The following is a 72,089-nucleotide window of genomic DNA, read 5'->3' as shown; positions in this document are numbered from 1 at the left end:
TGTGGTTGCCCGTGTGAAAATAACAAATAATGTCACATATAAGTCGCTCTGGAGTATAAGTCGCACCCGGGCCAAAATTATAAAAAAAAGGTGCGACTCATAGTCCGGAAAATACGGTATTTGGGGACTATCTCAATATGAAGAGCACACTGCCAAATGTGTTTAGTTTATGGGTGATACAATCAAAGGAAACTGTATCTGACTTACTATACTATACTTTGAATATGGCTGTAGTTCTGTGAGTGGATAACACAATTAAAGCACACAGGTGACTTACTATTTTTAAGAATTGTTTCATGGATAACTTCATCAAGCCAAAAGTTCAGCTGCACATAACTTTTGGCTGGCAGTGATTCCACCTTTATGGTAACGTCCGGTGTGTTGGGGTGAACTCATAGTGGAAGTGCATTTTCTTTACACTCTTACATTCGTGTGCCAGACAATATTCCCTTTGTTGGCAATCCCTCTGAGCTCCTCATAAAAGGTCACGTGGAAGACAATTATTACAACAGTGCTTATGAATGAACACCAGAGCGCTCAATATTAGTTATTACACACATTTCTCAACAGTCTGGGAGTAAGAGTGCCATGATTTCCTCTGGATCCTCTGTGCAATGCAAGGCCCAAGCGCTATTCATGTTTACACTCAAAAGCAAGATTTGTCCATTTAACCGTCTGCACAAACTAGAATGAGGATTATTTTAAAACAAAAGAAGGAGCATAATAAGAACTAGTGTGTCTTTAGTAGTTCCTAATTGATTTCTGCCCTTTTCTTCAGTAATTGGAGATCCAGTGCCGTACTGATGGACGGTGGCAGCTGAATAAAGACTAGCATGAGGTGTGTGTAGAACAGTGGTACCTGGCGGTGGTTGTGCTCGGTCCACACTGCACGAAGATGGGAGACGAAACTGAATCCCTGTAAACAGCATGCAGTCCAGTTATACAGGGCTCAAAGACAACTCGTCCACTTCAACAAACAGCTTTGGAAGTTTTGACAGGTGCAAATGTCACCCTCTATTTGAGTTATTTTAGGGACAGAAAACACAGGCTGTAAGAGTGAGGCGGGTGGAGGAGAAATAAAGTATCATAGGAAAAATGAGATAAATACCGGTCAATTGGATCTGGCCATGTTCATGTTCATTAACAATGAAATATTTAACAGCAGAATTAATCAGAAAAAAAACATTACTATACATTGCAAAATTGGTAATGATGGGGGAGTTTAAAGTCTGGTGTTTGTGTTTTCTGTCCCTAGTTGCTCTTCATTCGCACTTGCACACAACTCAGAGGTTTTTCTAAAAAGTTAATGCCGCCAACATTAAACTTAAAACTTAAATTGTGGATTTCACTTACTGCTTCTACTGTTTGAATATAGATTTATTTTCCTTTCAGCATGCGGACTTCTGAGTTATATGTATAGGATATATGATAAAATCTGGATCATGATGACTGTAGTCGAAGCCGCTGTTATTATTGATCATTTCTGTGTGGTCTTTATGGCTTATGGCTCAATAAGCGCACGTTACCGTCCTGGTGTATTTGTTGCGTACCACACGGTTTCGTCCAGTAACTGAAATGGTTTAGAGCGGCGCAAGGGAAATGCCCAGTCCAGGTCTTATCATGTATCCTTAGTTTCTTATGGCAACAATGACTCCACATTGCACATCATAAAAACATGCAATAGTGTACGTTCACCAGAGACATACCTGCAAACGTGTACCCAAAAAGGGAAAAAATAATGTTTTCCTGTAGATCAAGAGCTAAAACATAGCCCCAATAGAAGTAGAAAACGAGTAGAAAAGATCTGTAGCTACATTATTGGATCCTTTTGATTTACTATGATCCAAACACATGATTCAATTATAAAATCAAGCCAAATAGATCAGAGGATTTCAAAACTTTTTTAAGTTTTGTCACACTATCATCAAAATGAATGCTCGCTAATTTTTTTTTTTTTTTTTTAATCGATCGTGGTTTAACGTACCCCCAATTTACACAGAATATGTTGCACGTGCGGCTCTTCGTTGGAACATGCATAGAGTGAACAGACCAGATGGATGGATACACGAATAGGACCGCACAACTAAATCAATGTACATGTGTAAATGGGGGGTCACTACCATGTATATCTGTGAAACATTAACAGTTAAGGTCAAAGCCACACTATTAATTGTTTTTTCTGAAATTCACATGAACGTTGCGAATAACATGGAACTTACCCAGGCAAAACGTTCTAAACTGAACTGGTCTCCGTAATGCAACAACGCTTAAACATCTATAACAAACTTCTCTTTATCAGAGCTTTTTGTGAGATCACCTGCACAACAACAGATTTTATACTCTTATGATTTCTGTCTGAACATCAAAGTCACATCTTAAAGCTGTTATAGTGGCTGTTACAATTCAAGTTCACACTTTGTTGCATGAATGAAGTCATTTCTTCACAGTGCACGCCGCTTATTTTGCACTGTAAACTAGTTTAGACAAAATAAAAATTGTCTGTGATTCCAAATAAATAATAAATTGATTGATAAATAGAAACGTGCAGAATATAAAATGTGACTTTGTGTATCTTGCAGAGCATAAGCGACACTCGTTGTTCAGCATTTGAAAAATTCACTTGTCCTTTAGTTTCCAACTTAAATTTGTGAAACACAGTTCTATCCCTTTCCGGCCCGACTCGCTCCACTTGTGCCTTGTTGTGTACTCAGGCTGGTGACATGTTTGTCCCACTGAGGTCGGGACCATTTATGGCTTAATGGTGAGCAATGACTGACAGGCTGAATGAAATGAGCATGGAGGCTGGAGATGTAACAAATGGACATAACACATCTGGGACTATGGGTTCAAGAGAGTTGATTTGTAGTAGACAAGTGCCCACGTGAAACAGAGCTACAACTAGGATTCTGTCATTTAACAATTGTTTTTTATGCAGAGATATGCAGCTAATAAAATGTAGCATAATTCTGTTTGGTACAAAAGTTTGTACCAGTTGGCATCACTTATTATTACTATTGTGGAAAACATTGACTGTACAGTGAGTGCTTTTTAAATATTTAAAATACCAGGACCCTTAATGCAGCTGTACTCTTACATATAATGTATAACGGTAGATAAATGAAAAGGGCTCTTGTGTGACTGGATGGGATGGTTTGACAGAGGGCGTATGGACTTTGGATTGTGTCTATGGCAGTTGACATTTGAGTCAGAAACAACTCCACAGTAAAACAAGCGTTTCCTATTCATTCACATACATGTATACATACAGTGGCCCCCGTGGATGCAGGGTGGATTTACCTCTGTTTTCTGTTACAAAGGACAATTACCTATTGATTCAAAACTATGTCATATTAGCTTCTTATGTACATACATAATATACATGATTAATTTGATTCCATATCAATATACCCAACAGCCAGAGGGGGTCAGTAAAGCATTGATAATTAAAAGCACCTTGAAAGTTGCCTTGGAGTCATTGCTAGTTTTAGTTTGACTGTCTATATTTCAGGATTTAGCTCGATCTGTGGGAATGAGAACTGTTGCACTAGGAATTATATATTTTCTGTCTGTCTTGATTCTCTTTGATTAAACTGAACCAAATGAATACAATTAAAGAAAATGATCAATGAATTTGAACAGAATTATAACTTTAAAATATAGGAAAAACTAAACAAAAAACAAATTAGGAGAAGCATATGTTGTTGTTGTTGTTGTTCTTTACTTAGTTGCCAAATGTAATCCTACTTGAACAGGTTGTTTACCTCTGTTCAAATGCAGTAGAAGCACTAGCAGTGACCTAGAGTCAGAAAGAACTCAATATCTCCGTCTGTCTACTGCTGATAACATGTGCTATGTTAAGAGTTCAACTTAGAAGCAGACAAACACATTTAAATGTAGGGTACTTATGGCAAGCAAATAACATTTGTCTTATTTTTACTAAGTGACAAACATTGACACAAAATAGACAAAATGCATGACCAACATAGAAAAAAAGGTATAATAAACTGGTTCCCTACCAGACCTACCGTACTCTCTACGCCCCTCTAAGCTACGGGCGCCTAAAATGACAAATACAAATAGAAAAAAAATAAAAAATAAAAAAAAAGATGATAGCTTAGTACAAAGCATTGGATTTCATTGTGATGCTCAGAATGTCAGACAGTGCTTTACCCATGCTGTGTGTCTCGTGTTGTGTGCTCTGGAAGTCCTCACGGTAAAGCTATGAGCCCCATTTTCATTTCAAATACAGTAGTATACGGTCATTGCTCAACAATGAAAGGTTAATACACAAAATTATAGTCACCACAAGAACCATCAAATACTTTAGTTTAATTTGTTCAAACGAAGTATTAACTGTAAATGACAAAATAAGCTTCACTAAACAATGCCATTTAAGATCCCTGAAAATTGGAATATGGCTGATGCAAAACAGTGAAATACATTAATTTCAAGATAAAGGCAGAGAAGAACATAATTTGAAACAATGTATTTTCCTCCCAAAACTATTGTATGTGACACAGTTGCTTCAAATCTCCAAACAGGAACAAATAAACCACTACAATAAACATTTAGATTTGTACAGTATAATATGATTGTATGGTGAAAAAATAATTATTTAATCCAAGATAACATTTTTATAATTTATAAAGTTGTAATAATTTTTATACTTTATAATATAGAGTAATAGATAGTGTACACGCAAGATAGTTTGCTCAAGAGGTCTGCTACATTTAAATGAATGGGCTTGTTCTTTGGGCTAAACAATAAAGCAACTAAGATTAACAATACCATGTAATTTCAATTCCGTATTAATAGAAATTTACAATGTTTATCCACAGGTAATAATTGATCTATTTACTATGACGTATACAAAAAAAAAAGTTTTTAGGTTGTGTATAGTTAAGTTATAGTCAGGCTATAAAATCTTTCACGGTGGGTTTCTTTTTTAAGACATATGGACAAGGAGATGGTAATTTAATTATCCCTATAAAATAAAAAATAAAAAATAAAATAAATGAAAAATAAAGAAATACCACAGTTGTAGTGAACAAAACGTATCATAGAATTGATGCATGGATTTTCACCTGATTCCTTTCCTCTCAGTCAGACGGCTGCTCAACAGTGACTGGTCATTAGCTGCTGCCTGCAGCTTCTAATATCACTTAACTAAAGTGAAGTATCTGGCTATAGAAGTAAAACCACTAAATATCTCCTTGCAATGTTTGTTTATAGATCAGCGTGCTAGACCAATTAAACGCCCTGCGTTTGTAATTAGGACATTATACAATTCGAACAAGAATGCATTTATGTCGCTGGCAAGCATTTTTAATGGCATGATATTACTGCTTAACTATGTTGTCTTGTCAGTAGTAGTAACATTAAACCTATAACCTTGCAAAGTGTGGCAAGGTTATAGGTTTAAAACCTCAATACCAATATTTTCTACAAACACTACTCCATTCTCAGCCTTTAAACATGGTTATTATGAAGGCTTGACACATAGAACAGATTTTGCATAGAATGTATGAATGAAGATTGGAGACATCATAACTGGCCACTCTTAAGCACCTTTAGATTAGTTTGTTCCCCAAAACAATGGGAAACAAAGTGAAACAATAGAATAAGGAATACAACTATAAACATTCATTATATACCTCAAAAGTTATATAGTATTTTATACTATTTAAAAAAAATCTGTAATTCACATACTATATTCTAATATACACTAAATGCAGTCACAGTCATATGCCCTGTACTAAATAATGATATGCTAATCCAAGCTTGGACTCGAAATAAAATTACAGTTTATTTTTGGCGACGGTAAGTATTTAAGGACAATAGGGACTAATTACATATTGCAGTCAGTTCGATTTTTTTTTTAAATGATGATTATATCTTAATTGTTATTGTTGAATTATCATCTTTTCAAAATGCCACATTCTCTAGTATTGCCTTGCTGTTGCAGAGTGCAGTGATGGAGGTTCTCCGCCTTCGTAATGCTTTTTAGTCAGGACAAAGCACTTTCTACATAGACTGTATATAAGTGGACAGCATTCCAAAAATGAAAGTGAGCTCAGGCGCAAATTGGCTCCTTCAAGCCTGACTCCCATTCACTTTTTATTGAAATATTGGCACCAGTTTCCTCGTAACTGCTGCTTTGAGTCTCAACCTTTCATATTTTTCCAATTGCAGTTTTACATCAGTCAAGTGGCAGTGTGTGGTAGTGCTGGGGTCTAAAATGTAATCCCTCTATCTATGTCATCAAAAAGCGACATTCCAATGACCCTGTCCCAATACTCGAGCTACGCACTACACACTTGACTGAAGTGGGCATTTTCTGAAAGTGTAGGAAGTTGCACAAGGTCGCACAAGGTCGCACAGGAGGTAAACGTGACAATTGGAACTATCAGCACTTCAAAGCATCGCAAATGTGATAAAGAAAAACTGCTGCTCAAATGAATCAAAAAGTCACATTCCACTCTGACCATTTATTAAATTGCCCTCAAACAAATCAGAACAGGGCTTAAAATGTTTAATGTTGTTGGTTTTACAGTTGCATATTTATTTGAAATATTATTATCAGTGTAACTGTTAAGACATTCCTTTCCATATTCCGTAAGCGCTCGCTGCTAAGTTGTAAAGGTACAAGCATTTCAGTGAAAAGCACTGTGGGAAATGCACAAGCGCAAGAGTTTGTACAAGGCCAATTTATACACATCTGACAGTTTAAACAATAATTTAACAAAATAAAGGAGTCATTAGCTATTATTATTTGTCAAATGATAACAAGTTGGTAATTGATGTGTTTTTTTGCTCTTTGTTTACAGTATGGTTGCTAGGGAACAGTTTTAGGGAATTACCCCCTCCTATGTCACATCTGCTGCCCAATTCCAACCAGGAAGTAACATTATATCATCAAAATTGTCAAACGGGAAAAATAGGTAAGGTTTGTAGTAAAAGCATAAGCATGTTCAGTACAATGTGTAGTCTGACCCAGGGGTGTCAACCGCCAAGGGCCGAATTTCAACACTATTTCATTATAAAAAATAAATAGCTTCATATAGCCTAGTAATAGTTATTTGTGCACACTGTTGCACAAATCTGCAGCAGGTGAAAGACTGAGTCCATATTCATGCATCAGCAGCAGAAACAGGAATATGGACTTGTGATATGATTTCTGATAACTCAAACTCAATATGAGCTCACTGTTTTTATAGTTTAAGTTTAGTGAGAATAAACTCTTCCTGTAGTGACTCAAATGAGTGCATTCTGATTGTATTCAGTTTCCAGCTCTTCAGTCACGACACAGTCAGAGCTCACAGCAGTTTCACTCTGTAATGTTAATGCTTTATTATTTATTTGTATCTAATATATAATATATAATATCTTTATTAGAGACACAGGTGAAAACACTGGTTGAATAGCTTAAAGAAAATAAGAATACTGTAAATTACAATAGTGTTTACAGTATGTTTTTACACGCTGACCTGTGTTTTTTAACCTCTGATCATCCTGATCTGTCCAGGTTTGCACTGGTTTGGATGTTTTCCTCTCAGAGCATCATCACAGAAGTTTGTTTTCTTGTTGTTAGCTCCACATTAGCGCCATTTTTAGCACAGATCTAACGTCCACAAAACCATCTCTGTTCTCTCTTCCACATGTTTACAAAAACCACAAGTCTCTTTCCCCGCTCATAACCCTCTAATCAAGTCAAATATGTTAAGTTTTGTGTACGTCCTGCACTGCACGAGACGCTCCAGCAGCACAACAGCGCTGAGCAGTCCAGGGGAGGGGCGGGCACTGCAAAGGATTGTGAGACATGGAGTTCTATCGGTCAAAAATGAATACCTATAACAATAGAAATGATTGCAGGCCGGATTAAAACATCTGGGGGGCAGATTTATGTTTGGCACCACTGGTCTAACTTGTCATATGTACGCTACTTTAAAATTTTAGTTTTGTCAGATGATCCTTGTGTTTTTATTTTGCCATTGTCTTTGTAAATCAAGATAGGAACAATGATAAATAACCAATCAGGTGCTTTCTTTCCCCGAGGTCGGCTCCATCTCACAATAGTAACAGGTTTGATTGACAGTTAGCATGGCTTCAGGTCAGGGAACAAGGAGGAGCTGAGGACTGTGCAGAAGGAGCTGAGGAGGAAGATCAGGCAGGCTGAGGCCGGCTACAAGAGGAGGATGGAGGAGCAACTGCAGCAAAAGAACATTCAGGGAGTGTGGAGGAGCCTGAAAACCATCTCGGGCTTCAAAATCCTCCCTGCCCAGACAGAGGGGGATCTACAGTGGGTGAATGATTTAAATGCTCACTTCTTGAGGCTTGATCGGTCACCCGCCCCTGCCCCTGCACAGCTACATGCTCCCTCTTCCACAGCTGGACAATGCCCTGCATCTGTTCCTCTTCACTTATCTGCCCCGGACCATCAGCTCCCCACTTCGCCTGGACTCACCCATCCCCCCAGCACACGGTCCCCCTGCCAACCACTGACTGTCACAGCAGCACAGGTGAGGAGTGAGCTGAAGAGGATTAAAGTGAGGAAGGCAGCAGGACCTGATGGCATCAGCCCCAGGCTCCTTAAGTCCTGCGCAGATGAACTGTGTGGAGTTATGGAGCATGTCTTCAACATGAGCCTGAAGCTGAGGGTGGTACCACAGGTCTGGAAGACCTCCTGTCTGGTACCTGTGCCTAAGACACCGCGCCCCAAAGACCTCAACAGCTTCAGGCCAGTGGCTCTCACGTCCCACCTGATGAAGACACTGGAGCGGCTAGTCCTGGACCACCTCCGCTCCACCGTGAGCTCAGCCATGGACCCGCTGCAGTTTGCATATCGGTCTGGCATCGGAGTGGAAGACGCCGTCATCTCCCTGCTGCACCGCTCTCTCTCTCACCTGGAAAAGCCTGGCAGCTCTTTCCAGCGCCTTCAACACCATCCAGCCGCTGCTCCTGAGGGACAAGCTGGAGACGGCTGGTGTGGAGTATGACCTGGCAGAGTGGATCCTGGACTACCTCACAGACCGACCCCAGTTTGTGAGAGACCGGAACTGTGTGTCTGACACTCGGACCTGCAGTGTGGGGGCGCCCCAGGGCACTGTCCTCGCGCCCTTTCTCTTCACCCTTTACACTGCAGACTTCAGACATGACACGGACAGCTGTGTCCTGCAGAAGTTCTCTGACGACTCTGCCATCATCGGACTCATCACGGACGACGATGACGCGGAGTACAGAGGACTGGCGCAGGACTTTGTGGACTGGTGTCAGCGGAACCACCTCCTCATCAACGCGGGGAAGACCAAGGAGATGGTGGTGGATTTCTGCAGACGCCACCCCACTGCCCCCTCACCAGTGAACATCCAGGGACGGGACATTGAGAGAGTGGACTCATACAAGTACCTGGGTGTTCATCTGAACCACAAACTGGACTGGACTCATAACACAGACGCACTGTACAGGAAGAGCCAGAGTCGGCTATACCTCCTGAGGAGACTCAGGTCTTTTGGAGTGACAGGGCCACTCCTGAAGACCTTCTACGACTCTGTGGTGGCATCAGCTCCTGTACGGTGTGGCCTGCTGGAGCAGCAGCATCACAGAGAGGGAGAGGAAGAGGCTGGACAGAGTCATCAAGAAGTCCAGCTCCGTCCTGGGCTGTGCTCTGGACTCGGTGCAGGAGGTGGGGGACAGGAGGGTCCTGGCAAGATTCACATCTATGCTGGACCATGAGTGTCACCCCCTGCAGGACACTCTGTCCGCTCTGGAGAGCAGCTTCAGTGAGAGACTGATCCACCCTCGCTGTGTGAAGGAAAGGTTCCGTAGGTCTTTCCTTCCTGCTGCTGTCAGACTTTATAACAAACACTGTTAGTACTGAACACTCGCAATACTGACCTTAACTAATACTGATGTGCAATTCTGTCATATGTGCAATTGCTGTTGGAATTCATGTGTAATTCATGTGCAATTGCTGTGAAATTCATGTGCAATCAATGTGCTGTCGTGACACATATTCATGTGCAATTACTGTCGTGATCACATGCAATGGTATTTATGTATTTATTTTATTTATTTATAGGAGATCTTCTACTGAAAGTGTTTTTCAAACTTCCTATAAGTGATCTGTTCTTCTGTATCTACCTGCGTTGCACCAATGAAATTTCCCCATGTGGGACAATAAAGGAATATCTTATCTTATCTTATCTTGTTGCCAAGCACCCGCCCCATTTTGAGCCTATACATCCGGTAGCTTTCAGTCCACCGAACATGCGGAGTAATGATTTTTTTTCCTGTGCTAGGAGCACATGTGACCACTCTGGCCAATCAGAGGAGAGCTACTAGAGCAGAGCGAGCTGAAACTAAAGAAAACTGAAGGATTTTCCACTCAGAAAAAGTTTATGAAAATTGGCAAAAATAGCCACAAATCCGACCTTAGTGAAAGCTGTAGGTCGCCTGACAGCCAAACATGGGCAGTTTGTTTTTAGATTGCACTCTATGAAAAAAATACTTTCTGGACCGTGGATGATTTTTTGTCACTGCAGTTCCAATGGACTGGCCACTAGTCCAACACACAACAATTTTAAGCTTGCAGATAAATAATGATCCATGGCAGTACCCTATCCAGATAATGATATAGATCCATGGTAGAAACCAGTGTTACAAGCAGGAGCAGGCGTGCACCTGCTACAACCTTGCTCCTCATTGGCTCTGTGGTTGCCGTAAAATGTGCACTCGGATTTCAAATATGGAACTTGGCTCCACATTAGTTGCTAAAACTGCTAGCTGTGATTGCTTCTATCCATGGGTTTCACTCATGTGACTCATTTGCTATCACTGCCATTTTGAAGACGTCACTGCATGCTGTTGCCGCTCTGCTGTTAGATAGAAAAGCAAAATTGAAAATGAAAAGGGTTGATACTTGAAGAAGACCGAAGTTATGGGCTTTGCTCCTTATCTACAGCAGTGGGTCGCTGACAACACATACAAGCGTCAACAACTTGCTACAACAAACTGTTGTAGACACATCTACGCTTCCTCGTCTACAAGTCCTCTGCCCTGGACAAGCCCCCAAAGCTTTCAAGAGCACGGCCTTTGTGTGAGTGACGTCTAATCCTAAAATATATAACACTTGGACAGTTGTTTGCAGGTGGGCTACCATTTATCAGCATAGCCACACAATATGTATACTAGCATTAGCCAGCTGCTATCTACCTGAAACAAACAGCTCAGCACTCAGTCTGGAGCGATGTCTGTAAGTCCACTGGTCCCTCCTGACCACAGTAATACATTTCTGGTGACAAACCAGGTTTTGGGAATGTCACAGAAGAGAAATTATTTATTTTGAGACCCACAGTGAGCCATGCAGTGAGCATGCGGCTTTCATATTCAAGATGGCAGTAGCAACGAGTGTTTGGACCCAAGAATAGAGCTCTTCCATGTGTCATCACGCTATCCCAGCATGCACTACCCAACGCCACACTGGCAGTGATGAAGGCAGGGAATTTGCATTTAAACCAATGGTGTCAGCAGCAATTATAAGACATTATCAGAATTTCAGAAATTGTGGATTATTTTTGTCTACCGGGAAGTACAAATGATCGATTGATGTTTTGTTTTTGTTTTTTACCGGATTGACAAAGCTCCAGATCGACGAGAGAAGTGGATTTCTGCTTTCAAACGGACTAGTCGTGAGTCAAGCCTCAAATTAAGAGTTACAAATGTATTTCTGCATTAATTTGGATTTTCATTTGGAGAAAATTTACCCATTGTCTCATAACGATTCAAAATCTTTATTAAGATTGTTTAATTGGAAATTCTAATCATATTGTATCCATAGTATATTGGATTTGGAAAATTCATTCTGTCTTCTTTTACAATTAAATTGAACCTTTCTTCTATTAGGACAGTGACATGTTTGGACTTCGCCATCGTCAGAGGTCTGAGTTTAAACTGTTTGCATAATAAACTGTCTAAAATCATAAACTAAAGTTGAACCAATGATTTTCAGGTGTTTATTACATTGACATGAATGAATTAGCCTGCTGTCATGTATATAGCTTCACACATTTGTTTTTAGTTTTATCAATATCACATAATTTCAATGATCAGTATCAGTAAACGTAGTGTGTACAAGGTTTTATAATAAAGTGTATTTCTCACAAACACCAGGGATATTTTTTGATTACATTAGAAGGTGTAAAGCAAATCAGATTTAGGGGGTAATCTACGCAATCTTAACTCTTTTAGTTTTAAGATGTAATGCTATTTACTGCTTCAATTAATGACAAAAATAAACTAAAAAATCTAAATTTCAGGCTTGATGCCATTCATTACTGCAGTTTGTTGCCTGCCGTAATGGCGTCCTCAACAAATGTAGTCGCATGAATGAACAGTTTAGTGTAACTTTGTCCACTTCTATACACAGTCCATGGTTCTAGTCTAAACTTATGAGCCTAACCACTGGGTAATGATGATTGAGGGCTTAGTCAGTGGTTATACTGTAATTAGAACACAAATAATTGTTGGCTCTTATTATGATGGAGTTGTCACTAGTGAGGCGGTGTTAGTACATTCTCCAGTACTGCACTGCACCTCCGGGTACACAACGATCAGAGGTAGAAGCCTTTGCGGCCCTTGATTGTCTATATAGAAGGACCACCAGTTTCCCCCATCCTGTAGTGTGTCATATATGACTAGGGAAAGGTGGCATTTAGAAGCTGACCATAATGGTGCATGGATCTTATGGCTTTTAAGAACCATAAATTGGCTCTTGGAAAAAACAAGCCAGATGATTAAGAACACTCAGAAAACAAGAAGAAAAAGAGAGAACGCTCATTGTGTTTGTATACAACAACACAGTAGGCAGACGATGAGGACTCAAAGTGCTTTTCATAGCAGGGGCCAGTCATTGTACGTTGTCATTTAGAAAAGGGGCCTCGTCAACCATTCTTCATTAGTTGATCTTAATTTTATTTGGCATTCACTAAAATTAAAAAGAAAATCTACTCTCTTGTAAGCGCCTTTTTCTTTTTTTTTTTTTTACAAGGATAGAATACTTTTTTGTACAAATCAGTACATTATATACATATCCACAGTTTGAACATGAGTGCAGTTAATGCTGGAATGAATTGAAGCCAGTACATTCATACAAGGTGATTCATGTAAATCCTGTCGTGTAAATAGTTTTCTTCACTGCACTCCGCTAACTTACTTATGTATCTAATGTCATGTAAACATTTTAACTAAGGGTTTTGCCCAAATACAGTTGAGAGTTGGCTATTTTGTGATATCTAATTCCTTAATGGATTCAGGCTTGCATTTGTGTACGATTGTATAATTTCCTGCACTACAGCTTTTGAACACTACAAGACTACAGATATATATATATATATATATATATATATATACATATACATGTTAAATGCATTATTGTTTACTACAATTAAACTTTAATGATTGCCAAATGTATTAATGCTGTACTTAATGAACAGGTAAAAAAATATTTTTCTAAAATTATTCACAGTATTTTTCTGTCTCATCAGGTGCTTGAGAGAATTATTCAGCAAAAAGAGAAAATGGTACATAGACAGTAGATTAAAGGACGGAGAAACCCAAAAGCAGCAAGGCTATCATCTTATTAGCTCTTTTCTCATGAAGCACTGGGCATCATTTAATTGCAGGTCTAATGTTAAGCTCTTGGTGCACATTATTGCTCTAATTAACTGTTTTTTATTGGGAATACAATTAGAGATGCATCAATCCATTTTTTTTATTTTTTATTTTTAGTTCCAATACTACTATTGATACTTTGTTTTTAAGTATCGGCTCAAACTTGATCAACCCACCAGACAGAGGATGACATATATACCTCACTGTAAATCTGTTCTTTGGTCTTTACGTAACTATAGAACAGCTATATCAATAACAAGTTCAAATATTTTGGAATAGATACCAGATTTTGCACATTTCTCTGGATCTGAGCAAATACCCCACACCAGTATCAGTACATTCTTAAATACAATGTTTGGCACCTTGCTTGATATGGCTATGGCTATAACAGCAATTAGCATTTTTGCATTGTTAGGCACTAATATAACCTCCTGGCTTTCAATGTGTCTCGCTACATAGTTTGACTTTTGTCATTTAAACTGCAAATGTCACAGTCTATATGTCCAGTAATACTACTGCCTATGCACTGGAATGAAAATGAGCTTAATTTTTCATGTGCAGGGTCAATATTCTTTCATCATACTTAAGTACTTTTTTAAAGATCCTCATGGTTTCATTTAGAGCTACTTTAAGTTTGGGATCACATAGGTGTTCTTATTGGCACTTGAGGAGTAATCAGATACTTTTTATCACATGTCACTGTTGCTGCAATTCTTTGCAGATTTTTGTTATTTTTTGGGTGAGCACAATGACGGATTGATTCCACTACAGGCAGCTCTGCTCTGCTGCGCTGATCCCCGACTCGCATCATAATTATGGACCTATGGTAGTTAATGAGAGCGTTTCCAAAGCCCTCTGCAAAAAATATGCTGCATTTATTTTCTCAGATGATCGAAGTCCGGCCGAATCAAACTCATTTTATTTTAGACACACACAATACCTTGATTTGAATCGGAAATAAATATGCACATTTGAATTCTATATATATATATATATATATATATATATATATATATATATATATATATATATATATATATATGCTCGCTTACAGAAACTGTAAGCGAGCATTGGCTTTTTGAGGCGGGAGCACGGAGCTGTATATAGTGGAATCAGCGTGTGAGAACGATTAAAATGACATAGACAGATATGACATGGGCCCACTGGTGTATTTACGACTCCATAACTCTAGACTGGCGCTTCTATGACCACCTGTGTGACAGATAATGTCCTGTTGCTTGTTTGCCTTTTGCTTTTTGTTGATGTCCCAAGGAAAGTCCTCTATTGGAAGGGGACTTGCAGGACTTCCAGACCCCTCAGGGGTGCTTTCTGGCGTTCCCTCAATGATTTCAATCCGTGGAGGGTCCATGAAGTCCATAATATTAAAGGGTGTTGGCTCTGGTTGGCACATAACTGACTTATCCTCTGTGTTTTGCCGAACAGCCCAACTTGAGCCTGTTTGGATCCCTATGGACACACGGTCCTCTGTCTGGGTGGTGCTGTCGCTGCACGGCTCCCGGCACAAAGTCCACATATTGTAGCATTGAGTGAAGTTGAAAAAGTTGCTGTTAAACGTCTTCAACTCTCCACACACGTCCCGTCTTAGCTCCGCCAACTCGTAGCGCATTGCTGAGATTTCATCCTTCCATTGCAAGTTGAAAGCTGCAACCATGTTGGCAGACTCTTTGAACGCCTGAATGGCCTGGGGGACTGCGGGTTCAGATGTGGCTATAGGTGAAGCTCCTGGAACCCTGTATGAAGGGGGGGTCGCCGGTGGGACAGAAATGGCTGTTACAGTGGAGCTAGTGCTGTGGTGGCTGCGTGCAGCAGCTGTCTCTCTCTCCAGCCTCTCCAACTCCACATATGCAGATGAGCTGGCCCCATCGTCATCTTCGATCATGTCCTCATTTAGTAAAGAGGTGGCATCCACAACATCATATCCCTCTGAAAAATAGATTGGATATGCAAAGAATATTCACAGTGAAAGGAACAGCTGGAGTGTGGCTGAATGGGAATCTGGACTAACAAACACATATCTATGGAAAACATACAGTATGTGAGAATCAATGCAAGAGTGGACTGCAACATGGTTGGTTTTTTTACTCTTTTCACACTGTATGTATTTGGGAACTGAAGTAATACTTTGGTGAAAGTGGTAAATCTCACATACTGTAGGCTCCCACAATGTTTTACACTGCCTTCTCAGTCAACTCAAAGTTCATCAAGCTTCTTTCCATCTTTTCACAGCACAATAAAGCATTTAGTTATACATGAGTTAACATAGTTATAGACATTAGTAGATAAGGCTCCTCTTTAGAGAGGAGTTAGCAATATCGGTCATTACCTTGAAATTGAGCTTTTTGTGCAAAAGAAAAGATGTCAAGAGAAATTAGAATAATCACACTCGACTGGATTAGAGGCAGATATGAACCCTATTGAACATGTAAGGTTCAAGATGGTGGATTAGACCACACAGATAGAAAACCTGGTGAGGGGAAGGGTCGCGGCCCTCGGACTCCACCAGGAAGAGGCTGCAATCCCACAGTCAAAGACAGCTGACACATTTACTGCCACGCTTTAGACTCATTTACACAGCTCCCACAATGACTGGAGACAGTGGCAATGTCATGTATGGCTTTTTATGTCATAAAAGAGCTATTTTGAATATGTTATTTAAAAAAAAAATACAATTATTTTGATGTTATAGTTTTCTTGTTTAAAGATGTTTAAGCTCCAATAAATTTGCACAATGTCATCTTATTGTTAGTGAATTGTTAAGTGCTTTGGTGGAATTACTGTTAAGAAATAATTCTATCAACTAGACTTAGTACTAAGGTCTTATCTTGTATATTTACTGAGAAGGCAGTGCAAAAACACACATAGATATATGTATGCGTGTCAACATTAAAATACCTGCAACAATCATCCAGTTGTTCTTTTCCCCTGGTTATCCTTCAGATGGATGGTCAAATGCAGAGGGATTTGCTGCTGGTCTGCCCTTCACCACACAGGGTCCTCCTAACCTCACATGAACTCATCCTCTAGTGCCACATACTAATCAATAAATCAAATTTAGCCCATTATTTGGCCAATGCCAACACACATTCTATTGTAAGTGGACTGTGTCCACATTTGGCAATTTTTAAATGACCTTTTTACAAAAAAAAAATCCAACTTAGCTAACTGCGTAGGAGCAAAGAGCTACTCGAAGAGTTCAGCAAATAAGACGGTGGGATTGAAGAGCACCCCTTTGTCCATAGTGCTTCAGAGATGGTTGACAGCAACCCCATTTGAAGATCACAAATGTCCAAATTGAATAATGAAATAAATGTTACAAAAAGTACACTTTACTCTACACAAAAACAGAAAATGCCAAAAGGTTTTCAAAAATGTACAAAAAAAATGTTTCAATAGGGTTCATAGCTTTACTCCTCCAAGCATGAAACAAATGCAAATTAGTGAAGGTTTCTAATTTGTATGTTTGCACAAAGAGGCAGATCTGTTTATGACCATATTTGGGATGGTGCTTATCACTTAATCATCCCCTACTTTTATTTGCTGCTCAATGTCAGTAAAATGCTACATTCTGTGATCTAAGGCACTTTGAAACAATAAAACTAAATACTGTAATCCTTGAATGGATAGCATCTTTGTGCAATCAACAATGTACATGTGTAATATTTGCTTTGGGAACTTACCTTGCATTTATAAAATGTGTGCTTTTATCATATGTTATGTTTAAATGTATCCCCTCCCTAAGTCGCTCACAATACATTTAACACCACAGTTTCACATGCTTAGGGTCGAGCCTGCTCAACTAAGGCATGCCATGTTCTGTTTAGTGGTTCTGTGTCTGTCAGTGAGTGTGTAAATGAAGGGACCATCCCACCCTCAACTTAGAAGGCCAATGGCCAATCAGAAGCTCAAATACTAAGTCATAGAGCGTGCAAATTAACACATCAAGCAAATCAGAAGGGTGGGGTTATGCGGAGGCAAACAGACACACAGTAGTGGCTAAGGGAAAGGGTGTCATTCAGCCTGGCATCCCTGAAGCTCAAGGGTTCCCACTGTACATATGTAGGTATGTTACAGTAGTGCGTATGTATAGGATGTATGGGAATATGTGGTCTAAACCCTTGCTCTTTTGGGGGGATCATTTTACCTGTGGATCTGAGAGTTGAAGTGACAGTGGAGGATGTCATTGAAGGCAAGCAGTCGTCATCTTGGGAATAACCAGCCTGAATTGCACGGAGGTAACTGTGGCTTCGAGTGCGGAACGAACCGGGCAGGTCCAAGGCCTCCATAGCCTGGGATTCTACTTCACTAAAAACGGACTCGCAAACTGACTCAAACTGGCCATTGATCTCAGTCTCACTCACCTGAGAGACAAAAACAGGAATAGCAGTCCTTAATTTTTCCTCTTCCTTTCTCTTTCTCACTTTGATTCTTCCCCTTTGCACAGCAAATATGGAGCAGCGTTAGCATAAGGACATGCCACTGTCAATAAGGACCTTAAACTGAATGGAGGAATGTCAGAATTAAATAAAAAAGCAAATTACACTACAGCAAGTTCAGTTCAGTGTGTGTTAAGTAACATTGCAGACATGTTTTAATGTGTATTATTGTTGCTTTAAAAAAAAAAAGTATGACAACAGATAAATTACATCAATCTATTTGGAGTATTACAGATAACTAATGTTTCCAATGATTTTATAAAATGAAAAAAACATATCAACAATATTGACCCAGAATTCCAACTTGTGAATTGTTGTCTTATTGAGTCTTATTAAGTGTAATGTGTTCATGTGTCCTGCAATTGGCAGTGTCTTTAAACTCACCTGGCTTAGGCAGCTAGCCTGACTGAGGGTGCTGACCGCACGCATGTAGCTCTGGTTACGAGAGCGGAAAGGTGGGGGGTGAAAGGTGGTGGCAGGATCCAGTGTAACGCTATGGTGGGGCCGCATTTCTCTGGGTTGTAATTGGTAGCCCTGGCTGGACAAGGATAAGGGACAGGGGTGGACACGGATGCACAGTTCAACAGCAACACAACAGAACAAAAATCAACACAGGCAGCATTATTCAGTTTTTCAATCATGTATCTCCTCTCTCTTCTATATTTTTGGCAACATATACATTTAAACTGGGAACAATATATATAATCTGTGTAAAAACAACTGAACAAACAACCATAACAGGTATCCTCGCCACTTTTCAAACTGTGAAATAAGGAAATAGACATTTAAACCGTTGTAACTCATTCCTCGCGTACACAAATCCTTTGGCACATCACTCGTATGCAGCGATTTTTTTTTTTTTTTCCACTTCCACAGCTTTAGATCAGCTTTTTCAGACACAAGTGAAGCAGGTGATATCCCTAAAGCATCAGCATCAGCTCACAGTGTCATATAGTGACTCACATGGCTCTTTCTTACAAGTTTGAAAGATACAATATTTACTAATTAGCAATAAGACGGCATGTGGAGGTCTGATTTTGTTTTAAGTTGGGTTCCCCATCTTAAAAAATGAATGGTTTGAAGCAGGTTTGAATAATGTCTGTAAACAGTAAAAGTTAAAAACAGCAGCAGTTCAGTGAAAGCAGAGAACAAGTTGAGAATTTGCACTTAAAGAATTACATTTCTTCACATCCTATTTTGTCTTTGTTCAGCTTCATTTCAGTTCCAATATTATTACATTTTACTGAAGTGCCCAAAAACAATTCTAACCCATTCTAGTACTTCTCCAACAATCGCACTGTATAAACGTGACAAGTTTGCGTCAAGAGTGCTGTAATTAGTGAGGTGTAAATTCCTCCCAGTTCTAAGTGACACAAATATTGAAGTGGCTGAATAAAGAAGCCCATTTGTTACGCAGCAGTTTTGTTAGAATATGAATACTTAACCAAGAGCACTTAAGAGCAGACTAACAATGCAGCACTTAATAAGTTCACACCAGACAGCTTACTTTACAGTGTTTCCCAATAGAGAAGGTTGTAATAGTCCCCAAATTTGAATGGTCTATTAATCAGCCTCACACTGAACATGCAACTATAACAATGCTTCACAATGTTTTGTTATTATCATGAATCTAACATTTGACATCCATAAATTGCAGTGTCTTATCTTGTACATAAAAGAAAATAATCTTGTTTAGATGGAGATGATATGGGGACTATAACTATAACACTATTAATAGAATTATAATCAGAAATGTGTCCCTCATACCTGTGGGAGTCTAAATGAGGTCTGCTCAGGGCTGATTTCAGGACCAGCGCGTCCGGTCGTATGGCGTTTTGTGGTGACGTTTTGGGACTGGGCTCTGAATCTCCACTCTCATCGTCGATCTCCCCCATGGCTTTGACGTAGCTGCTACTGCGCATGCGGCGACACGGGATCTCCTCGTCCTTGTCTCCGGGGTAGGCGCTCCACTCATCCTGGGGAACCTGCAGCCAAAACACAGCAGCGCTTCACATACAGAGGAAAGTCTTTCTTATTGTGGCTAGAGGTGCGCAATATATCGGCAATTTAGATCATTAGTGGATGTTGTTTTATAGCTAGAGTTGCTTGAGAATACAGTATCAGCTGTAGTACAAAAAAGGGTAAAAATGAAACAAAATCAGCCGTATAAAAGAATCTGTATGTTGTAAACTTCCAAATAAGTTCAACAGTCATTGATCGGTTGTTATAGAGAGCAGAGAGGCTTATTCCCCTTTTCACCTGGAGCTATGGAGTAATGCTCTGTGGTCTCGTAACACTCCCGCTGTCACTATCACACTTTGTCATGTGTTCAAAGCTTTGATTCATATAAGCAGGCAGGAGTCATTTTCATAAATATTGGTTAACTTATGGTTATGTAACTATTTTTAGGGGGATTGTTAAAAATTATGAATTTGGGGCACAAATATATCATAAGTAAAAAATATTACATTAAAAAGATCGCCCTTTTTAAAATTAGAACTTGGTATTTGAAATATTTATTCCATTCCATCCATTAACATTGCATAAATAAACAGCACAAATCTACAAAAGGGGGTACAGTCCCTCCCTTTCACTTTAGGATGTAATAATCCTCCAAGCCTTAAGGACGTATTTACTAATTTGTTATGCATACATTTACCCGCTGCTGCATGAGTTGAATCAAATGAAGCAACCGTCTGGCCTTTAAGTTAATCAAACCTAAAGACAGCAATAAAGTCAAGCAGTTTTTTTTTACATCCCAATGCAAAGGCATTGGTTGTCCTGATCTATGTTTAACAATACAGCCGTTACTCAGTGGGCCATTTCTTTGTCTCAATAACATTACCTTAATTTTGAGCTCATTTGTTGCTTTTCCTGAGAAAATGTCTTGTTGTTGCCCTAAAGCTAGACAATTACACACACTAACAATATCATGTAGTATGTATGTATGTACTATTAAGTTATAACCTCAGCTTAAAGTATTTTCTGACCACACCATGGCCTTTTGATCCAAACCCCCCAAAAGATTGGATTGGTTTAGGATCAAAGGTGCGGTGACCCGAGTCACAAACACTGATACTTTTGATATGAAATGCCCAATCCAAGCCTGTACTGGAGTTTGAGAGGTGTTGATATCGCCCACATCAATGAGGTCTAAAACCGGCAACTGAGTAACTGTTAAATATTAACTACAAAGCACAAGGCTTCTCATTTCAGCAGTTTAAATAATTATTTATATGATGCATCATGGAGCAGTGGAAATTGCTCCCATCTGTGCTTTATATGTTCTCAGAAAACGCTACAGCATGGATGAGGTGTCTAAATGAGGAGTCATAGTTTTCTATTTGATACAGTTTGTTGCATAAAGGTTATTGCTGAAATGACTATGCTCGTACCTGCAAATAATGACATGTGCGGGTTTTGAGGTCGGTGTGCATCATGGGCTTGTCCAAATTTAGGGACGATTTCCTGTAGTGCTCTTTAGCCTCCCTCACTGTTAATGTGGACCAGGAACTCCTCTTCATAAACTTCCCCTCAGGCGCCATGGCCATGCTTTCACAGGCTGAGCACTTGACATCGTTATTACTCTTGGAGGTTTTGAGTGAGTGATCTCCAAAGTGATGGCTGCGCATGTGGTCGGGAAAGCAATGATGCTCCCCGTGGTGCCGGGACATGACGCTGGCGGGCCGGTAAGTGCTGTCGCTGTCTAAGTTATCGTCCGAACTCCACCAACCTCCTGACCGGTGCCTACGCTCTTTGCTCTTGCTCCTTTTGCTCCCGTGTTTGGAAGGATGATGGCCGTGATGGTGATAGCTCCCTGCTCCTCCTCCACCGCCTATACTGTCACCTCTTGTACCATTCATCTTGGACGATCCTTCAAGGGAGTGTGACTTTGTGAATAGCTTTTGTACGGAATGAACAAGATGTCTGATTCGTCCAGGGCTCTCGCCGCGTTGCTCAGTGGTGCGTTGGTATTGCAATGTGTGGAAGCCCTCACGATGTAGTGGCAATTGTTTCTCAAACTGGTCCAGCAGGTTGGCGGGAAGTCGATTGCTCTTGGTGCCCAGGTGGTGGGAGGAAGCGGCTGCCACAGCAGGGGAAGTGGCCGAGGCTGTGATCACTGCACAATCGTCTCGCATCCCTGTGTCATAGAACTGAGAGCTGTAGTGCATTCGAGGGAAAGTGCTGCTGGAGATGTGTTCGATTGGGACAGGTGGAGCCATCAGGACCGGGGAAAGCATGCAGTCGGAGTGGATGGAGCTCCGCGGGGAGTAGCGCTGGTGGAAGTCCAAGGGGCAACTCTCCGTGGGGCTAAGCAGGTAAGACGTGTGGCGGGACTCGGGGCCATGGTGCGCATGGACCTCTTGGACATGAGGGTCATAGTCCAAGCCGTGAGCTAAAGGGATCTGGTGCTGGGAGCGACTCCCTGATAAGCCCTTCATCTTCCGGCCCGCTCGGGGGCGTCTGCCTTCATGGAACTTTGGAGACAGGGACCAAGGGAAACTCTTCGGATCTGTTTCAAAAGATAAAAGGAACATTTATTTATTTGTGACCTTTGAATTTAATTTAATTTTCATATTCTTTAATGTGACAATGTCACACTCGCAGTAGTGGGGCAGAAGTCAGTATCACTGTAACAAAGTATAGTGTTTTTATAAGAAATACCAACAAATTTTGACTCTGATTTGTACGCCTATGACAAAAGAAAAGAGTCAGTAAACACTAACTGACCTCACCCCAAACTACAATCTCAAAAACAATCTCATTTGCCATGTGCAATTGCTGTACTTCTAACCTTATTCTCTCAAAAGAATAAGAACTTAATCAATTACTATCTTACTTACATTAATACACTTTCTCTTTATATTTTCATTGTTTATTTATGCTTATAAAAGTGTAATCAAAACTCCAATGTAAAAGAAAATGAGTCCAGAAATAAAGCATTGTTTGCACATTTCACAATACCTGCCATTGCCCTATAATTAATTACTTTAAGTGTTCTGCAGCAGGAAAACCCCCGTCTGGAGTGCAGTAGGCATCTTACGTAACAACTGGAATTTCACACACTTTTCAATGGAGCCAGAAATGAAATGCACTGTTGTCATGGTAACCACTGCTGAAAAGCCAGGAAATGTAATGGGATTTTCAAGGTTGTTTGGGGTGGATCCTATGTACCTCCAAAAGGCGACACACAGAGTATGCACTGTGATACTGACACCAGAAGCATGAATGAGATTAAATAGATGAACAGAATGGAGCTAACGCAATAAAGAATACTTACATAGTAACATTATTTCAACTGTAGGCCTATATTGTCTTTGCCTTTGGCTTAATAAGATCAGAATTCCTCCTGGTTTGATGATCGAAGACACGGATTTGTTTTAAAATACTGATAATTATCCAAAGTGCTTAGCCTCAGAAAGATTTATCAGCTTTACATAGAAAACACACATCTGTTCACAAAATTCTTGACGCTGGTAGTATTGAAGGGAAGGAGATGCTTAAGTAGCTATGAGTCTGCTGCACTGTAAAAGTAGCAGAGGAAGGATTGTACATGTGGATGAAACAGCAGGAAGAGATTGGTTGATGAGGCACAGGTAGCACGCTGTGATTGTGTGACAGAGACTTTCAGTGGCGTTGCAAGGGTGTCTGAGGCCCCAAGTGAAACATCACAAGGCACTTTCCTATCAGACTCCACCCCTTCTTCTCTTTGCCTTTGAATCGCTTACACACATTAGTATGCTTCTGCTTTGCAACATTAATGACATTGGTTATAGCAGTTGCTGAACCTGACATAGGACAGTATGTCAAAGAAAGTGGTCTCACCAATGTCATCCCACATATTGTAGAATAAAACCACTAATAGAGATAACTGTCAATGGAATTAATTACTGTAATGAGCCTGTAGTGGCCTAAAGACCTGGTGATCAGGGGGCCCGTCCTGCCTGTAGGGGAGCTATGCCTCTGGCGACTGTTAGGTGATGAGAAGGATATGCAGTCTTCCTGGTTGAGTGTATTAAAGTGATGCGTTCTATTTAGTCACAGTTAAAACAGTTAAAATCGTAGCTGTTTTAGGAATAATATATCCACATCTAGAGCTACCCAGATACAACAGCTGTTATCTGGAGTGCTGCTTATATAGGACTTTAAACTACAGGGTCAGTGAGGTGACTCTGCAGCGAGAGAAGTTTGAAACAGAGCGGTCAGTGTCTGCACTCTGAACGACCCATAGAGTTCCTCCACTCTGTCTTACAGTGCCACCCACTCTCTGCTGGACAAGGACCTTTAGTCAGACTCATCGGCCAGAGCTGTTTTAAGTGTTTCACCCTTGAATGTGTCACTATTTGGCTCCCAGTGACTGGTAAGCATCTCAACCCAGTTTTGAAAAGCACACACTGTTTTAAACATTCTGGAGCTCTCCAGCGCGATGTGACTTCTTAATATCAATGCATTAGTTTTATAGAAACTACTAGTATGTGGATGTTATAAGAACTGAGCACTCTTCAATTTACAGTAAAACCAGGTGAGACATACATAAACATTCAGAGACACTACATTTGCTATATTTGTTTGTCGCTACATAGCAGACCTTTTATTGCCTGCAGTTAAGTCGATGTGAAATCAAATATTCTGGCACTTAGAAATGTATTATTTATCACTTAGGCTGTATCGTGATACTTTTAAATTACATAAATTAATTACAAATTGCGTGGTTATACACTTACCTGCTGGCTACAGCATTAAGCCTAAATCTGTTGTGCCGAAAAGTCAGTGTATTCATAGGACAATTGTATTCTGATACAGTGTTCTCGCTGGGCTGAGGTTGAAAGATGGCGGTGGGACAAACCATGCCGCAGGCGGCGCTTGCCATTGAAAAGCACCATGGCGCGAGCGAAAAGCACCACGGTGCTCCTCGCCCACGCCGCCCGCGCCGCCCGCGCCGCCCGCGCCGCCCGCGCCGCCCGCGCCGCCCGTGGCACTTGCACGGTTATCTTAATACCTTGCGGTATCTTTTGAGCGTGGCGGTGACCAGCCGGAGCATGACGGCATCTTTTGGGCATGGCATAGTGTACCTTTAATTTAATTATCAGAATGATTAATCAACTATTATCAAATTGCAATGAAATAGTGAATATATTTTGAACAGACTGGTTTTGTTTGATATGAATGAATGTTCCTAAAATGCTAATGCTGTTCACACTCACACTGCAAATCCATGAAACATTAATGAGAGCCCCCACACACATCACACACATACAACCATCCAGATCACAGCTTACACAACAGCTTCAGTGCATGATCAACAGGCTATTTCCACCCTTAACTGTGCCCCTGTCAGCACCTCCCCAGATGCTACACACTGCCAGCCGAGAGATTAGGATTGGCGCATTCTATAAGAACGGAGAGTAGAGAGGGGAAGGGAAAGCCTCGGAGAAACCACTGAGCAACTGGCTGCTACTGTGGTGCTATGCTAATGCTACAGTCAGCGGCTGGCCAGCTTTTTCCCGAGACGATTGTGTAACTTGGAATAAATGAGGCATCCTCCTCCACACTACTGAATGCCACAAGGACGATGAGAGCAACAGGAAGACAAACTGTAGTGAAGCTAAAATCTTTTGTCAAGTGATTTATTGAGTCATGTGTTCCTTTGGTGACCTAAACATTTCTTTTTTCTTTTTTATATACATTTTTTGTTATAATATATATATATATATATATATATATATATATATATATATATATATATATATATATATTCCTTTTTTGTTTTTACAAATATACAGAACACAAACAGAACACAGAAACAGAATGACCAAAGAGTAAAATGAAAGAAAAAAAAAATAAAGTTACAAGCAGACATCACCTAAACTTAAATACATTTAAATCACATCATGATTACATTTTAGCGTTGGTCCCATTCAATCCAAAGTCTAGTGAATTTGACAATTTCCAAATTTAGTCCGAATGTCAGCTTTTCCATTTGTCCAATGTCTGTCACAATGTTAGTCCAGTCCTTGATCGTTGGTGTGGTCCGTGGCATCCATTTCTTTGTGATGGTCTTTTTTCCTGCCACCAGAAGTATATGCCGAAGGTAACCATCGATTGTGTCCATGGCAGGAGTTCTGAGGCCCAAATACAGTGTTCTAAAATGTAGTGGGAAGGCAAAGTTGAAAAGTGTCTGCAGTGCAATAATAATTGCCGTCCAATAACCCCGAACGACTGGACCGTCCCAAAACACATGACAGTGGTTTGCCTGGCTGCCAAAGTTTTGCCAATATTCTGCATTTCTCTGTGAATAAAGGGCATTTTGACATGGTGTTATGAAGAAACGTGACACTTTTCCAACAGATTTCTCTCCAAATAAGTGATTTTGTGGTTCGCTAATGACTTGTACATATGCTTTCCCATTCATCATCAGCCAGAACAAAGTTACCCTCTCTTTCCCATTTACTCTTGATGCAATCAGTAGAGTGGCTGCCGAAATTGCCAATACGTTTATACAATTTAGATATTAATCTCCTTGAAAGTTCAGATTTAAAATCTTTAATGAAGGGAACAAAAAAGGAATCTATTCAGGAATAGGTTGTATGCGGATTAGACAAATTGTTATACTGGCAGGCTCTACGGTTCATTTCCCTCCATATGTCAATCAATACTATATTCTTCAACAAGATACGGAACTTTTTATTTACAGTTCCTCCAGTGCCTCTTGAGCTCGACACTTCTAATGTAGGCTGAATGTGAAGATTCCAATCACCACCACAAATTAAGGATCCCTCAGAGTGGTTAACAATCAGGTCCATGACACCAGCATAGAAAGTGATATCACTCCCTGATGGCACGAACACATATAAAGGCTTCCCTTCCATTAATATTCCCCTAAACTAGTACATATGTGCCCTTTTTATCCTTTGTTACTCTACTCTTCTGTTTACCTTTGTATGATAAATAATAGCATTTTTTATAACAAAATTTCATTAGTTTTTGATGTTCAGTGTCATTCAATAGTGTCTCTTGTAAACACACAATGTCTATTCTTTCTTTTTCCAGTTTTGTTCAAATTGTTCAGTATGCTGTTCATTGAATGATGCTACTTGTAATACTTCTGACGCCATTGGGTTGATTGTATTGATTTTACCGTTGATAACTTTAGAATATTCTGAATCTCTCTGGTCGGAAACAACAAACATAGACAAGAAACATAAATCTCCACCTGGGCCATTCTCTGCATCAGGTTTGCTAGCCACGCTAGCCACGTTAGCCATGTTAGCCTCGTTAGCTTGTGCTGCGGGCTGTTTTTCAATGGGACATGGGCCGTCAGCTTTGTTTGCTTTGGTCCCGTAGTGTTAACAGACTTGTGTCTTCCTTGTTTACTCATATTTTGTTCTTCTTTGGGATTAGGTGGGTCAAACAATGATTTTAAAGCCGGTGAGAGATGCGTTTGCACAAAGCGCCACCATGACTCTAAACTAGTTTTTTCAAGGGTCAATTTCAAATCCAGGCATCACCAATTAAAAACAACAAATCAGCAACACAAAACTAATATGTTGCTTTCGTCTTTGCAGCTGAAACTTCAGACTTCTGGCCAGAAAATTATGACTAAAAGTACATTTACTTTAATTTCAAGTTCCCTCAAAATGAATGAGGCTATAGAAAAATAGATACTTTATTGATCCCAATGAAAAATCAAATTAACCTCAGAAACATTTTTACTGCCCTTCTCAGTTGCTTTTGTATCCAAGTCAAAGGTCTCAGTGTATCTTATCTTGTTAGATTGAGTCAGCAGATTGTGCGCTAGGGCAGTTTGAGGAGAGTAATATGCCTAAGGTCAAAAGATCCCTCGGTTTTAGCACATGTCTGATATATTGCTAAAATACTTACATGTTATGTCATCCATTTTTCTCAGTATCACCAACCCAAACACAAAGTCTGCATTTTATGATAAAATAGATTTTACACTTAAAATAAAGTAAACTATTGAAGATCTGCAAGGAATAGTAAAAATTATATTTGGTTGGCTGTAGCTGCAGTATATGTTTGGTTCACCTTTGATTTCCACCCACTGCCGCCCACAGCCGCTGCTCCTCTCTGCAGCAGGCAGACACTGCAGTGATACCATACACTTTGGACATGGCCATGGTCTGTTTCAGCGGAAGAAAGAGCCAAATAAGGAGCTTGTCGAGACCAACCCACTGAATAGCAGCCTCCCACACCACAGAATCAGTTTTGAGACTTTTTGGGCACAAATTTTTTCAGTTTTCCAGTATGTTTCAGAATTTATAATGATTTTAAACACACACACATAAACACACTCCCTGTGGAGGGTGTGAAGAGGAATTTGTTTTGCACCAATTTGGACATTTTGCGCCGATACTGTTACACTTATATGAGGAAAAAAGGAAACATTTTGATGCGGCATATGTAGCACTATGTTAGTCAACTATAATATGATTATTCGTTATTACAGTAAAATCAGCCTTCACACTTTTCCATTCTGTGAATTTCCTGTTTTATTTAGATTATTTATCCGACTAAAGTCTGTGGTTCATCCTCGTGTTGCTCCTCCTCCTGTAACAGCAGCAGTGACAGTCTCTGATCACACCGTCTCTTCTGTCCTTGAAACCTCATAGAAAAAAAGTTAATTGGAGTAAATGTGTCTAAACTGATTCTTTAGGAGAAAAACTTGTCAAATAATGTCTGAAAAAACATTGCGTTTATCGCGGGGTCAAGTGAATTCATCGCTTAATATTTAAAGATAAGTTTAGATTAAAAAAGTTTTTAACTTCGCCATTTCTCTGTCTCTTGACTCAGAATAAATACTGGATTGAAGTTTACAGTCTGTTCTGTTAGCGGCAGAGTTAACTATTTCATTACTCAATGGCGTGAATATCGGTCGACACCGATATAGTTGCCTGACCCGCCAGCCCCTCCCACATTCTGTGGTTTTGTTAAGTAATCTGTCAAAACGTGTTGGGAATGGCTGGTCAGGCAACCGATATAGGGGCGGGAATGTACTGTATGTATGTATGTATGTATGTATGTATGTATGTAGGTAGGTAGGTAGGTATGTTGGGTAGGTGGGTGGGTGGGTAGGTAGGTTTGGACCTGACTCAAAGACTGGCCCCCTGAGTCAGAACTAAACATGGGGAATCAGCATTTCAGATTTACAAAGCTGATGTTAGATGTAAGACAGGCTTCTAAATGTTCAAATCTAGGCTGGAAATGAGACAAAAATAATTTTAACTGCACTTTTCTTTTTTAAAGTAAAGTTTATAATGATTATGATTGATTGTTTATGAATGAGCTTTTTCTATAATATAAAGCACTTTGAATTACTTTGTGTACAAACTGTGCTCTATAAATAAACATGCTTTCTCTACTAACATTTCCATTTTGATACTACGGAATATGCTCGCTTCTCTATACCAATTTAAATTCAACAATGATAATTAAAAATATATATTTGTTAGGTAAATGGTTTAGACAATAGACTGACATTTTCAATACAAAATTATAGTTATTTCTTTTTAAAACCCTGTAGTCTTATTCACCTATTTCCAGAAGCCCGTCCAGGCACCGCCATCCTACTTAATTCTTCTTCCGGTTATATTAGTTAACATAGGGCTGCCGACCTCGAGAGAAAATAAGCTCTACTCAGACTAGAAGAGTCTGACCAATATTTCATCACCATGGTTATAAAACTCCAACGTGTAACACTTGACTTGAGGAAAAGACTTCTGGAAACAAACAAGGCACTTCTAACTCGAGACTAACACATTAGACATGATGAATGGAACAGTTCACAGTAAGAAACAGTTGGACCAGAAGCCCTCAAAAACAATGTAGAGCACTTATACCAGGAGAATAAAAACCTGAAGGTGTTCTCCAGAGAGTAACATGCCATTGCCCTCCAAAAACATGCTGAGGTGGAGGAAAAGGAAAAGTCTTTACAGAATCCAAGAACAACTGGAGGAACTAAAAGCAAACAATGAATGATGAACAATGAAACTACAGACTAACAGGAGGCCGCCATGATGAACATGACAAAGGAAATATAGAAGTTTGAAGAGGAAAATAGGGCACTGAACGCTTATGAGTACGCTTCAGGAGGCCACTGAGGAGGTTGAGAGCAAGGAGATACTTCTGGCCACCGCCTAAACTGAGCTTCAGAAAGAGCAGAGAAGCAAGAGCTGCAGAGGAAGCTCCTCGTCCTGGAGTCTACCCTCATCGAGCAGAGATAGACAAATGATGAGGCTAAAAACGAGGCACAGGAGCTGGAGGACAGTCTGAGCACTGAGCACACCAAAGTCCAAGAGCTCCAAACAGACTCAGACGCACTGAAGAGGACTTTTATGGCTTTGCTGGAGAATGTTCCCAACACCCATGACACCCTGGTGGAAGAGAGCACACAAGAGAATAAAATCAAGGAGATGACCACTGCTTTGAACCACAGCGAGGAGAGAACATCTGGCCTCCTCAGATGTGAAGAGCTGCAGATGTCACTGAAGGAGTCAGATGATCAGCTGCAACTAACCAAGGCCGTAGTGGAGGAGCTCCAAGTCGAGTTAGACAAGAAGAACAAGAAGAACAAGAAGAAGAGGAAGAGGAAGAGGAGGAGGTGGTTTAAGTGGTGGCAGTGAGCCATCCTCTGATGTGTAACCACCATCTACCATTTTAACCTGTGTCTGTGCATCTGGACTTGTCTCCACTACAGGCGTCTGTAAGTGGATAGAACAAAGGAGTTCAGGTGCACCACACAGTGGCCTCTGAATAAACAGGCAAAAAAAAACAAGAAAAACTAACTTGTGGACAACCTTTCTGTATAAGCCTCATCAATGGCACGGGCAATTGTAGGTCATAATGTTTATACATGTTTATACACAGGAAATTAACAGTTTCACTGTTTGTTTATACAAACAGTGAAACTGTTAATTGAGTGTCTGCGCGTGATGACGTCACGCAGGCACTATATGTTCTTGTATTGTGAGTGATGTCACAATTTTTTTATTATTATTGAGTGTCTGCGTGATGCAACGCAGGCACTATATGTTCTTGTATTGTGAAAAAATTGTATTATTATATTTTCCATGATTTTCATTTAGCCAGTTTCAACTCCTTAACGCTTCAACCGATTTCAACATGTTATACCTCATTACGATCGCTTTCACAGTAGTACGCGTGCTATTACGTTTGACATTTGAAAAACTTGTACTTTTTGCAGAATCTTCAAAAGTATTAGTACTTTTTCCCCATTTAAATGAATTTGGGAATTATGAGTTTTCATAATTCTTTAGGCTTTGTTCTTTAGGCTTTATTCTTTAGAATTTTGTGACGGAGCCAGTCGAGAGAGAGAGAGAGAGAAAGAGAGAGAGAGAGAGAGAGAGAGGGAGGAGAGATAGGGAGGAATGGAAAATATAATAATAACAATTAAAAAAAATCAATACAAGAACATAATATAGTGCCTGCGTGACATCACGCGCATACACTATGTTCTTGTATTGTGGAGAGGGCGGGAGAGGGAGAGAGGGAGGGAGAGGGAGAGAGGGAGGGAGAGGGAGAGAGGGAGGGAGAGAGAGGGAGAGGGAGAAAGGGAGGGGGAGAGAGGTAGACTTTATTCTTTAGGCATAACAGCGTAGGCTATATGAGGGAGGGAGAGAGAGAGGGAGGGAGGGAGAGGGGGGAGAGAGAGGGGGAGAGGGAGGGACGCAGACACTCCAGCAATGGCTTCAGCCATTGCAGATTTTCTAGTTTCCTGTTATTCTACACATTATCTTGCATTAGTACAAGATTAGAAATTACGTTGTTGATTATGTGTTTTGAAAGAAGTATAGAATTAATAATGTTTATAGAACTGTTGCGACGGCCGTTCTCACAACCTCCATTTTATTCGCCGATCGCGTCTATGTCCCCATGTGTGACATTCATCAATGTTCAGGGGGTCAAAAATTCCCAAGTTGTGGCAAAATTTTACCATGCAAAAACTATAATAAGAATAAGAACAAGAAACCATGGCAAGAACAATGTCTTGATCCATTCCATTCTGGAAGGCTCAAGCCAATAATGTTTATAGAACCCTTTATGTTCCCAGTCCCTGAATTTGTTGTTTATTTGTAATAAGATTTCTTTTGTAGCATTAAACAGGTTTGATGTCAAAATAAAACATACTAAATATGCCAGGATTTTATTGTAATAAATGGGCAAAACTGTTCCTGAGACTTTGTTCTGCAGAGTTCTGTTCTGAAATAGTAGATGGAACTCCTGGGATTGAGAGGGATAGTTTATGATGTACTGTACATTGGACCTACTCATCGACACTCATCGATTAGCGATTTGAAAATCTTAAAATTCAGATTCTAAATATCATTAAATTATCTGCTGCACAGAAGATGTTCTATACATTTTGACCAAACCAGAAACTTCCATACCTAATGTGATACATTTTCTTTATAATATTGGTCCAATGTCTGGATACAAACCAATGTCTGCTTGAAAATAGCAGAATCTCTTAGTATTTGGGTGTGGTTCTCTATAAAGATTTGTCTCAATCTCAGAGGAAAACTATGGGTTAAGTGTGCTCAGGTTTGAATCAACTTTCTGTCTGGTTTGTGAGTAAACGCTTTGCCCATGGCTCATGTTTGACGAGTAGATTAATGCCATAAAATCTTTCCCTGCTATTGGCTATCAATATTATATGTAAATTAGGTAAACAGGAGGCTTAAGGCAAACATCTTGACTCGCCTCATTCAAGCCCTGTATAAATGTTGACACATCTCCATGAAAACTGCTTGTGCACTGTGTTAAGGCATTGCATAATTCTTACTATTACAGTTTGCGTTAGCTTAAAATATAAAACAATACTAATACACAGTACCAGTCTCCCTTGCTAGACTGCGCCACTCTTTCCAAATACCGCTCCTTGAATAGTAATTTGCAATATTTAATACCGTATTTTCCGGACTACGTTTTTTTTCATAGCTTTGGCCGGGGTGCGACTTATACTTATATTTTTACTTATGAAGCCTGCGTAAATTCAGCCTGGAAGACCTAACCAACGCACCCAGTCCGGCCTGTCAGTCTGTCAGAGTTCAGATCTCTCCTTCACCACGGAACTCCTCCAGGTTTCTACTTTTTCCCATGGGGGTTTTTGTAGTTTTTCCTTGCCGAGAAGGAGGGTCCCAAGGACAGGGGATTCCCGGGACATCACCCCTCGCACCTGCTCCCCATCTTCAATCAACGCACCTAAGTCACTCCTCCCCGTGGCACGTCGCACCTCTGCTCCCAATCAGCCGGTCCGATATTAACCCTCACTCAGTTGGCTCGGCCGCTTCAGACCGTACTGCGACCCACCACCTCCCCTCCTCCACCTCTGCATCCCTCATCCTAATCATCTACCCTCTCACCATATCTACCACCACCAGTCTCCAGGCCCTGGGGGGAGACGTCTAATACAAATAGATCATGGAGTGCCCATGATCGCAATGTCTTCCGGTGGGGTCTGAGCGCCTGGAGTCTCTCCAGGGTGAAATATACTTATACTTATTCTCCGGAGCGACTTATATGTGATATTATTTGTTTTTTTCACATTTGCAACCACATTTCATGTATTATATCTTATATTAAATATATATTATAATTGCTAATAAGAGCAACAATATTCAGCCATATTCTGTTAGTGTGTGTTTTATTTAAATAAGTGCCCCTGGCAATGTTGCAAAATTAGGTTTTATGACCATTTGCAGATCATGGAACAAACCAGCATAATCCATTTCATGCTTAGCAGCAATTATGTACGAAACGTTTACATTTAATTATCCCAATAACAGGTAAATATGTTTATATTTATGTATAATATGGCTGTATGCAAAACTATAGATTTACTTACTGGTCTCAAACGTGGAGTAGAAGGTGTGACGTTCCTCGGCCAGTATATTTATGGATACATATATATGTTGACATATATTTAAAACGTTTAATTGCAATGTCTATTTTCATTGCAATATTTAGATTGCAGTAACTGTGTGTCAGCCTACATTTGAATGAGATTTTAGTTTCTAGGAACGGCAACAGCTCGACACTTAGCCTTTAAGTGCAGACAAAGATGAATCATAGTTTGTTCTTGCGTGGCTGCCAACATGTTCGAGGGAGGCTTTCCACATGTGGGAAATGAGAGGTGCGCCACTATACTAATGGGCTGTTTTGTCATGTAGAGCTCCGTCTGTCTGTCTCGACTCAAGCTGACAGGGAAAGACAAGGAGGTGACACAGGAGTTCTAGTACAGCCTGCATCAGACTGCTCCAACAGCCAGTGTGGAATATTGGGCTTTTATAATGCCTAAGCAAATGTGAAATCTGTGAAATATTGAGGACAGGCTAGTGCCGGAGACGGATGAGACTATCATGTAGAAATAGGTGACAATTGTTGCCAACGGTGACTGACATTAAAGGCTCTATAGTGTTTATTAGTAAATTGTGTTATTAGATTATTAGATCTGCAGTTGTTGTTTTAACAAAATCTATGGTTAATATACCAAACTTACTCCAATTATTATCACAGTTAAATAAACTTGCCTGGCCTTGAATTAAAAATATGGGTTATAAAGTAACCATATTATTATAAAGTTTTGTTGTTGTTTTCCGATTCAATCAATAAGTGTAGTAATGTAGTGGAACTGCCCTCAAGGTCAATGAAGAACTAGTTCTTGGTATAAAATTTCCAAATTGCCCATTCTAACATGTTACCAGTATAACTCTTACACTGTTAGTTTGTTTTATTTTTTTATTTTGCTTTTCTTTTAGAGCCGTATCTGTGCAAGTATTTGTGATATCGGGGATGTCATATGATGATGACAATACCTGTTCTTGCTGGGCCTTCTTGTTCTTTTCCATTCTTCAGTTTAAATGCTGCTAACACCTCTTAACCCTGTGACTAACACCAATCCTATGATGCCCGACACAGTTGATTGTGTTTGAATTTCCTCCTTATGTGAATGCATGAGAACAAAGCAGAGCACTCTGTAAGGTCACAGTGGGTGTTACAGAGATGCCCAGACCAGGCCACAGTCATTGTCTCACGCTCGACAATTGGCTTGTTTCTGTGGCAACCGCATGTCTAGCACCACCAGGATAAAACGCTGCTTTGTGAAATCCACAAACAGATTTACATAACAAATTAAGCTCTTTTATTAGAGCACAGAAACGAAGATTGGTTGATGGGTGATAGATAAAAGGTGTGTTTATAGGGCTACTGCATATGTGTGGGAGGAGAATAACTCACCAGCAATTAATATGACTGCAGAGATTAAAGTTACAATACTACATACTACATACTGGATGATACCGCTCGCAGAGTTGTGCCACAATACAACAGTAACAAAGGTTTCAAAGCCAAAGTCATCTGGACAATGTTTTTAAGCTCAAGATGTTTCAACTCTCATCTGAAAGTCAAGCCTCAATTCTGAATGTACTGGTCGGCTGAGCTTGATTGGAAGAATGTTTCAGACACTCGGACTATCAGCACAGGAGCTCCACAGGGCTACGTACTTTCTCCACTGCTCTTCTCCCTTCTGGTGAATACTTCCTAAACACTGTCACTTTAACCACAATTTATTCACTCACTGCACTGTTCACTTTCTGCACAACATAAGTAAATTAAACTGTAAATGTGTGTACATATTAAGCCTATTTTCTTTTTTTTATTCTTATATTTTTATCCCATAGCAGATTAAAAATGTTTCTCTTTTTGACTTATTCATTGTTAATTGTTTTATGTTGCACCGAAACACCAAGACAAGTTCCTATGTTTGTGAATTCTGTGGATTGACAATGGCACAGCCACACTGCTGTGAAGTAATTTATTAGTTTGTGACTTCCAACGTTGTTGATGTTGGATCACTCCTGGATAAATAATGGATTTCAAGTAGTGGCTGTATTCTTACCGCTTATACACCGATGCAGTGTATGAATTATGTCATTATAACGACACAGTTAAAGCATTATTTTTCACTGGAAGGGAATGCTATTGCTCTAGAGTTGTACAATAGCACTCTCAATCAAACATAACCATTTTATCATTGACAATATTACCTTGACATTGTTTGCTATTAACAATGAACAATTACAGTACTACATTGGAAAAAAAATCTAAGCTTTGCCTACAAGAAACACATTTGTATACCTGGATAAAGTACTTCTACTAATATCCTAACTGCTTGCTAATGCCCAATCGCATCAGCTCTCAGAAGCTAAGCAGGACAGGGCCTGGTTATTACTTGGATGCACCTAGCACCAGGTGAAATGTTGTTATGTCCTTAGGCAAAACACTTCACCTGCATTGAAGGTGGAAAAGGGATATATAAATACACTGTAATAATAATAATTTGAAAAAATCATAATCTTTCATAGTTTGAGGCAGAGGCGGAGCCAGACATTCTAAACATCCGGGGCTTAGCCCAAAAAGAAAGGGAGGGGGTTCATTCTGGCCAATATGATGTGGTTTTAGTGCAGTTACAGTAACCCTCCAAAGGCAAAGACAGCCTTTTTGCCTTCTGAGAGAGCTCCTCCCTCCAAAAAACGTTGAACAGAACAGCAGAGGTGACATTTAGTTATTCAAGAAATTGTACATCTTGGTGTTCTTTAAAACAATCAGTGACAAAACAAATATGAAAAACATGCCCCTGACAGGGCTCAAACTTACAACGCTAATGTCCACAGACTGATGCTCTGCTGTCTAGGCTAATTGGCCAAAAGAAGTTAATCTTGCCTTTAGCAAACAGGTTCCTCAGTGAGCTCTTTGTCCTGTAGTTTCTCTGCTTTAGCTTTGTAGATGAATAAAACCTGAGCCACTGCTTCACCGACAACCACAATGAATTCATGGTTTGAACGATTATGTGCTGTTGTTGTCTATTCTACGTTAGATAAACTTTGTTTTTCAGCACATGTTCTGAATGTCTCTTTTTTCCAGTCGATCTGCTCTTGTGGCTCTCACTTTTTGCAAAACCTCAGTTAAATTATGTAGAAAAGGCCAAATTGGTCAGATTGCATGACACCGTGCACTTTCTACGCTCCCGCCCACTTTCTACATGCAGCCAATCATACATCAGTTCAACAAATATAACCAATGCAACGGGTAAAGAAATTTGAAGCCACTGCTGAGTTTGAACTCTGGTCCCCTGCATCCCAACCCAACACTCTACCTGTAGCGCTAACTACTTAGTGATGTCATATTGCATTTTTAAAAGTCTAAAAGATCCGGGGCTTTTGGACAAAGATCCGGGGCTCAAGTCCCAAAGCCAGGACCTGGCTCCGCCCATGGTTTGAGGCCAGTTTAGTCCTAATGTAGACTTGGTTTGTTCTGGTTTAGTCATGGTCCAGATTTAATTCCGACTCCGAGTTTAGACCCAATTTGAATGTGCTGTGTTCAAGTGTGACTGCAGCCTCAGGAATAATGAGCTGTTTGGATATTGCGCGGTGCCCCTGTTCCCCTAAAGGAGCAGTGTTGCGCGGCTCCATCTGTCACTCACAACACTTTTGACTGTCAGAGCTTCAGTTGAGGCCAAGCTGTAACCACCAGGTCCCCGCTTTCATCACTACTGCTGCGCTGGACTCACCACCACACTCGCACTAGTCATCTTTGTCCTACAGACTGACATGAGAGGTGACAGCGACGTATAAAGGCCAAAGTGCACTACAAGAGGGGCCCATCTGCTCCTAAACCCACACGCATCAATGACAGCTTCACTAGACTTCCTCCACCACGGTAAAATCCCGGGGGACACATCCGCTCTGAAAGGTTACATACGTTTCCAACAGGGAAGTAACATTAGTACACCTGTGTAGCATTGATAACTGTGAATTACATTATTATGCAGTTTTATATATTCACCTTGGGTATTGTTACTGTGTAATTAATCAAATGTATTATTTCAAGGTGATGCTAACATAGACTTGAGCATTTTGCGTTCCATGGTTCTCCTCCCGCAGTTTTTATCCAGCCCGAAGCAGTAATATGAATAAAATATAATATTACATTGCATTTTTGCTGCGCTTTTCAATACACTCAAAGACGATCAAACAAGCGACATACAAATAGTAAATTGTATGAAGAAAATGTATTTAAAAAGTTAAAATCACAACCTAAAAACATGGGTTAAACAAATAGGATCGCCTCTAGGGCCAGTATTCCCCTGAAAAAGAGAATGAAGGTCAATAAATAAATAAATAAATAAATATTGTTACTCCAATAATTTCCTCTCAAATGCCCAGATTCAAATATGGCCCATAGGAAAAATAATAATTGCACTTTATGTTGCTCACAGGTAAAAATGTGCTTTAATAAACTGTAGTGTGGTTATTTAAGAACTGAGACTGTTAAGAGTGTGTTTGTTAGTTAGTTGAAGAAATGAAGCTTGCTGCTGTATTATCACATAGAGCGCATGTGGCAGTCTTTATTATTTGTAGTGACATTCAGAGTTGAGTCCTTTTGCATTTTGTCAGTGTCATGACTCACATCTTGAACTGCTTTTTTGCTTTCCATCTGAACAAAGCTTTGTTGTTACCATGGCCACAAGGAGTTGTAATTTTACAGAGCAAGAAATTCTAAAGAGGTTTTCAAAAACCTGGTTGGCTAAGATTTTTTATAAAGCTTATTCTTTTCAGTTAATTTCATTCAACAGTAGTCAGCACTTACCAAAGCACCCACCAATCAACATGCCAATGTGGTTTTAGAGCAAAAGAAAATAGAATTCTGTCAACTGGACAAGGGTTTTAAGAGTAAAGATGTTGTAGCTTCTTCACTTCATCTGACAGTGAACTGGTCAGTCACTGTGTTTACATGCAGACCAGGAAAGCCAGATATGTTTTAATCGTAGGTGCATTGCCACTGTGAGTGACAGAATCGAAAAAGAAATCTGGCAATCACATTGTATGATTTGTTGTTGAGTTATTTGTATGTCTTTGCTGCAAATAATTATTATAAAGCCTGTTAGTCTGCCATTAGAGCCTATTTGACTCAGTTTGTTCAAACCTTTGCTCAGTTAACAGAATTACATTTTCTTTTGCTATGGAACCTACAGTACCTGCACGTCTGAGGATTTAGACAGACAAATGTGGGTTCAGGTTAACTATCATCAAGTTTGCACGATCATTTTAATATTGAGACATTTTTTTCTCACTATTGATACATTCTTATCTTGGATGATACAAAGCCTAAAAAAATGCTTACTCATTGTTTCTTGGAACGTCAGGGAGTTAGATGCTGAAGGAAAATCCTCTGCACATAATTAAAACCCAATTTGTGTCTAATGAGGGTTAACAAGGCTATAGAAGAATATGAATTATGTAGGCTGCGCTGTCCAGCCCTCATCTTCTCTGTTTATAAGAGAATTCAACGTTTTCACTTGTGACTTACAGACAGGATATACAAGACAAGAATAGCCCTCGAGGACACTTTACTTTCACTGCACCACATCTTGGCATAGAAGTGTCTAGCTCCACCTGAAAGAGCAGACATCTGTGAAAATGTACAATATTAAAGTCCTAGATATATACATTGGGTTGTTAATGTCTCAGTCTGAGATCAAGTGAATGAGTCATAACCTTACAGTGCAGTGCATCCATTAAGTTCCCACACAAAACATCTGAAGTGACTTTTAAATGTGTCCCAATAATGACTAATGTTCTGTATCCTGACCATAAAAGGATTGTTGTCATTGTGTGTGGCGATGAAAAATCTTTCTGAAAACAATTCTGATACGATAATATCTATTGTCCTTGCTTTTATAGTCAATATTTTGGACCAGAGCAGAAATAGAACCTATTAAAATTCCTCAAATCTAACTTTTGCCATCAATCACTTCCAATAGAGGCAAAATGTAATTTATATTAAAGGTCAGAACAGGCAGTCTCTCCACTAATGTTGGCACCCTTGGTAAATACAAATAAAGGTGGTCTAGAAATATTCCCAATTTTTATCGAATATATTAAAACGTATTTATGAAATGATCCTGGAAACTAACATGTATCCATCTTGTACCAATGCATATCAATTATTAAACATAGCAATTAACACTGCTGGGGAATGGCACATGTAAGTTGGAACTCGTGGTCTAAAAGTCTCATACCATCACAAATGTAATCTGAGGTGTCATCTTGAAGTCTAACTCCACTATTTAGTATTCAAAGTGGATTTCCTGTTGTGTTACTTCTTCTTTCTAGAAAAAAAAAGGGGCTTTGTAATATGTGAATCATTAGCTGACAGAATACTGCAGTATGATGGCTGTCAGTAAATAAACACGTTTCCTCTCTTAGTTTATCAAATTCAATTTTATTTGCCTTCATGAGTGTAGTTTAAGTTGAAAAGATATGGAGCTGGGAGTGAAAAATTGGGACTGGAGCGACATCCATCAGTCAACATGACAAGTTATACTGACTCAAAAGCATTTATTACTTGTTTAATCAGCTAAACTGGTGAGGCATAAGCAGTTGTTGAATATATCCTGGCATTGTAAAAGGCCACAAATGTCTAACAACTCTCTTGCAGTAGTATTGCAGTATATTTTATAAGATTTCATCCATCCACTATTTACATGGCGACCATAAATGCAGCTGTTGAGACTGCTGTATCGATTACGTATTTGGTCATTTTGTAATAATCCTAAAAGAATATTGGCAACTGTTGAATGTAGTAATGTATAGGTTATTGGCAAGAAGCTCCATTGACTTGCAAGAATTATAATATAATTATACTACACTATAAGATAAAATAACCTTTATTTGTCCCACAATGGGGAAATTCTAGTGTTGCAACACAGAGTAGGCACAGAAGTATAAATCTGCATATTAATGTCCATTTACCAGCCTAAATTCAATTCAACTCTACAGAATGTTCTAATACCGGTAATTTAAAGTTTAAGATATTAAGTTTGTCCTGTACATTTAGGAAAGAAAAAATCCTTCACACCGTCTCATTCCAGATCTGATTTACTGGGTACAACGCTTTGGTCAGTAGACTGGGATTTTCTTGTAGCGAGGCATGAGTGCAAGCTACTCAGCCACCATCCCACTTCATTTCCCTGTGAGTCATATGATCTACTTTTGATCGTGTTTTTAAAGTGGCGTCCAAAGAGCCCCCCTGAGGGTATCGTCTTGATTTTCTCTTTTCACATTAATGCATGTTGTAGGATCTGATGACTTCCACGCTGCACGCTGATAAAATATGTTTTGACATAAATATCTGACAAATGCTGTAATCTCCTCCTCAGGTGCCATGGCATTTTCTTGTCCAATTACGACTGAAAAGTGTTCCGTTTTGCCGCACGCTGACCTAAGTCAACCTTGTGGGATGCTGTATAATGAACAACAAGCTTTTAATGTGAGTTGATAGACTTGGCTGTTTTCATATTCGTGAACCAAATAAAATATAATTATATAATATGTCATTCATATTATAAATATGAATCATAAAATTGCTGTTCTCACTACAAGCCTGGAGGGCAGAGATTATTTACGCATTATGGCCATTTTTAAGCTCTGCATTAGAGTCATTAAAGCGGGTGTAATCAATTGTTTTTAAATTTAGTTTTTCCCTCATTAAGAATATTGTTAAAGCAGTGAACACAAAAAAGAGTCATGTAAATCTCTATCCATGGGTTTTAGAGAGAGTAGAGAGAACTTAAAACTAAATATTCTATTATTTTAAATGGTGAAAACTGCTCAAAGTGTGCCTATGACACGAGATGAGAGCTGTGCGAGGAGGTCTAACCTGCTTTATATCGCTGTCTCATAAAGGTCTTTCTAAAACTGTGTGCAAGACCAACATTTCATGCACGTGAAGTAATGTGTTACAGGGTTTGTGAGAGCGAGGAACAAGTTTTAGTTTAAATACATACTTCCACATTTCACAGTTTGAAAATTAGATCTTTGTACCACTTTTTTTCTTACCATAAAATCCTCCATCTTCATCTTAAACTCTTGGCCCCAGAATATTTTGATATCACATGAGCCTATTATTAAAATCAACAGCAGGCTTCTATGCATTATTGATATGTCATGTGGTGGCAGTGGAAATGGCGCTTCTAAATGGGGCCTAAGGGTTTGTTTAGGGTTCAGTGGAGGTGTGTGTGTTGTCCATATTGATTTTACCGCAGGGGAAGTGATTTATCAGAATTACTGAAGGCTGCTGGACACCGTGTGCATAACTAAACAGGCAGTGCGGCTCTCATTTAATTAGGTGGGCGCTTGGTGTGTCTTCAGGACTGCAGATGTATTAGAGACTCATTCATAAATGTATTAGTCACTGATTTCTCTGCTGTCCTCCCGAGCCGTCCTAACACCGCCAAGCCACTCTCACATCAGGGACAAGTGGGTTTGCTCTCGATGGTTCTCTACCACAGTACCTGACAGTCCACAGAAGCATTATCTAGTGTTACAGCACATTTGGCAAGCCTTTGAAGAATCAAGTCACATTCATTTAATGAAAAAAGTTGGACTCCTACACTGGATTGCCAGAAGAACTTTTTACTCAGTTTTGCTCTGCTTATTTTCACAAAGAGCCGAGCCCTAAGATCGGGTGCCCCCACGACAATAGAGGGAGGGTACGGTATGTAGAATTAGTATTAGTATATACTGATATGTATGTAGAGTTAGTATTAGTATTAGTAACATTACCTACTTTTACTTGATTTCAGTGAGTTATGCAGTGATTAGGACAGATCAAATATAATGTACTCTAAGAAAGCGGAGGAGTGGGTCAAACTGCCTCTGCCGATATGCACTTGGTCCCTCCTCGGTCTCTCTGCACCCGCTTCTGTCTTGGTTCCCTTTGCGCTTGTCTTTGTAGAGTTGTCGAGTTGTAGTTTTAAACTCTGCTTGCTCTGCTTATGACCACTCATTTGGCAATGTAAAATATTTCTGAAGATGTGTGCATTTGTTTCCTTTCCGCTGTGATCCTATACTCTTATTGTGTTTAAAACTGTGTGAAATCCCACAGTGATGCGAGAGAGAGCACTCAGAGAGGCTCATATATTTGTAGAGCAATGAAGCTTTGCGTTGTGCGATTTCTCCATATCTTCAAAGCACAAACCAACAAATTGTGACAATGCGGATACATATTTTACCTCCCAAGGGGTGCACGCCAAAAAAAGTATGAGACGCCCTGGGTTAAGTGTGTTGTGTACTGTCCCTGTCTCAATAAATAAATAAATGAACTAAACTTTTTTTTGCACTTTGCACGAAAATTTCAGCTAAACCACGACACAGGCCCGGGGGCCAAATGGGGCCCTCCGACCATTTTTTGTTGGCCCATAGGCTTCCTGCTAAGTAAAAAAAAAAAAGGTAAATGGTCACACATTTATTTAGCACTTTTCTACCATCGAGGCACTCAAAGCGCTTTACATCAAGGAACCAGTCACCCATTCACACACACAATCACACACCAGATGTTCACAGACATTGGGGGGAGTCGGATTAAGTGTCTTGCCCAATGACACTACGGCAGTATTCAGCTGAGGCAGCTGCAATCGCACCGCCAACCTGTGGGTCAGTGGATCTGACCGCTCTACCAGAGCTGGATTCGAACCACCAACCGTCAGATTAGAAGATAAGCACTAGTTGTCTATGTTATACCAACCTAATATGAATGTTCCAAGTCTTATTAAAGGTGTGGCGGCTCATCAAACCTATGTCAAATGCAACATTTTGAATGGTTCACTTCATTGTTGGGTTGTTTGTGGCCCTCTGGTCTGTATAAGTTTCAAAATGCGGCCCTCAGTGAAAAAGTTTTGGGCTCCAAGTGCAGCCGGCCGCAGTGTTGTTTGAATCCCGATGAGTTTAGGCCGGGTCACAAAATGTTTTCAAAAATGAATAAATCTAACAAATCATCTCAAAGTTTTCACACTTTCACACTGTGTGAAAACATGAGACAGCCCTTATCAGCACTGAACACGCTTGACATGGACGCAAACCGGGTTAGACATTGCAAGGATGAGCTTTTACTTTAGTCCTTGAGTCAAACCCCTCTGTAAAGTGAGAGGAGTTTGTCTATCTGTGATGATTGTTCTGTGCAGCTGTTTTCTCTACACTGCGACATGTGTTGTTACTAGTCCAGTGAAGAGTGAGCGGACTGTCTGACTTAAATCACTAAGGTATTTTCACCGTTTATAGTCACAGCCCGTAAAAACAAATTCATTTATATAGCTTGTTCTACCTTAAAGAAAGCGGTCCACACACATGAACGCACCAGTGTGCACAGACACTGAGGGCACAGCGCCCTAATTGCTGCCCTATGTAAATATTTAAAAAGTGGATTTTGATCCTTCCAGTTCTTGGATTGATAATTGTTTCTTCCATGGAAAAGATACAGTACGAATGCCCCAATATCTGTGCTGACTAAATAACAAACCTGCCTAAAGATTCAAAACAGTGTAGCTAAAATTTCAAACGAACTGTCCTGTTAGAAAAGTGTCTGAAAATAGAGGAGCTTCCACAATGTGCTACAGGAACACACTCACACTTTCTGTAAATGGCTCCGACTTGAACAAAGGCCAAGTTTATTTTCTCTGGTGTCCTTTTAATTAAGCGGCTATACTGGGTTGGACAATGTACAGTGCGGATTGGTGTAATGTATCTGGGTTCAGAGACGATGACTCACAAAGGGGTACTTATGAAACAATAGTTTGTTTAAATACAAGCCACATTTATTGTTACATTAAAAACGTAGCCTGTGGAGACAAAATTTGATGAGTATGAATATTCTATTATATGGACTTATATGCATTGACCCTGGCAGGTTAGGTTGTCTGTAATGCAATGAAGGGGAAGAATGATGAATTTAAAGAGAAAATAATCATCTCTGCGTTCAAGCCTTGGGCTGCGTTCACTCTTGTCCTAGTTTGGTCCTGGTTTAATTCTGATAATAGGTTTGTTCCGGTTCTAGTTTTGGGTTGAAGGTGCTCTATGTTCTGCTTGTCTTAATGGAGATGTTAGAGCTTTGCATGTAATGTTCTACAGTATAACATTTAACGTTCTCCATGGAGAGGCGATCCAGATCACAGTAAGAAATAGCGTTTCTCAATGTATTTTGGAGCAATGAAAACATCTGTAATGACATGATATTAAATAAGTTTAGTCCCATTTCCGTTCTGTGGCCCACAGACCAGCAGCAGGTGGGATGGCCCGAGCACCATCAAACACAGTCTAGTCGCCCACGTTTATATCTGGGTAAAGTCCCATTTGGATGTGGTGTGTGTGGAAGTAAGTAAGAGGAGAGTGAGATGAAGAGGTTGAAGGGTCTGCTGCTGTGGTGGAGATGGGGAGGAGGGGGGATTTGTAGCTGAAACAGCATAACAAATACAATCTTGTCTCATGTGTGTTCCCTTGAGATGGAGATGAGTCGCCGCCACAGTCTTAATAATTTGTTCTCATTCAGCTGTCTAACACTTAGCACACTGTGGAGACGGGCTGCTAATGAAAGTAAAAGCAGGATGGAGATAATTACAGTTACAGGCCGATCAGCTGCTGTTCTGAATCTATTAACATGTCATTTGGCCCAGGAGTTTTATAATGACATCGTCAATATGACAGCCATATGGGATCCAAGGGCACTGGGGTCTTTACCAGCCCACCATTGATTAAAAGCGATACAGTTTCAACATGTTAATCAAAGCAATTAGATACAAATGAACAGCAAATCATTCGCATTTAGACATGTCAGATTGTCTTTATGAGATTTCAACAGAGAATGCAGTTATATAAAAAGGGAGAACTTAACTGCCCCCACATATGTATGTCCAAATTTAAATGAGTAGAAGTAGAAGAAAACAGGAAAATGTTTGTGCTATACAGTAGTAGATTTCCATCTGAGACTTTGTGAGACATTCTGGCCTATTGATTTTAAAGAAAGTTATCAGAGCTAACTTTCTACAGTTTCTACTTCTTGTCCTATATATTTTACTGATTAAGTAAGAATTACTTATGTAACACAAAAATAGATAGATGTATGAAGTACATGGATTGCTTATTGCAACAAACTAAACTGTCTCAAATATGTGAATTGATTCTATAAAGGAGCATTTCTGTGACAATGGTCAAGCAGCAAAGGGTTATTAATGGATTGGGAACACTTTCATAAGTCACTGCCACAATCTATAGCTGCAGCATGCATCAAATTCAACTGTATGTGAATTCAACCCCACACCTGTCCAAACATTACCGACCGTTGTGTGTTCAGTCTGTGTAAAATGTGTGGAGCAGAAGGAGCACATGTGCATATCAGTCTTTCTGACAGCTCCTCCCTGCTGAAATTAAACCACATGTCATCCAGTGTGCTAATGATCCATAAGAACAGACTAAATGTCCCATAAAAGATGGCATGGAGATTTCAAACACGCTTCAGTGCTTCCATGTCTCTTCGTCACATATAAAAAGCCATATAGCCACTAATCAGGTCAAAGCTACAGTACATTTCTCCATTATACTTTTTTGAAATGGTTAAAAAAAAAAACGTATTTTTCAGGAGTAACCATTTTTCTGAACCTGTGCTTGCTTCCATGGAGATGTTATTGCTTAGCTGAATATTTAAGATGTAATTGAGAGTATTGAGTAATTAAGAAGTAATAAACTCTCTGTAAAGACATGCAGTTGGCACCACCTGGCCAAGTTACAGGTTAGAGCAGGGGTGGGCAAACTACGGCCAGCGGGCCTTTCAATCCGGCCCGCCAAGCTTGTCCAAGTAATATTTAAAAAAAATAAAATAAATAAATAAATCCTTTTTTGCCCTCAGGCATCTGTCTGCTTGTATCCTTAATAATATCACGTTAAATGAATTAAATAATATATTTAATAGCCTATATTTGACAGAAAAGTGATATTTAATTTTATATTTAATTTTTGGGATTCTTTTTTTTTCACACCAATGATGGCGGGCCGGCCCTCCGCTACTCGCCTGGATTCGAATATGGCCCTCGGAGGAAAATAATTGCCCACCCCTGGGTTAGAGGCTCTGCTCACAGCAAGGGATTTTGAGCAATGAAAACACCTGAAATTGAATAAATGCATGATAGGCAAAGGTGGGCAGATCATCGATTAAGAAAAACACACAGTCTGTTTGTGTTTTAGCAAATATGGAGACTCATTCATTATTTTTTCTACCTCTTGTTCCCATTAGGGGTTGTGGGTGACTGGAGCCTATCCCAGTGACTTTGGGCCTTAGGCGGGGTACGCCCTGGACAGTGGCCAGCTTCTCGCAGGTACAATTAATATGGCAAATTACAAGTAAAAAATAAATTACACTGAGTACTAACAAACAAAGCAGATTACTGCAGAATCGACCAGCGAACCACACTAATCTCTGTAAATCTGAGGTGAGATAAATTATACATTTTGTTCTGAATGTTACAAGAACATTTAGAGGAGACGCCTTCCACATTTGAGAGACGCGTGCTACAAGTTTGCGACTGTGGTTGGCCTGTCCTAAGTTAGGAGAGTTTTTGACGCCCTCTTATGGTCTGATTCCAGTCTAGTCAGGCAACTGCATGAGCCACAGCTCTACCACTGAGCATCACACATCTGCTTCTTTCTTGGTCACACATCAGATGCATACAACAGGTAAATAAACATGTCTCATGTTACTGTTGCATACCAATCTCTCAGATGTGTATTTTCAGCCAGACATCCTTTTACTGCCCCACATGACTCTATAATTTCAAAGCCTGTCCAAGCACTTATATAATAAAAGGATGCATGACCTACTCACTGGATCTATTGTGGAGATCTTTGTTGTAAGGCTACCCCAAATAAATTGTCTGCTTGCTGTAACCCGACCCAACATTTTTCAAGTGTAGGCAAATTATTATCAAAATTTTGCCATTTTTTGACTCGGAGTGACCGCCAGGGCTTCAACAGTCAATGACGGAAAACATGTAAATCTCCCAATTTTAAGATGTTTCAATCAACCTTTTGTCTTTTTGCGAGCGGGGGGGAACATGCGGGGGACACGGGCGCCGCCATGTTTGTTGTGATGATGCTTCTGTGCGTGTTTCCCACCCAGAATGCAATGTGCAAGTCAAATTTAAATGAAGCCACACCATGACGCAGAACGATATGAGTGGTGTGAAAGAAATTGGCGCTGACAGAGACACATCATTATGTAAAAGACAACGTAGGTTCTCTCCGGGTTCTCTCCTACATGGTTTGTTTAATACAGAAGCATGCGGAGGACCGAAACTCAAGACGCAAAACGTTAATCGTCCCATGAGATGAAAGATCGGTTTACCAGCGCTATAAAAACATTCCACACGGCGCTTTAGGAAAGACCAGTCAGCGGAATATTTGAAAAATAAAAGAATTTGCTGTTTTCAGTTTGCAGGCTAATTAGCTTTCTTACTCACCTCTGTTGTACTAACAATACTGGATTTAATTGTTTGTATTGACCCGGGGACACTTTACCTGGCTGCAATGAGCGTTTTTGACCAAATTTGCTGATATGGCGGGTTTCTATTTTCCCATTTTATAGAGATCATTTACTGTGTGAGCGACATATCAGAGCTTTGCAGTGGTTGGAGATAGGTGAACCTTTTACAATTTCCCCACATTTCTTTAACTGTTCTGAGCATTTATGACGACAGACATACCACCAGCAGCAATGTCTTTTCAACTTCATAGCTTATCTCGTCTGTTTTCTGCGAGTCACATGCTGCTAATTAGGCCCTTCAAAATGCTTTCCAGGCGACAGAAATGCATCGTGATTGGCAATCTCACAGCCAAATCTACAGTGAAGCGGACGGGGCGAGGCTTGAGTGAATCATCCGTGACAGACAGCTGGCGGTGAAGGGTTCATGTGCCATTAGACCCCGCCTGCCCCTGACCCTCTCCTCTCTCCCCCTCAGCAGCCTGCAACAGACCGATCCGCCATTCTGTCACCAAACAAACAAATCTTCTTTACTGGAGCTAAAGCACAAACGCAGTGCTTGGTCAATTTGTCTTTGAAATTATGAGCACATCATTTCTACTGATCTTATTGACTAAAAACGGACTTGCATTTCAACTAGGAGATAAACATTAAGTCAATGAAAACTTTAAAGGTGTAATATATGTAACATTTCTGGTCGAGAGTACATCACACGCTTGTCTCCATGGAAATGATTGCTTTGCCTAGAATGTTCAACGACATAGCGCTCTGTCTATCTCCACCAGAGCAAGTTACAGGTGTGTTGCATGTTTTTCATGGTTACGTAACGCACACATTTTGGCCTCCTGGACCTTGGTAGGTAGAAATGTCATGTCATGCGTAGAAGGGAGAGAAGGGTGAATTTGACAACCTCCTATTGGACCCCATGGACCTACAGACTGGTGGTGGTTAGGTCGCCTGATGGGACAGGGAAGGGCTACCTGTTTTATGAAATGAATGAATTGTTGTGTAGTGTGCTTGATGGACTGGGTGGTAGATTACTGGATAGGAGGGATAGCAATAGGTGTTGCAATGTATGTTTGCGACTTATTTATTTTACACTTAAGTTACTGTGCACAGTTAGAGAAAACACTTCTTGTTCTTTGAGATTCATGGCTGTGTGAGATGCTTTTTTCATGCATCTTTGGCCACCTTTGAAATGTAATCCAAGTTTTACAAGTTAAAAAAGTTCTTCTGTTTCCATGGTAACTACGGGGTTCATGTTTCCTCAGACGAACTAAGAGAGCTTGTCACCACCACCCCATCTCACAAAACAATTAAGAAGTATGGTGAAGCGTGTCTCTGGGAGTCCCCTCCTGATGGGGGACGTCTGTCAGTATGCTTTATTGACCTTCTAAAAATGGAGGCGTCTATATCATAAATCCATTCTTGTGTCTTTGCTACAAAAGCCAGAGAGGAAAAATACCTTTAATTAGCATTAGCATTTTTCCACTTATAAACCCTTCCAATGGCACGTAAAAAGACTGCGTTTTTTTTCCCTTTATTGCAGTGCGCTAACTTTTCTGGTGGGCTTCTTGTTTGTCTCCATGTAGATGCTATTGCTTTGCCTGGAATATTCCACAATAAGGCATTATTTGTTTTACCATTATCTACTTGGTGTGTAACAATTCACTCCTTATATTCAAGCTTGGAATCACCTGCATAAGCTAGGTCTATCGTCCTTCCTCTTTATAAATGTGTGCGCATTTACTGTATGTCAACGTAATATGTGCTCACTTGTGTTTCATCATTTCTCCTCTCCTCTGTCACGCCGGTCGCTCGTTTGTCTCACAGCAACTGGATTCTCGTCTCTGATTGGACAAAGCGTAGTCTTCTTATCTTATTCAGAAACTTAACCAGATCCAAATTAGGTTGTGTTCAGCTCATGTTACCATAGAGATCTGCCCCGATCATGATATATCTTTACAGCACCGTTAAACCAGGGTTAACCTCAATGTAACCTCACTAACCCACTAATCCAGCCACGTAGTACAGGCCTGAGGTTATACGCACATTTACTGTACAAGGATTCTCCTCCCACAACTACAATAAACACTATGTTTGGACTGTTGCATTCATTGTAGGCGCTAATATAAACGTGTGTATGAATCCTTGCTCCCTGGCCAAGCATCTTTTGTGAATTTACTGAGTAAAAGAACAGAAAGACGCAGCAAGATGCAAACTCCAATTGAAACGTCTCAAAAGCAGTATTGTTATATACGGTAATAGGAAGGCAGCTTAACACGTTTGGGAAACAGCACCCTCTGGCCCCCGCAGAAAATGATCTAATGAGGATTTTTAAAAGGCTCACATCAAAAACAGCTTGAACCACTGTAGCAGATGGTGTTGTATCGTTAACACATCTCCACCGTCCTGAGAGTCACAATGACACACACAGACCTGGCCCAGGGTTTCACTGTCTGAGGAGCGTATCCAGGCAACAGCAACCACCATTATTACATCATCAGCTGAAACAAGGACACTTATAGGACACGTGTTAATTCAACCAAAGACCTGTCAGCCAATCATAGTCACACTGTACTTTTAGTACTAGTCATAGTATTCATTGAAACTATGTAAGTATTTTTATTTTTATTTTCAGTCATTATAAATGTGTTTTAACACTGGGTAAAATGTTCACCACATCAAAAAGTATTGTACACTAAATCATATAAGGTTGTAATTCTTAACTAGTTTATCCTTCTCAATATCAAGTCGTCCTCTGACTTCTTCACCAGTGCTTTGTCAAAGCCTTCTGACATTCACGAAAGCTGACCGAAGACCATTGTAGATTTTAATAAAGAAGAGAACGGAGGCAAATTGCACCATCCCAAAGTGTGTGTTTCACAGAGCCATATTACTTATTACGGCCATCTGCTGCCACAGAAGTGTGCTGGTGCGTTGTGCGCTAGTATTGCTTTTGTGAAGAGTTTTATTCCTGGATAGTGCTCCCAGGCAAATGTAAGAGAACTCAAATAAAATCAGAAACATTCAGTCGCTCATTGAAATGAAGTGTTGCCGCTACAAGATGCAATCTACTTGTTAATATGATTTCGGTAAAAGCATGTGATTTGATAATGCAGGGCTGCGCGGCTTTCTTTTCCCATGCAAATAAAAAGAGGAGCAACTCGCATGCCGGCATTATTAGGATGGACCTGTGGAGACATTCCCAGTGCAAGGAACTCTCACACACAGAAGGATAACTTTATATCCAGGCAAAGCTTAATATTCACTCTTGCTTTACAAGCTCATTGTGCTGTTTGACTGGTTTGGAAATTACAATTTGAAATAAAATGAAAAAGGAGACAAATAATGACATTGTAGTATTGCTTTGTGGTTCTACTCATTATTTTAGAGACATTTGGCTCTTACATGCATCAACAGTGACCAGACTTCAAAGTGGGATAGGTGGGAATGTGATAGAGATAAATATTAAACAAGCATAAATTATTTCTGAGCAACAACGCTACACACACAATTGCAAATATTTTACAGAAATACCTCTTCTTCAGAATTCTTCATCATTAGCTAAAGCAAAAATGCTATCACAATGAATTAATTATGTTTTATACAGGACAAACCCGACATATTGCAGACAAAAACCTAACCACCTTGTTAGCAGATAAAAACACAAGCTGTGAGACTTTTGATGACCGGAAAATAGATTTGTAAAAGAACAATTTTGTAATAATAATAATCCAGACATTCAAAAGGCTTATGTCAACAGCTTCTCCCAGGCCCCTGTGTGGAAACCCAAATGAACTTCATAATTGGGCGTAATGAGTTCTGGATTACACTGTGGCTGTCGCAGTTCTCACCTCAGCGTGTCGTGTCACATCAGAGCATAGGCCACGCTATTTAAGCTGCAAATGTTTCGGATGCCACTAACAGAGCTGCCTAATCCTATGCAATTAAAATGAGCAGAGAGTGCCGGCTGCTAAAAGGTCTCCATCTGAACATGTTTTGAACAAGAACACGTTGTTTCCTCTTTATCCAAGCTGTGACCACTGCTACATGACACCTCTTATATCATTTAAATAAAGGTCAATGAATAAACACACTTAATCAATCATTTAATCAATAAAGTGTCATTGAAAAGATCTTATTTATAAAAAAAAAAACATTTGCATTTAATGGATTGTTTTTGGTGGGTTTCTATCCTCAGTGACAAGGCCCATCCACAATGCAGGAAATGTGTTTGGTGTAAACTTCCTATTTATTTTATTATCCATTATTTTAAACAAAACTGCAAAAAATACTTCAACTAACCAAGATTCACCGTGACATTGGCGGTTTGCAATGTGTAGATATACAGACATATACACAATTTAGTTTGTTTTAGTAACAAAAAATCCATGTGTCATAGCTCATAACTCTCATGACTAAATGTTAATACATTTAACATAACATTTGACATGGTGAGCATGGCACAGCTAATGAGCTACTGGGTGGCTTCTTCCTAAAAGCTAAAAGTTATTCAGCTATTAATTTGATTCTTTTTCAAACAGTGCTGGGTAATATTGAAATCCAGGCCAGCAGCAGTTTGCCAGCAGCCTGCTCCAGTCAGTACAAGCCTCTTCTACAGCCTGTTTCCAAGTGGGCAGAGCTTCTGATCACAGCAAAGTAATAGATGTGCCAAAGTCAATTAAAGTTGAAAGAATGCATTGGAGGTATTGCACATAATGTAGTCAGCGTGGATTTAGGAAGGAAAAGACACTTCAAGGGAAAGGACATAAAACTGTTGGCTTGTCATAGCAAAATGTTCAGCTTTTTGGAGGGAAATGGCCTGTAAAAATCTAAAATACAAAAAAAAAGTGTAAATAGTTCTCGTAATGTAACCAGAAGTCATGACTGAAACCCTCTTGCCCTTTTTGCCCATAATTTGGTTGGATCTGTTGATTTATGCTATTATACAACAGAGAAATGTATATGTGTTATGGCCACAATGTAAAATATATATATATATTACATACAAGAGTGTCATTGACACAGTTTACATAATGAGCCTGTATCACATGTGCAGCAGGGTAAAGGCTATACAGGACTGATCTGTGTGACCCCCTCAGCCTCACTGTGTCCTTAAGCACCTGTTAGAGTACTGATATTACCATTGTGATGTTACTGTGCGGACACGTACCACCTGGCAGGGCATGACTCACAACATTGTGGCCATTACCACACAGCAGGAATCACAGCACCGACTGGGTCTAGTGTTTACAACCCCCACCTCCCCCAGACACGCACACACACACACACACACGCACACACACACACAAACACACACACACACACGCACACACACACACGCACACACGCACACACACGCACACACACACACACACACACGCACACACACGCACACACGCACACGCACACACACGCACACACACACACACACACGCACACACACGCACACACACACACAAACACACACACACACACGCACACACACACACGCACGCACACACACGCACACACACGCACGAACACACACACACGCACACACACACACGAACACACACGCACGCACACGCGCACACACACGCACGCATGCACGCACACACACACACGCACACACGCACACACACGCACACACACACACGCACGCACACGCGCACACACACGCACACACGCACACACACACACGAACACACACGCACGCACACGCGCACACACACGCACGCACACACACACACGAACACACACGCATGCACGCGCACACACACACGCACACACGCACACACACGCACACACACGCACGCACACGCGCACACACACGCACACACGCACACACACACACGAACACACACGCACGCACACGCGCACACACACGCACGCACACACACGCACAGACGCACGCACACACACACACACACACACATGCGAATGCTGTCACAACAATAACATTTCAAGTTTGATTTTGATAGGCCAAACATACAGATCCTGGAAGTAGTGTCTGTCTGCTTTGTCACATTCATTTTATTTGTTTTACTTTTTTATTTTTACAGTGCTTCACTCAAGACTTTATCCAGTAAAGTCTGCTATGAATCACATACATACTCAGTTATGTCATGCATGATGGCCTATTGATTAAAATAACATGTCAATAAACCCACTATATTTTTCTATTGGGTTACCAATAAAACTCGACAGGAATCTTCATGCCTTGTAAATCACTTTTATGAGCTGTACGTTCATGTCAATTCTATTTAGTTACATGAGCTGTCACACGGCTCTTTTCGTCGGGTAAATACGCTTGTTTACAGGTTTATGACTTCCCTAAGCATATTGGTCTTTGCTCTAGTCAGTGAAATAAATAAAACTAGGCATTTAAAAAAATATATTAAACACATGTTTGTCATCTCACAACAATATAAACAGTGCAGGCTTGGGTACCAGTCTGACACTAAAAAAAACTAATGAAAAAACTAATGAAAAAAATATATGCCTGGTGAGTCTTTGTAGAACAGAACAGTTACAAGCACCGCCACCACAAAGTAAGGATACATTACATTTTGTCATTCTAGAGATAATGATAAATCCAGGAATATCAAAGAAAGTATCCTGAAAGTATACAGTTCAAGCGCAAAAAGAGAGTAACCTCTTGCTGATTTAGTGGTGAAAGAAAGATGCTAAACTTCATGTTATTACAACCATTGCCCTCCATTCATCCAACTTTTTTCACTTATCCGGTGCCAAGTTGCAGTTTCAACAGTTCTATCAGGGACTCCAAGACTTCCCACACCCCAGACACTTCCTCCAGCTTCTCCAGGGGATCTCGAGGCATTCTCTGACCAGCCGAGAAACATAGTTCCTCCAGCGTGTCCTGGATCTTCCCCGGGGCCTATTCCCAGAGGGACATGCCCAGAACACATCCGGAACAGATGCCTGAGCCACCTCAGCTGGCTCCTCTCGATGTGGAGGAGCAGCGGCTCTACTCCGAGCTCCTCACAAAAGCCTGAGCTCCTTACCTTATCTGTAGGGGAGTGCCCAACCGCCATGCGGAGGAGACTCATTTTGACCGCTTGTATCGGCGATCTTATCCTTTCGGTCATTACCCAAAGCTCATGACCATAGTTGAGGGTAGGAACGTAGATTGACCGGTAAATCGAGAGCTTTGTCTTTCGACTCAGCTCCTTCTTCACCACAACGGTCCGATGCAGCAACCACATCACTGCAGAGTCCAGACGCTGCACCAATCTGCCTGTCAATCTCACGTTCCATCCTTCCTCACTCGTGAACAGGACACAGAGCAAACCGTCCAAGTGCATGTTACAGGTCTAAGTCTGATGGAGCCATCAGGACAACATTGTCTGCAAACAGCAGAGATGAGATCCTGAGGTCCCCAAACCGGACACCCTCCGACCCCTGACTGCGCCTAGAAATTCTGTCCATAAAAACAATGAACAGAAGCGATGACAAAGGGCAGCCCTGGCGGAGTCCAACATGCACTGGGAACAAGTGTGACTTACTGCCGGCACTGAGAACCCAATACTCATGGAGCACCCGCCAAAGGACACCCCGAGGGACACGGTCAAAAGCCTCCAGATCCACAAAGCACATGTGGACAGGTTGAGCAAACTCGCATGAATACTCGAGCACCCGATGGAGATTATAGAGCTGGTCCAGTGTTCCACGACCAGGAAGAAAACCACACTGCGCCGTGGTTTAAATATTGGTTGGATTCTCCTCTCCCTCTGTAGTTGGAACACACCCTCCGGTCCCTCTTCTGAAACAGAGGGACCACCACCCCGGTCTGCCAGTCCAGAGGTACTGTCCCCGACCGCCCCGCAATGTTGCAGAGACGTGTCAACCAAGACAGTCCTACAACATCCAGAGACTTAATGTAGTCAGAGCGAATCTCGACCACCCTCAGAGCCCTGCCACTGAGGAGTTTGCCAGCAACCTCAGTGAGTTCAGCAGTGCTTCACCAACACCATTTATGGTGCGGGTGGAGACGGAATACTTTGAGGACCTCTGCAATCCAGACACGACTTCTGAAAAGGAAGCAGAGACTGATGACTTTGAGGCTGAGAACTATTGCCAACACTTTTTAACGTTTAGTTTTCCAGAAGGGAAATGATCTGAATGATGTTAACCTTTACACTGCGGTTGTTGGAGTTGTCAAAATAACAGATACTGTACATCACTAGTTAGTCTCATCTTTGTCATCAACAATAGGTGACACATGAAGTGCTTCCCGTTATTTATTTCATTAACATTGCTAATTAGTTGACTCATCAAATAATAATTGCCACCTCTCAGAAATGTGATCATATTGAATGCTCTGTGTTTCCACTTTAAGAACACTCATGTCTGAATAAAGCACGAAAAAGAAAAGGTTAATCTCACTTGGATTAATGAGTGTGCTTTTTCTGACAAACTTGGCAGTTTCGAGCTGGTCCGAAGAGTGCGATGAATCAAAGGTTAGATCCGCTCTTCAAACTGCAGCTGTGTATTGACAAAGCAGCACCCGAGGATTAGCCAGGCTGCAGGCAACCTCTGCCGCAACATCCAGCCAAGTAAGGGACATACGTTTTAGGCTATGTTTCTTCATTTTTCTGCCATAAGCCCTCCCTGCCACAACCATAAATGCTCTGAGTGCGGAGGATAATGTGTCAGTGTCTTGCCCAGAGACACATTGATAGTATGTGGCCACAGTGTCAGTGTGTCATATGGTAGAATTTAAAATATAGAGGTAATAGTAGATGCAATAGTAAAAATCTGAATCAGAAAAGGTTTATTGCCATTGTGGTGGTATTACTGGCTTAGTACTAGTAGCTTTAGCAAAAAGTAAAAAAATAGAAGCAGTTTTATTACTTCATGTTACTACTTATGGCAGTTGTAGACACTGTAAAAGTAGTATAGGTATTTGTGGTTAGTAGCATTAGTGGATTAGTGGTCATATTTGTATAGTTAGTAGTGGATAACGCTACAGCTACATTTACATACATTCTTGAACTCTAATCTTAAAGCAGGCTTTTCTGTCGCCGCGGGGATTGCCCCGGCCTTCCCACTCAGCTGGAACCCTCTGCTGAAGTCCAAACAGCATCATTCGCCCAAGTAACAAAGATCCTTTTGAGGCTATTTTTGACCACTCAGTCACTGCAGTGGCCTTTTGTCTGCCCAGAATCACCTGTCCTCTCTGTCACCTTGTGAGCGAGCGCACAGACAAAGTGTAGATGTGTGTAGGGTAGGACGAAATGGCCCAAAATGTTTATTGATGAAAGAGAACATTTGCGATAAAATCTTATTTGACAATATCTATAGCTGCTAAAAAGGTGGCTTTTTTAATATTTGCACGTAATGTTGCAGTTATGAGTTATGCTTCCTTGATAGAGTTTTTAGCCACTGCAGAGCCTCCACAGTCAGTGTAAATGTCACTTTTTGTTTTGTAAGCATGTGAATATCAAGGAATGATTGAAATACTTGAATAATTACATCCACTGTGAAATGGCCCAGCCCTACGTGGGGTTACAAAGTTAAGGAACAATGTTCAATTCAATTCAATTTATTTTTGTAAGGCCCAAAATCACAACAACAGTCGCCTCTGAGGGCCGACGTTATAACTTGTTTTGTAGGTAAAAATACATAGGTATAATTGAAAAATTACAGTTTATCTCAGTCAAAGGTCAGTCATCTAATTATTGAAGCTGATGTCTGACTGAAACTAATGCAGATGTATGATTCAGACACCAGGAAGTGATTTAACATTACTGCACTGATCCTACAAACAAGTCGCTTAAATGTCACCAAGACTGCATTAATCTCTTCTTACCTCAGAAGGGATTTCTTTCTCCAGTCGACACCATTTACACAATATGTAAATGTATCATAATGGAAGTTTAATTGCACAGATTTTGACGAGAGAATCAAATTATCTTAAGAGCTAAGCATGATATTGACAATGATGTAAAGTCTCCAGCTACAGCTCACATGAGAGTTGGTTCAAACCTGAAAGGACCAGCTGTGACTCTAGTTGTGCTCATCCATGCACTCAAGTCATAATCAAAGATAATCTATGTTCAATTTTGGGGGGCAGCTGTAGGTACAAAGATCGTCCTTCAGGAATAACTAGGCATTGATGACATCAGTAAGATAAGATAATCCTTTAATATCCACACAAGGGGAAATTTTGTAAAGTATGTAGTAGTAGTGTTTAAGTGAGAGGAACAGCAGGCAAAATGTCTGCAAAATTGTTGATCCGGAGGTTTTTGGTATGGTTTTATAATCACGAGAGCTGTTACTAATATTAAAGGGTCAACCCAATTCTGAACCATGAGAGAACATTTTTCATACTGATATGGAATAGTCAAAGCAGTTGTTACAAAATAATTTGCTATGGGCAAAATAATTTAGTTTCATGTTTTTCCCAAATAGCTACATAATTTGTATGGCTTAAGATGGTCTTTTTCCTGAAGGAGAAAAGGTACTGGCCCTTTGACAATCTAATTGATATGTATGGAGGTATCCTTCATATGAAATGCAGATGATACTGTCTGTGTCATGTCTCGTCGTTAATATGAAAGACCTTTAAAAGGATTGATAAACAGTGTCGTCAAATTGCACAATTAGTTAACCATGGTTTATGCATTTAGATCATCATGTCCCTCTGTTTCAGTCTCTCTCCTCATCTCACTCCTCTCCATCGCTCTGACTCATAATCCCACGTACACAACACACCGAAAACAGCTCTGGTCGCTCGCACAGCCGCGCTTACTGTCAGCGAGCTCTTTTGGAGTGGCACACACGTCTGTTAATTTAGCCTGTCACACACACACATACAAACTTCAGCAGGATTCGAGATTAGCAGCTACTATGACCGACTGACGCGATGAGAGTGAGAGAGTAGAAAAACCATGCAGGCTGCTTGGCCCATTTCTGGTGAAGCGCTGGTGTTCAGAGGAATGTACAGCAGAAGGAAGGGGGTGAAGAGAAGAGAGAAAAAAACACGCTACAGCTCCTGAGCATCTCCATGGAAACAGGCTGCATATCCTGCTACTGTCAGCCTCCGAGGATCTGGTGCTCATTAGGGAAAGGCAAACGCACCACACACCATGCAGTTGATGCCATTATTAATTGCACACAGTTTCACCTGGACCAAGGGTTTCCTCATGCACAACGCAATCAATGCCCAGCAGCGACTTAGATAAGCGGCAACTAGAGATTTGAATAAAGTACTAGAACTAGATTTAACCTGAAGCCATGTTGTATCACTATGACAAGTAACTTCTATGAACTCTGAAGTTAAAACTTAGTAATTTTATTATACAATAAATTTCACTTCTATGACAGAGTTTTCTTAAGAGAAACAACCACAACTAAAAGCAGTGCAACAGTGCAACTGTCTATTACCAAGCTTTTCTCTGATTTGGTAAAAAAATAATATCATGAGTCACACTTTGATCATGGTTCATGTCTACAATATTTATTTTATTTTATCTTTAGAAAGCCTATATTTAAAACAATTTCCTTCTTCTGAGCATTCACATTTTACTGTGATAGGACAAATCCACTTTCACTTACTCAAAGCATAAAAGGCGGATTAATAAGACACATACATATTCAGTTTCTCCAATTAGCACTTCTTGTTGTCAATGATTGGCTGTTTATCCATTCTGTCAAAGACGGTTTATTGGCATACAAACCCAAATTGCTCAAAATGTAATACTTCAAACAAATAATATAAAAGATCAAACGAATTGCATCACTGACACCAAATATTAACATTTCTTCCAAAATTCAGCAGAAGATTTTAATTGTGTCAAAACATTGATCCAACTAATCAATGCTCAATTTCCTGGCATTACAGTTTACCGCAGATGCTCGGAGACTGACTACACATGCTCACAGTAAAGTAATAAACCATATCAATCACGCTCTTTTCTCCCAATTTCAAGCTCTTCCGCCTCTCAAAAGCTCTCAATATTCAAACTCCTATTTGCTCCTCCACCCACTCCTACGCCCACTGACTTTCCTTCACCGCTACCCAACATGGCATTGTAGTGCGCGCTGTAGCAGGATTAAACTCCCGGAAGTATTGTGGAGCCTATTTCTATCCCATCTCAACAGTGGGCGCAGTTGGTGCTGGGCAAACTAACATAATGACATCCAACTTAAATTGTTCCAGTGGGGGCCATGGGGTCAGCGCAGCAGCAGAAAAAGTAAAGGGGCAAAGTGGACAGAGCGATTTTTTGCAGAAACATTGTCTCTGCTAAATTGGGAAATGTGCAATCTGTAATTACTTATTCTAGCCACAAGGGGTCATATGTTTGTAGAGCCAACGCCAGATCAATATGCAAATGACTGCAGGCTAACCACAGATACACCAGAAAGAGAAACGCCAACTTTGAACCAGACAAGAACTGCACGGTCAATCGCACTCTGCTTCCTTAGTAAATCCTTCTCAAACTATTCAAATAAATCTTTATTCCATCCGTTTTAGCTTTGCCACAGCCCTTTCCCTTCTCGACCACAGCAGCAGAACAATCAGCCTCCTCAACCTCACCTTCCCTTCACCGTGGGTTTCGCTCAAACTCCATGGGATATATATAGAGATATCTTCCCCCACAATTCTGTTTAGATTTTTCTTCATTGCATCCCTACCTGCCAGAAAGTTAAAGTCAAGGTACGCTTATCCATGAGTGAAATTCATTCTCTGCATTTGACCCATCCATCAGTGCTGCTGGAGAAACCTGTCAGGAGCAATGCAGCCCCTGAGGACCCATCTCCTGACAGATCTTGAGCTCAGTTCGATCACGACCTTAACTGAAGGATTTTACATATGGTGCATGCTTTAGGTTGATGGGGGAAACTGCACCACCCAGACACAGGGAGAACATGCAAACTCTGCATGGAAAGGCTTGGTGCAGCTCTTTCTTGCTACAGCGTGAATGCTAGCCACTAGGCCGCCTACTCTTACCCATGTCATCAGGGTCTGTTGAAGTACAGGGATTAACAAGTATTTTAACAAAGGCAAAATTTAAAAAAAAATTAAATATGGGATTATTTTAGTACATTGGACATTTTGTTCCCATAAATTGCAAGTGACTGCAGTCCAATAGACGCTTGCTGCTCCAGAGATATTAAAGCATGAGTCAAGTCAGGGGAACAAATTTCAAGTAGTCCAGGACTAATAACAGGCAAGGATGATACATTTATCAGAATCTGCTGAACACCTTGAATAGGCTGTGTCTAATAAAGCCATATATAGTGCTAACTGTGATGGGCTAACAACCTGCAGAACAGCCAGTCTGACAGACACTGGCTGACAGCTGATGAGATTACAGAAAGGCAAGAGAACATGACTGGATTGATGTTGCTCCTGATTTCAAACTGGCAGTAGTCCTGTGGTTGTCCTGCGCTGCACTCACTAATGAATTGTCCGGGTCCGTTAATGGCTGCTAAATCATTTCAACCTGACCTCCAAAACCTCTGCAGTAAAACAACAAGAGAGAGGGAACAAGACGCTACTGACCGGCAGCTGTGCAACGCTTTTATCTGCAAAACCAACAAGCGTCTCAAACTCAAAGTGTCGGTAAACAAATTAGGCTTTTCATAATAAAGTGTGTCAGATGATGGATTTGCATATTTTCAGTAATAAACACTAGCGTTCTGCTACAGGCACCTTGGATTTGACATTCTAGTAGTTTGTATCATTTTTTTTTATACCATCCATTTTTCATCTGTCTATTTGCCTGTTAAAGGAGAGATATTAGGTTTACTTTCTATTATTAGTAATAAACTATAACATTAATAGATCATTAGTCTATATTTTGTTCATTGTAAACTGCTAAATTGATCTAAAACTGCAGAATTGATAAGCCGAGTGCCATTTCCTAGTAAATTTCTTTCCTGCTTTTTATTTTTGAAAAATGGCTACACAACATTCCTGAACCATATATGTACTATTTTTGGATGTACTATTTTTGTTTGTTTTGTTTTGAATAAACATTAGTTAGTTTGTCCCTATAGTGAGCACAGGGAAGGGGGCAGGGACAGGGAACACTGTTATAATACAAACTCAATATAAAAAAATAATACGCCCCCTTTAATTTCAGGCCCATATAATGTCAAATAAACCAATTTGCATACTGCTTGTTAAAAGGCTTACTTAGTCACTTGACAACCGACAGCTCCAAATCCTGTCTCTGAACTGTCAGCTATTGGCTCATTGTCATATATTCCACTGCTGTGTACTGACTTTTATCTGGACACTCTTTTGGACTGTGGAGCCGTACGCTGCAGAAGACACAATTTAATGAGCGCCTTCAAGTTCCCAGGCGGACAGACCTTTTGTGAACGGGCTCGACTCAAAGCATCACCGCATAATTTCCTCTCGCCGACACTGCGCTGGAGACAGTTCAAACAGGGCCTTGAATCCAACCAGGTTCTAGCCTAAACATATCATAGACTTACCAAAAGCAAGTTAATATGTGTTCACAACAACAACAACAACAACAACAACAACAACAACAACAACAACAACAGCAACAACAGTACTTTATGCAACGACTTTTTGTAGAAATGATTTGAACAAGAGACGAAAAGCGATCATTGAATCTCTTCAGACATGTGTCCATCATCGTCGATCATCGAGTATCATAGTGTCGTTGGGCAAGACACTTCACCCACATTGCTCATTTCCAGTCACACCCACAGTAGATGGTTGCGATTAAAGAAAAACCTGACAAATCACAAACATAGACTGTTGTGGCAACCCCACTTGAAAGGGAATTCACGTATAAATTAAAATTCTGAACGAAAGGTCTCTTAATGTCGGCCCTGCAGGTAACTACTATAGTGTATGAGGTTGACTTTGAATCTGCTACTCCGTAACCAGGAGGAACATTATGCATAATTGAATAATAGATTTTTTTTTCCCTTCAATGGGGAACCACAGACATGTAAGCATTACCTGGGACATTTATTTCCTCTTGCGCTATCTTACTGTGATCTGAATAATGTGAATGCGCAGTGTCTTCAGTGTCAACAGAGGACAAGCACCCTCTTTGCCAAATGATCTATTACTCCTTGAAATTAGACCAGATTGAGTCACTACTAGTCTGTACTTCTAGCTTTTCCCACACCCCATTCATGATATAGTAACATGTAGTGTGCTGTACATTAAAAAAAAAAAATGAGGTATTAGTAGTTCAGAATCAAAGCACATTAGAAAAACAACCGGGAGCTTAAAAATGCTTTACTGAGATGCTCCTCTGCATCCCAATGAAACAAATGACAAACGACCACCTGAGTCAGGCACAGACAATCAGCCCAGTTCAGTCCACAGCAAACTAAAGGTGTGCTCCCATTACATATGTACAGTCTTAAAATACCCAGCAATAAAACGGTGGTATTCTCATCTTCAATGTAACAGAATTCAGGAACAGTTGCCAGTCTAATTGTATTCTCTGTTCCAGGACTAGTGGCTTTTACAGTACATGAATGAACTGAGCCACGCTCAGTAGAAGCCCATTGAAGCCCGGTCTAACAGCAGAACGCAGGATCCTGGTATTGCGGCAGGCTCACCTCTCGTTATGCCATTTTAAAGGGTGTGTGTGAGTGAACCGTCTTCATCAGATCACTGGCTTAAAACCCCCCATGTGCCCGGCAGCTTGTGGGATTTGAAACACATCCCGGCATTGCCCAACAGGAGTGAATGGGTAAGTTCTCATTCAACCGAAAACTCATATCCCCATCTACCCCGCAATGTTACCCCAAGTACCCCTGTCTCATCGTCTAATTTATGACCACTACAACATACAAAAGGGGGTTTTCTCTGGGAACAGTCGGCATGAATCAATAAAAAAAATGATTACATAACCCCCAGCTATTGCCATAATGAAAAGGGAATGGCAAGATATTTGGAGCCTGACGCGAACAGACGTCAAAAGATAGATGGGTAGTGATTTGGCCACATTGTAAAGATTGAAAGCCCCTTGATGTTGGTTGAGAAGGCTGGCTGTGGAGCAAACCCTCCCATGCTGTTACATTCTGTCACACACATATGAACACTCGGATTAAGAGACAAGAGACTGGACCAAGGTTTTTCATCTGAATCTAAACAGGCATGTGATTGTCATGATAGAAACAGTTTTTGAATCATTGTAAGGAATACATGCAGCTCAACTTCCCATCTACCTGTTAAATAACACACATTGATGAATGAATGGAAAATTCACACAGCATCTAAAAAAAGCAATGAATAATAAGCGGTCCTACCTTGGTCTACATGCTGGAGACATTGGAGCACATATGTCGTGGGTCTTCACGAGTTTCTTTGAAGCCAAAGGGGTTTTCTCTGCTTGTTTTTCTGTTCCCTTCTCGTTAGGATGTGCAAAGCCTTCAGAGGAGCGGAGGAGGAGGAGAAGGTAGTGGAGGAAGAGGTGGTGAATGAGAGGAGAGGAGGAGAGGGGAGGCTGAGGGGGAGCAGTGTGCCGGGCTGTGGCTGCTGCTCTGGATCGTCCCGAGCAGCGGTCAGCTCTGCATTTACTCCTCCACTGCTGCAGTGCCAGGCAGCAGCGCGAGCTGCATGTTCCACAGACTCCCACAGAGCCACGCAAAACCCGGATGCGGACTCTCCACCGACAGGATTCAGGATTCTGCAGCGCTCCGACTCTCCCCATCAACATTCACCAACATGCTGTGGCTCTCTCTCTCTATCTGCATCTCTCCCTCACAACAGGTCCACACGTGTTGCAAGGTATTTTAGCCACTGCTGCTTCCCCCAGGAGCAGGCTCTGTGTCCTGCTATTGACCGGTGCAAGTGGTCATACGTCTCTCTGGTAATGAAATGTCAAGCTGTATAAACCCTGCCCAACCCTGTCCCCTCCATGACATCACCGTGGCTGAAAGCCTGGCGTTTGCCTCTGCTTACGTCACACACACAAATGACACACGGTCAGTGAAATCTTTTGAACAAGTTGCACTAAACACGATCAATGCAAATAACAACTGCTTTAAGTGAAGCCCAAACAGCTCAAATCATGAATCATTCAGGTGATGAAACATCGCCGGGTTCGACAATACAATTCATTCTTGCAATAGCAAAGGCAAACTGAATATTTACGAGAGAATATTGAGTGAGAAACATTCCCCTCACGTCCTCTTTCTTCTCCTTCTGTGTCCTAGGGCTCAGTGAAGCTTCGAGGTTAAAAGACGTCTGAGGAAAAGGAATAAATGCAGATTGGAAAAGGATCATATTCAATTCAGGCCTGCACTTTGATATATTGGTATTCTCCAGAATCACCCGTGCTGTCTCTAAAGGAGATGCCAAGACTCCTCTCACTAAAGTTTGATGTGTAATGTAAGAAGTCTACTGGTCTCAGTGAAAATCATGCTTCTGCAAACTCTAATTCCTGACAAAGACCAAAAAACTTCTAGCATACTGTATATGTAACCTAATGAATGGCTTATCCATGGGTTTCAGAGTGACAAAAACTGTGATTAATTATCAAAACAAAAATAAAATTATATCTGTTGAGTTATCAAAAGTACTCAAGATTTTGTGGCCCGTAGGTTTTATTAGACAGGAGAGGACAGGGTGAAATGGGGGATGAGAGAGACGGGAGGACATGCAGTAAATTGTCACAGCCGGGATTCGAACTCAATACTCGATAAGTCAAATGTCTCTAAAAAGTAACTCAATTATTACTCACTTTTGACATTCATTTTGTAAGAAATATCCAAAAGACAACGTGTTATGTGAATCATCTCCTGTCACATTTCAAGCAAACACAATAATCCAAGTGTAGACCCACCAACGGCAGAACATCTCACCATCACATTTGATTTTATATACGAAAAGAGTGAATCGCCTTTAAAGTAAAAGGGTTCTTGCCACAATGTCAAGGACACTTTGAAACAACTGTCATAATAACATCCACATGTGGAAACAGGCCTTCAGATGATCTGGTTCTTCCATTAGATTAGTGGAATGAAGCACAATAAAAACAATAAAACACACACACATTTGTTTATCTTGGGCTTTGCGTGCTTTGTTCCACCATCTTTACCTGTGTTTAACCTTCTTTCCTCCACATGTTGTACAACACTAAGTAAATACCATTTTTTCAAATGTGAAAAAGAACACAATCTGGCAAAGTGTGATAATGCCAACTTATGAAAGACTAAGATACAGTAATAAACTATTACAGAAGCTAACAGTCCCATCTAGTGGTGCTTTTGAATTTGAAGTTTATGTCCCAAAAGGGAGACTGGAATATCATCGATGTTCAGAGGTGGGTAGTACTTACTTTTACTGAAGGACATTTTTAAGACACTTCACCCACATTGTCTAGTAAAGCGCCTTGAACGTGCTATTTAAATACACTGTAGTAATAATAATCATCATCATCATAAATGCTTTAGGTTGATGGTTTGTGTTTCTTGTATTGCTCCTTCAGAAATAGTTTCATGCCGTTTTGTCTTTCCAATTGCTGTGAATTATAAATCAGATGTTATGCTACTCGAAGCAACAGAACTTAAACTGGAGTGACTGAAGTTTTATTTTACTCTACCCACCACTGATTACCATGACCAACATGCTTTTTACGCAAAAGCAATGAATAGTCACCGCTCATGGTACAAAGAAAGACATTTCAAAACCCCACAAGTCATTCTATTTTGGCTCAACCTTGAGAAACCGATGACTAAGAGCGTTGTCACTTCTTGTGTTTCCCATCCGCTCTATTCTCCCTCACAACGTGCTGACAAAGACCTCTGTCTGTAGCAGGATGGTCATTTCTAATTGTGGCAGAGTGGACCAATGCGTCCACTATTTTACTCCATGTTCACAGTTTACACTCACATTTCCAACAACGCCACCTGAGATTCTGGCTCAGGACCAATCTAATCGAAGGCACGCAAGTTCGTAGTTGGAACAACAGAGGCATGGTTTAAGTTATTGATACATTTATTGATACAAATTGTCGATGTTCACAGTCCGTTATCTTCATAGGAGACAGGTTGTCATACGAGCGTTCGCAAAAAGCGTTCAGTTAAAGCGTTCCCAACAAAAGGCAAGACAGGGTCCTCTCCGGGCACCTGGAACAGGATGGCTGCAGCACGGCGCAGCTAGCGCGCGTGAGGCTTTACGCCGCCCGGCCAACCGCACGCCGCACATCCCGGAGGTCGCACACCACGCGGGCCCATGGCAGCACCGCGGCACACTGAATGATAACACTTGTTAGACATACAATATTTTCTTATTCACATACAACTCAAAATACCTGGACTGAGGAGCGAGGTGGAGCACCCAGCAACCAGGAAGTGTGTGAGGTCAGAGGCCGACTGACGTCACCAGACAGCAATTTATGGACGTACGCTTGATCGATTGACCTATCAGGGGCATCTAAGGAGTGGCAGGGGCCCGCCTGCAGGCTATCCTGCCACATAATGTACAGTTTGATGACATTCAAGTATGTTTCAAACTATAGAGTGCGTGTTAAGATTATTCTGGGAAGAAGCATCACTACATAGCGACACCTTTTCTTAAGTATGCCGCCAGCTTTATGAAATAAAACTTTCTAAAAGCTTAAAATGACATAAACAGCCAGATTAAAACAATAGACATACCTGAAACTGCAATTTTTTGCATCTTAAAATCTCTCAATTCAAATATTTTTTTTATAATTACAATTAGGGATGGTCCGGTATGATTTTTTTTAGCCGGTACTGATGTATGTCTTATTTTTGTAGCCAGGAACAATGCTGCTACAGATAATAAGATCACAAAAGGAAAAGGAAGGTAATTTTGTTTTGACGGATGAGGAGTGGGAAGATATATGCATCACAATGGAGGAGCGCAAAGGCCAATTTTGATTAAAAAATGTGGCCCGTTTTTTCACAACACCATGTCAAAGTGCTCATTATTCACAGGGAGGTGCTGAATGCTGGAGAAACTGTGGTTGCCGGGAGGAAGATCCTTACCATGTATCTTGTTGCACAAAAATATTGGGCCCAAAGCTGATGCTATAGCACCATATCATCCAACTTCTGGTGATCCCTAAAGTCTCTAAAAGCACAGTTGCAGGACCAGTTATAAAACGTTCCTCTTTGAAATCGCTAATGGTCAGGCCAGTTAGGAACAGAAATAAAAACCTACAATTTCGGCTACGCTGCCCTAGGAGCAGCAATGCTGGGGGAAGTATGGCAGCTTGAGCACTATCCTCTGCTTCTGACTACTTTTCCTATATTTGATTTCCAATATTTGATATTTAATTTCACTTGCAATCTGTTCATTCCTGTTCATATATTTTTCTTCTTCTTCTTCCACTTCCCTGAGGGAGTCAGATCTATACCCATGGTGGAATTCCTCAAGGTTTCTACTTTTTTTCAAAGATTTTGTAGTTTTTCCTTGCTGTTAAGGAGGCTCTTGGGATATTTGTTTAAGGACACGGGATGCTGGGATATTTCCCCTATGAACATTGTTTAATCTGTTCTCACTGTTGCCCTTCGAGGCAACTGCCCTTGTGATTTCGAGCGTTACAAAAATAAATTGAATTGAATTGGAAATTAACAATGCATTTTTTATACCGCCATCTCACTCAATGCATTTGGGCCTTAAAACCCCCGCCATGGACATAATGGACGGATATCTTTGGAGCGTACTTCTGGAAGCCGGGAAGAAGGCAATCACAAAAAAAATAATGACACAAACTGCTTGGACAATTAAGGATTGGAAGGACATTATAACCAACATACGTACCATGGAAAAAGTAACTGGACTCAATTTGAAAATGGACAATGGCTTTAACCCCTCTTTTCTTTGGATTAGACCAGTGGTCCCCAAACTACGGCCCGCCAAGCATGTCCAAGTTATATTTAAAAAAAAATTGCCATAGGCTTTATTAGACAGTAGATGGAATGAGAGAGAAAGGAAGGGGAATGATGGGAGAGAAAGGAGGACATGCAGCAAATGTCGGAGTTGGGATTCAAACTCACGATACTGTGGCTGGCCGTTCATTTTACCTTTCGCCTGTAATGCCCACATTTCCCCAAGAGATGGCACTGTTGCCTCTAAGCTGTGCCTGCGCAGCTGCGCACGTCGCACATAGTGCACTGCTCGCACATAGTGCACTGCTCGCACATAGTGCACTGCTCGCACTTAGTGCACTGCTCGCACTTAGTGCACTGCTCGCACTTAGTGCACTGCTCGCACTTAGTGCACTGCTCGCACATAGTGCACTGCTCGCACTTAGTGCACTGCTCGCACATAGTGCACTGCTCGCACATAGTGCACTGCTCGCACATAGTGCACTGCTCGCACTTAGTGCGCGCACAAGAAAATCTATGGCACAAACGGCCACCGGGGCCAATCAAGCAGGAAGCGCAAGTGTTTGACACACTGAAGAAGACTCTTGTGGACAGTAGAAGACTCTTGTGGACAATAGAGGACCACAGTGGACATTATTTAATGCATTTGGAAAACAATTTGTTTATTGAGCTTTGCTTTTGTTGCTTTGTTACAAGTTACAGGTCAAATCTTGCGTATCCACCCATCCATTTTCTACCGATTGTTCCCTTTCGGGGTCGCGGGTGACTGGAGCCTATCCCAGTGACTTCGGGCCTTAGGCGGGGTACACCCTGGACAGTGGCCAACTTGTCGCAGGGTAATTTATAGTAATTCATTAGTTCACACAAAAACACCGTATTTTCCTGGCCCGGCCCCTCAGCCAAATTTTAGAACCCAATGTGGCCCTCGAGTCAAAAAGTTTGGGGACCACTGGATTAGACCATCTTACTTTCTATTTTTATTTTTTACTTATCCTAAGTTCTCACTGGTCCCGTTCAGCTGTGGTTTATTTTTGTATTTTTTTCTTTCTTCTTTGTATATGTTTGTTTGTTTTATGTTTGTTCTTGTTTTTTATGGTAAAAAGGAAAACACATCACATCTTTTTTTTTGTTATAGTAAGGTTCACAAATCACCTTTTCACTTTTGTACAAATAATAACACCATTTATTTATCTGCTATATAAAACTATTTCTGTCAAGATTATGTAAACATACAGACATTCATTCATTCCTTTTCTACCCCGTTAGGGGTCGCGGGTGACTGGAACATATCCCAGTGACATATTTTAGCCTAAATGGCCTAAATATTTATATTTTTTACTGGGAATGACAGACTGTGGCAGTGCAAATAAATAAATAAAACTGTGCCAAATATCTATCAAATACCTACATTTTCTATATCATTTTGGGGCGACCTGTCGATAATCCTGATATCCAATAACCGATAAACCATTACTAGTGATTATATTGTGGCCTGAATAATCATGACATCACTGCTGTAGAAACACTTGACTCAAATGAATCAGTCAATTGAATGGATAAAGGCTTCTACTGTGTCAAAGATAGGACAAAAGTGAAGGATGGGTTGAAAAGGGCTGAACGATCCTGAAAAAATTTAATTGTAATATTCTGTGGTAAATTGTATTAGTTTGTAGAGGTCCACACACAACTACACTTTTGTCCATAACATATTTTGCTGAAGAAGTAATATTACCCAAATATTTTCAGCCATTGTGACTTGCTCTTTGATTGTGATTATCTTACAGCTTTGATGCGGGGAAGAGATGAAGAGGCTTTAAAAGCTGATGATTCTGCGGAGGACGATCTGTCTATGGCTTGAGAGGTGATTGGTTGCAAGGTAAAGGTAGCAGGCTGTGATTGGCTGTCACTAACAAATAAAAAGGACAATGCTCTTCCTAGTTGAATTTACTCCTGCTCCTCCTTCGGCCATTTGTAAACCTTGAATTGCCAGAGGACAGACACACGGATAATACATCATGAAAATTAGAAGTACAAAATGTTCTTGCGATACTAATGAAGCAAACAAATTGGCAACGCCTTGGAATAAAAATAGACTGCGTGACCTGGAATGTATTAGCTCAACAACAACAACAAGACATAATATTCCGTTTATTTTTGCTTGTGATATTCATAACCACACAAATTCCAATTGACAAGAAGTGTAGAGTGGCAGCCCCCTGCAGTGATGACCTCTCAGATGTGCAGATTATGAGTTTATTCTGTCAAAACATTTCCTTACCAAATGTCTACTCCTTGGGTGAGGCAAAAAGTAGTGAAAACAACAGAGACAGTGTAGCTACATGTTCTCGGTTGTACATAGTGAGGACACATGTTATCAGAGAGCTCTTTTGCGTTAGGATCTGGTAACCCAACGTAAGGGTTCTGAGAGTAGTTTTCTGATTGGATAATCAACGCTAACATAAACAACGTCAGTTTGATATTTTTGGATTGGGAATATTCACTTTAATCCTGTTATTAAAGCTGGCTTACTGCAAGTGTTGTGACCTGTATTAGCATTGACAATGAAAGATCAATACATCATATACCAGTAATAATAAGTAATAAAGTGATATATCAGTTCCAGTATCGCGTTTTTAACCAATATTTTTCTCCAGTCTCGTGTATCCCCTGTTTGTCCTCAGCGCATCACATTTGTCTTTTGAGTGAAGGCTAAAGCTAAAATATGGCTGCTGAATGTTTACACAAGCATGC

General features: G+C 40.5%; 2 protein-coding genes across 3 annotated transcripts in view; both read right to left on the bottom strand.

The window, feature by feature from the left end:
- LOC140360404 (disks large-associated protein 2) overlaps nucleotides 1–1,070 on the bottom strand; it is a 6,622-nt gene extending 5,552 nt beyond the window's left edge. The window contains exon 1 of one of the 2 annotated variants that reach the window (XM_072445621.1): nucleotides 860–1,070. In XM_072445621.1, coding sequence (XP_072301722.1) covers nucleotides 860–929 — 70 coding nt within the window. In that variant the 5' untranslated portion in view covers nucleotides 930–1,070. The remainder of the gene's footprint in view (nucleotides 1–859) is intronic. The other variant, XM_072445615.1, reaches the window with a different exon arrangement.
- A 13,686-nt stretch (nucleotides 1,071–14,756) lies between these two features.
- On the bottom strand, nucleotides 14,757–65,356 carry dlgap2b (discs, large (Drosophila) homolog-associated protein 2b). The gene is made up of 6 exons (XM_072445604.1): nucleotides 64,785–65,356; nucleotides 21,518–22,635; nucleotides 19,890–20,107; nucleotides 18,507–18,660; nucleotides 17,831–18,047; nucleotides 14,757–15,612 (listed from the first exon to the last, which is right to left on the bottom strand). The coding sequence occupies exons 2-6, from the start codon at nucleotides 22,562–22,564 to the stop codon at nucleotides 14,798–14,800; spliced, it is 2,451 nt and encodes an 816-aa protein (XP_072301705.1). The 5' UTR covers nucleotides 22,565–22,635; nucleotides 64,785–65,356; the 3' UTR covers nucleotides 14,757–14,797.
- Nucleotides 65,357–72,089: the final 6,733 nt, after the last annotated feature.

The sequence above is a fragment of the Eucyclogobius newberryi genome, unplaced genomic scaffold (genome assembly GCF_026437365.1).
Source record: "Eucyclogobius newberryi isolate DKJ021-1_F unplaced genomic scaffold, fEucNew1.0.hap1 SCAF_1, whole genome shotgun sequence".
Taxonomy (NCBI): domain Eukaryota; kingdom Metazoa; phylum Chordata; class Actinopteri; order Gobiiformes; family Gobiidae; genus Eucyclogobius; species Eucyclogobius newberryi.
This window is presented reverse-complemented; position numbering and strand designations above follow the sequence as displayed.

Bases quoted from the DNA above. Each gene is read 5' to 3' on its own strand.
- dlgap2b (XM_072445604.1), bottom strand. From the start codon at position 22,564: ATGAAGGGCTTATCAGGGAGTCGCTCCCAGCACCAGATCCCTTTAGCT. The intron at 18,661-19,889 runs GTATGAGGGACA...ATCCTTGTCCAG, and splicing joins CCTCATTTAGACTCCCACAG to CCAGGGCTACCAATTACAAC. The intron at 15,613-17,830 runs GTAAAATGATCC...TCTATTTTTCAG, and splicing joins TTCAACTCTCAGATCCACAG to AGGGATATGATGTTGTGGAT.